Below are 72,089 nucleotides of genomic sequence, written 5' to 3'. Positions count from 1 at the left end.
GAAGAAAGCTGTGTTGTATCATGTTTACCATGTACACAAGGACTCCTATCACAGGGCTATTACAGAGGGCAGAGCCACCGTGTGAAAGACTAGTCTCCCAAAAGGCAAGTGAGAGCTTCCCTGAGGAGGCATTCCGGTGGTGCAGGGACAACAGTGGCAAAAGCACAGCAGGGATCAGCCAGCACTCCAGGATAGAAGAAGGCCATAGCTAGGCTGAAGGATGCCCCTTCTTGGGCAGGCAACACACTCTGTTACAGCAGTCTGGCTGGATCCTGACCCAAGCAAGGGGCATTTCTGAAATGCCTCATGCTTAAGATGCTGTAATTTGTCCCATTAGCATACCAGAAAAAGTGTTAACTCCAAAAAATGCAAACAAGATGGTCCTGCATCCAAAACACTTAGGTACTCAGAACGGTGTCAGACTTAAGACAACAGGAATTTGGATACACCAGATATTTGGTTCTGCACATGACTACTTTTCACTACTTTTTACAACCTCACAAGCAGAAAAAGGGCCTGAGAAAACACAGATCTTTTGTAGATACCTTGCGTTGGCAGCAGAGGCGTTGTTTCTTTTCCTGGCCTGACCGGAGAAATAAAATGAGTATTGTGTCTGTACCAAAACCTCTCTTGGGCTGGTCTAGATCTAGCTAATGCTTCCCTCTTCACTTCTAAGGAAAAGACCCTGTTGCCACCTCTACCTGCCAAGAAAAGGTGAAGAGGATGCTACTGCTTCAGACAGGGAACATGGTTTCCTGGGAGATGCTGGAGCACAAATACCTTCAGCACTCTCTTCTCACCTGAGCCACCTTCTGGGTCAGGGGTCACCTTCTGGGTTTCTATCTCAAATGCTCCCAGGCTTAACAGCATCTTGCAGTTTTGCTGGATAAGGCTCTGATGCTCAGCCCTTTGCAGGATCAAATCCATTACTTAAAAACTGAATCAGGGTTACCAAGAACTAAATGGAAATAGTGTTGTTTCCCAGGACACAGCAGATCTTTCACAATGTACTGGGGTGCATGTTTTTCGTCTCCACTCAGCTATGAACAATAGAAAACTCTCTGCTTTTATTAAAAACTTTGAGGGATTATTATTTTAGTTAAGCCTTTAAGAATTCATACCTATCTGGAAAGGGCAGATTGTGTAATGTGCTTCCTGTTTTTATCATAGCTGGATACTGCTTTTTGCTGTTGCCTGTTATTACCCAGTTAATATGAACTGCTAGAAGTTTATTTTTAGCTCACTTGAGCCTATTGTAAGGTCTGTTCAAGAACTTCCAACCAGAAAATGTAGCTCCTGTATCTAATGCTGAGTTTAGGGAATATATTCTTAAATCCTTTTAAACAGCCAAGACATAAAGTGAAAATAGATAATGAATAGTTGTTGAATATTAGCAATCTGTTCAACTCAAAGATTACATTTTATTTTCAAATTATACCCTTAATTTCTAAAGTAAGTATTTATTTGATAAAGAAGTCATGCTCCATTCATTTAATTGCCAATTAAAACAGGGGAGATGAATAAATATTTGCCAAAATGAGCAGAGGATTATTTTTATTTGAGGAAAAAATATGTAATTATCTACATGTCTTGAGATTACAGAATTAAAAGCTCTGAAGTCTTCTGTGTCAGACACCATTTGTTTCATCTATATCAAATCACATTCAGCACAAATGAAAAGTACTTAAGAGTACTTTTGAAATGAGACTGAATATAAACTCTGGAAAGGACATTCTTTTACAACAGTCTTTCAACTTCTCACAAAAAATAATTTTAAAATATAATCATCATCATCATCAAAAATATGTTAAGTAGGAAGAGAGCAATCAGGATCATCAAGTCCAAGCCCTGGCCCTGCACAGGACACCCCAAGAGTCACACCACGTGCCCAAGAGCACTGTCCAAACACTTCTTGAACCCTGTCAGGCTGGTGCTGTGACCATTCCCTGGGGAGCCTGTTCCAGTGCCCAAACACCCTCTGGGTGAAGAACCTTTTCCTGATATGCAACCTAAACCTCCCCTGACACAACTTCAGGCCATTTTATTGGATCCTGTCAATGGTCATCGCAGAGAAGAGATCAGCACCTGCCCCTCCTCTTCCCCTCATGAGGAAGCCGTACACTGCACTGAGGTCTCTCCTCAGTCTCCTCTTCTCCTGAAGACCAGGCTGAACAGCCCTGACATCACCTGAAGTGACCTCAGGCACTCCTCATATGGCTTCTCCTCAAGGCCCTTCACCATCTTCATTGCCCTCCTTTGGATGCTCTCTAATAGTTTAATATTTTGTATTGTGGCACCCAAAAACTGCCCCCAGCACTCGAGCTGAGGCTGCTCCAGTGCAGAGCAGAGCAGGACAATCCCCTTCCTTGCCTGGCTGGTGATGCTGTGCCTGATGCACCCCAGGGCAGGCTTGGCCCTCCTGGCTGCCAGGGCACTGCTCAGATTCAACTTGCCATCAAGCCAGGACCCCCGGGTCCCTTTCCCCAGTGCTGCTTTCCAGCATCTCATTCCTGAATTTGTATATCCAGGTGCAGAATCTGGCACTTTCCCTTGCTGAACTTCATACAGTTGGTGATTGTCCAGCTCCCTAATTTGTCAAAGTCTCTCCTCCAATAATATTATCATCACATAGAATCACAGGGTAATTCAAGTCAGAGGAGATCTCAAGTCCAATATATTGCTTAAAGCAGGACAAGCCTCATGGGTCCATTCCATCTGACTTCAAGATCCTCAAGAACAGGGAGTAGAAAATGTCCTCTGGAAAACATGTTCCAGTATCTTGAGTTCCTTTGATGTGAAAATGTTTTCTCCTCAGCCATATTGTGAACCTCTCTTGTTTCAACTTCTGCTTGTTGACTGTCACTCCCCCACACTGTGCCACTCAGATGCGCCAGGCTCTGTCTTTATGACCTTGTCCAGGTAGGGGGATGCTGCTATTAGGGACCCCCAACACATTCCCCCCCTTCTTAGGCTAAACAAACCCTACACTTACAGACTCTCTCCCCTGGGCAAGTGCTCCAGCCCCTGATTGTGGTCCTCCACTAAACCCCACACCAGTTTACCACTGTCCTTCTTGTTTGCAAGGGCCCCAAACTGAACACAAGATCCAAATGTGGTCTAACAAGTGCTGAGCACATGGAAATAATCACTTCCCTCCAGCTCCTCACTGCACTCCTATTGCTATAGCCCAGGATGCTGTTGGCCTCCCTGCTGCCAGGACACATTGCTGGATCCTGCTCAACCTGATGTCCATGAGCCTTCTAGGTGCCTTCCACAGACCTGCTCACTCTCTCACCAGCTTGTGGTCCTCATGGCAAACCCTGGCACAGGGTTTGGCATTTGTCCTTGATTAATTTCTATTAACTTCATTATGACAGATAATTCCATGAATGATTCTTAAACAGAAGCTCAACATTTTCCTCCATTCTGTTTTACTGTACTACTGCAGACTCATTTTACCACAATTTAGCTGAAAGAGAAGGATCACATAAGTCAGGATAAATGTAAAATCTGTTCAAAAAGGGAGATAAAGAAGTCTGTCCTGTTTTTCATGTAGAATACTTTACATTTGTTGTTGTAGCTACTTTGGCTTTGACAGACCCAGAAGAATGATTACAGAAGCATTATACTAAAAAAAGCCTCAATTTTTTGTTTCTTGAGCTAGTCTGATAAGCCACGAGTCACAGTACTTTCTATGTGAATACACTTTCAACAATTTCAATATTAAACCTTAGCTATGATAATCATTATGTTATTTACTTTAAGCAAATTTTATATTAATAGTAGTAAGTATTCTGCAGGAAAAGTGAACATTAGTTGCAACAGATACTTTGAAAAGGATGTATAGGTGAAGGATGCAAGTTTGACAAGTTAATTAACAGTAGTTTCTTTAAGTTTCAGTTAATTGCATGTATCAGTGACACTAAAGGATTTTTTTGTTTTTGTTTGTAAAAATAATTTATTTCTGGCCATCTGCTGCCCGTGAAGTTTCACAAAGAATAGTGCACTTAAAAAAAAAAAAAGCTATAAATTACAAAACTGAATACAGGGTATAAGCCCTATAAGGATGCTTTTTCTCCATCCTTTCAAGAAGACTATCAAGTGGCCATATCAATACTAAGTTTAAACTTTTTTAAAAGAAATGCAAAATCTTCAGGGCTGAATTATCAAAGCTAGCTATTACAGACTGTTGAACACAGGGACACATTTTCATTTTTTAAACTTTGGGAGTTTGGTTGGGGTTTTTTGCTACATATCACTAGCATTGTTGATTTCCTTTTCTTTTTTTTTTTTTTTTTTTTACTATTTATTGCCTTTTATTTAAGAAAATTCACCCTGGAGATAAAAATAAAATCAAGAAACATTGTCATTACAAATCTTACAAGAAAATTAAGACAATTTTCAGTGAAAGCTACCTGTGTTCATTTTGCTCTTTGAGTATCTATTCAATATTAGGTCTGCTTCCCTGTTCACCTTTTCTTTACATCTCCCTCGAAAATAATTAAACATCAAAGACTTCATCATTAGGAATTATACAGCAAGTATTTAGTTTTATTAGAATATTCACAGTCCTCACATATATGAAAAACACATTTATGCTGGGCTGAACTTGCTCTGCTGCCAGATGCCCACCCAGCAGCTCTTTTACTCCCCTTCCTCAGCAGGACAGGGGAAGAAAATTAGAAAGGAAAAAGACAAAGAGGTCAGTCATCAATTAGTGCCACGGAAAAACAGGCTGGAATAAGATGTCAAGAAACAAAGACTAAAGTAAAACCATCTACTCCTCACTTCTACCTTCTTCCCAGGCTTACTTTTACCCCTGACTCCTTTACCCTTGACTCTTTTACTCTCTCCTCACCAAGCAGTGTAAGGGATGGGGAATGGGGTCTGTGGTCAGTCTCCTCTCTGCTGCTCCCTTCCTCCTCATGCTGTCTTCTCCTCCAGCCTAGGTCCTCTTCATGGCCTGCAGATCTTCATGGACTGTTCTAGATTGGGCCCTTCACCTGTGCTGCAGTTCCTTCAGGATAAGACTGCTGCAGCATGGAGTCCTCCATGAGCTGCAGTGAAGATTTCTGCTCCCCCGTGGGCTGCAGGGGGTCAAGCTCCATCACCATGGTTTTCTCTAAGAACTGAAGGGGAGTCTCTGCTGGGACAACTGGAGCACCTCCTCCCCTCCTGCTGCTCTTGCCTCAGGGCTCTCAGGGCTGTTTCTCTCATATTTTTCCTCATCCCTCACTGCCAGGCATCATTTTGCCCTTTCTTACACACATTATTTCTGCAGCACCACCACCTTGGCTGCCAAGGGCTCAGCCAAGGGCTGTGGTGGGGCCATTGGATTCGTCTGGAATGAGCTGTGGCCAGCAAAGGGCAGCCTTGGCTGCTTGTCACAGAGATCTCTGCAGCATCCCTTGCCAGCACCTGGGCACCCACACCTGGCACAGCAAGGCCCAGACAGAACCAAAACTCTTTGGTCACCCTCTGGTGTCCTGTGGTGCATAGGGTGGCTGATTCATCCTGGTCAATTCACAGGGGTCTCCTTTTCCATCTTTCCAGTGTAGCCCACCTCTAGGCGGAAATCTAGAACCATATAGACATTACCAGTTTTGACATATCTGTCCTCACGTGTCAGAGCCAGAAACATTCAACACCCTGTTCTTCCACTGTCTCAAGTTCAAACATTGATTCCCTCACTCCAGCAGATTGTGGGAACACACTTGCTCACCTGCAGAAGCTGTCTCCTGGATTATTTTCCTCTACAGACAAGTTAGGCACATGGAAATTATATGGTTGAAGGCAGAATTTGTCTGTCATGCTGCTGGTAGCAAGCCTTCTTCACAGAAGTATACCTAAGGATAAGAGTTTTGTACAGGAACCATAACACTGATTTAATGTCCTTGAAGAACAACAAACTGCAGGTCCATTTACTTATCACATAAAACATTTTTTTAATCTTACTGGGAAACACTTACAAGAAACACTTTAACTACAAGCAATTAACATAGGAAAAGGTGAATTTTGAATTGTCAGAACTCTGTCTATTTTAATTAATGAAATTAAAATGAGAAGTAAGGAAATATTTTAACCTTCTAAAGCTGTCTAACCCAGTGAGATCATTTAGGGCAGAGGCTAACCTGCCATGAGAGGTCATATCACTGAAGCACTGTATTTGCAAGATGAGGAGACCAACAATTAAGGAAAACAGTGTGGTAGCCCAGGCAAGTTCTCTTCCAGCAGTGCAGAGGGAATCCCGGGTCATTAAAAGATAATTTTCTTTGATATTCTGATGTGTAATCTGTTATGCCCAAATATAACACCATGTTTCATTAGCCACAGAAAATACATCCCACACTGGAATCAAATGCGATAATGGAACAGCTTTAGATGCTCAGTAAATTGACAACTGTGCACCACAATTCTGGTACGTCAAAACCCAAACTACATAAAACTGCAATATTTATCCCCAAAACCATAACTGTCTAAACATTTACATCAAGTTTCTTCCATAAAACACACATTGAAAGTTTAGAAATGTTGACTGAATCATTTCCTGTGACTCAGTGATTTGCTATTGCATCTGTGCAGAACGCCAGGAGAGCTGGTTTTAGCTTGACAATTTTACAATTCAGTGGAATGTTAATGGCGTCTTAAATTTCATATGAAACAAATACTTATCATGTCCTTAATGTCTTATCAGATATTATCTAGAGTAAAAAAAACTCAAGGTAGATTATAACCATGGAGAGAAGAAGCAAGAAAGTTCTCCCCATGCAACCAAACTCAGATTAAAGATTAGCAAAACTGTGTGCCAGCTATTTCCTGTGATTGATTGGATATCTAGAGAACCCTTACACTGTTCCTCTGTCATATATTACCCAGCATACAGGACAAGAAGGAGGAGGATGCTGCTGCAGCTAAAAGTTGTAAACTTGCTCCTAGTAGCAGCCAAAAGTAGTTTACCATGCCCTGGGGTCACCCTTAGAGCAGTCCATAGACATACAGTCTGTGGCAACCAACTCTGCAAAACAATTATACCACAGTGAAATCTAACCAATCTAAAGGTGGTTTGAAACAGGGCAAAATCCTACATCTGTCCTTAAATTTCCTGGGATATTTTCTGTGGCTTTGTAGTATAGAACCTCTACTTTTTTTTTTTAACAGGTTTCACATCCCCCACATTCCATAACCATAGAAATTAAAAACTCAGTGCATTTCTGTATAAAACTCTTACGAAAGGAGTGAAACTGAATACCCACACTGTGCTGGCACAAAGACAGAGTAAACAAACTGGAAAGAGAGAAGAGAAGAGAAGAGAAGAGAAGAGAAGAGAAGAGAAGAGAAGAGAAGAGAAGAGAAAAGGAAAAGGAAAAGGAAAAGGAAAAGGAAAAGGAAAAGGAAAAGGAAAAGGAAAAGGAAAAAGGAAAAGGAAAAGGAAAAGGAAAAGGAAAAGGAAAAGGAAAAGGAAAAGGAAAAGGAAAAGGAAAAAGGAAAAGGAAAAGAAAAGGAAAAAGAAAGGAAAAGGAAAACGGAAAAGGAAAAGGAAAAGGAAAAAGGAAAAGGAAAAGGAAAAGAGGAAAAGGAAAAAGGGAAAAGGAAAGAAAAGGAAAAGGAAAAGGAAAAGGAAAAGGAAAAGGAAAAGGAAAAGGAAAGGAAAAGGAAAAGGAAAAAGGAAAAGGAAAAGGAAAAGGAAGAAAGAAAGGAAAAGGAAAAGGAAAAGGAAAAGAAAAGAAAGAAAGAAAGAAGAAAAGAAAAGAAAAGAAAAGAAAAAGAAAAGAAAAGAAAAGAAAAGAAAAAGAAAAGAAAAGAAAAGAAAAGAAAAGAAGAAAGAAAAGAAAAGAAAAGAAAAGAAAAAGAAAAGAAAAGAAAAGAAAAAGAAAAGAAAAGAAAAGAAAAGAAAAGAAAAGAAAAGAAAAGAAAAAGAAAAGAAAAGAAAGAAGAAAAGAAAAAGAAAGAAGAAAAGAAAGAAAGAAAAGAAGAAAGAAAGAAAGAAAGAAAGAAAGAAAGAAAGAAAGAAAGAAAGAAAGAAAGAAAGAAAAGAAAGAAAGAAAGAAAGAAAGAAAGAAAGAAAGAAAGAAAGAAAGAAAGAAAGAAAGAAAGAAAGAAAGAAAGAAAGAAAGAAAAGAAAGAAAGAAAGAAAGAAAGAAAGAAAGAAAGAAAGAAAGAAAGAAAGAAAGAAAGAAAGAGAAAATGAAAGAAATCCTTTCCTGCCCCTCACTCCTTTCCAACCCTTCTACTTACACCAAGTTTAAGCTTAAAGTAAGCTTTAAAAGTAGGTTAAAAAATATTGTCAGCTTGATTTCTTCTCATTTACACTTCTCCATCAACACCTTTTCAAAGATACTCAGGTTTCAGAATGCACTGTTTGTTTGTATTAGGAGAAGCTCTTGCTGCAGATTGCTTAAAGCAGATAGGATGGAGCAAACTGCGTGGCTTTTGTTGAGCCTGACTTTTAGAGCAAGTATCTTTGAGGCACAGCCTACTGAGAAGAACAGCTTTTCAGATGAAACAGAAGAAACTACTGTGTGCTCGTGATAAATGGGATTTTCCCCAGGCAAGACAGATGTAATAAACATCTCAATTCTAAATTAGTAAAGAAAGATGAAAGTTTGTGGGTTGATCTTTGCTTTTACGAAGACAAAGGATAAAACCATCCATGGCAAAGGACCTACAAATTCATCTAGAGCAGATTTCAGATATAAATAAAAAATCTAAATGAATTCTCTGATATATGCCTGCAAACCAGCCAATATGACAAGAATGTGTAAGGAACAGCAGAAATGTGGATCCCATTCATTCTGTCACACCAGACTGACAGACTAAAGCAGCAGAACTGCTGTAACACATCACATTCACATTCCCCCATTTTTCTCATGCTCCTAACTTTCCATGCGCACCTTATACCCACTTTTCCCATTCTTCATCTTCAGTTAGTGTTCTGTGTGACCCCAAGTTTGTTCCCCTGTTCCTGATACGAGGGTCTTTGACTCTGCAGGGCACACATTCACTACCCCCACATCCAAGTGTTCTAGACCCTTCCGTCCAGTGGGGCTGCCTGCTCCTCATCCCTTCTTGCTGACAGCTGCTGCAGTGTCCACTGGTAATTATTAGTAACCATTTAAAGACAAAAACTCCAGAGTCTAGTTCCATCCAAAGAGCAAGCACAGTTTTGAGTTGGCGAGTAGGGGGAAAAGGAACCCTGAAATACCTGCATCAAAGTTGTACATAAAACACTACCTAGGGCCAAGGTGAAGGTGCATGCCCAAAGGTCTGAGCTGGCTGCAAAGATATGTTATTCTGAACACTTTTTTATAAATTTCTCTTTTTTTACTTAATGTCATGATAAACAGAACCACTCCCTGACAGATATTCTAAAGTCTAAATGTAGGATCCTTGAACCACTAATGCATGTACTACTACTGACACTGCCAAAAAAAGGTCTAATTGTTTCTGCTTTTTATCTTTATTCAACTAACACAATTTTTAAAAGAACAAAGTACCTAGTGTAGTCTAATAGTCCCAAATGTAAAATCTAGTTTTTCCCAAGTTTCTCTTACAGAGAGAAAGATCTTCCTTGGTAAAGAAAATTCTGCAGTCATCAGTGAAATGGACAGGTTTGTTCTGGCCAACTGAGTGTTGAAGTTGACAGTCATTCAAGTCAGTTTGTTCACTGAAAATAAGAATTCAGACTTATGAAAATAAATTACTTGACTTTGTTCTTCCTAGTGGGCCTTGAACCACATCAAATTCTCTCCATCCTTAATTATTTTGTCTGAATTTAAGAGAATGATCCTATATTTAGCTGTTAGTGTATAATCCTCAGGAGTTTCAGGCTAAAATTGTTGGTTGATATTTGACCTGTCTTTCCCTATTAGTCCCTATTGCTTCTAAAGACCATTGTATTTATGCTATTTATACCCCATCTCTTCTTGCTCTAATCTGAATGTCCACTGGAACTAAGCACTGGGTAAAGCAATGAAGCTTACTCCAAATTTTAAATCGGAGTTCCAGATGCTTGGCATTCAATATTTTGTTGCTGTTTGACTTCTACTTATCTATTTTACCCCTAGCTGGAGATTTTATTAGATGTTAAGTGATGTGAAAAAAAACCTACAGAAGACAGGGAACATACCTCATGAAACAAGAGAAGACCAACATCTAGGTCATGGAATTCAGCAAGTTCAGAAAAATTCAGGCATGTGAAGAGCTAAAAATGCAGTTTATCTATCAGTTCCTTATGCAAGTGAAAAAAATGGAAAAATGGCATTTACAATTTTTAGTAAGGAAAACTTCAATTTTAATTGGAAAAATTGTTTTAAGTGGCACAAAGCCACAGCATAAGTTCACTGGGTAGATAAAGCCAATAAATATCTCTTTGCAGCTGAAAATATGAAATCTGTCTGCCCATTTCTTCTTTTCCTCCTTCTCTCTTTCTGTGCCCCTCTCTTTCTTGTCCCCTTCTGAAAGCTGAAAGCCACCATAGTCCACTGTCACATTTTACGGCTGAAATTTCAGAAGACTGCCTACAACATAAATGACACAAATGGGTCTTTCATTTCAGTGAATTAAATAAACTCCTGGAGAAATACAAGTGTCAGAGAAAGCACTAAGCATATGATGGAAAAAGAAAGGGAGAGCAGGATAGAGGATCTCATTTTTTTTTGAAGCGGTGAGCTGGTGTGCCTGCTCATTCTGTCTCATCCCCTACACAGACCCTGCTTGAGCAGATGTATCTGGGTCTTTGTCCCACACATTCCACACCTGGTCTAGATCCATAATTTATCTCAGTGGTGCACTAGCTATCCCGGAATTCCATCAAAAGTAGTTTATTTACTCAGGAATCAAACTTCCTCCTATGGCTTCAGAGCACTCCATTTTGCTTTTCTAGGTGTTTTGGCATTTACTCCATAATTCAGTGGATCTGTTTTCAGTAACAAGGACAGAAGGTGTCTAGGGTTCAGGAGCTCTTTTTCTGATTTTAGAGTAACAAGAACCATCTGCACTTAGACAGTCCCAAAATATCACCCTCTAAAGAAGCTTCTGTCCAACATTCATCCTTCATGGCTTCATGGTTGAGCAGATACACAAAATTCTTCAGCTACCTCTCAGCTCAGAAAGGGTTCTACACTCAGCTCCATGTTTGCAAGAGAGATCTGGAAAAAATGTTCTTTGTCTGAAAGTTATTGTTCCTTGGGGGTGGTAGAGCATGCTCCTTCTGCAAGACAGAATAGACTCCAAGGCCCCCCATGGCACACAGCAGCTTCCAGGGAATCTGTGATAGGCCAATACCCCCCATAAGCCTCTAAACCATCCACAATCCCCAACAGCCACCATGTCAAATGACAATAGTGCAGAATCCCCAAAAGAGTTTCAGTCTTCTGACAATGAATTAAGAACTTTATTACAATAAATAGACTAGAATTTCCCTTAAGAAGGCATTCCCAAAGTATGGTGCAGCAGGCCAGGCTAAATAGTCTAAGGCTGGCCAGCAAAAGTCTATGAAAACACTGTTTTCAAGAGTGTCTCTTTTAAAGGTTTGATGAGACAGCCCAGTGGTGGTACCAGAGAAAGAATGAGGCCAACAAGCATCCATCCTTCAGAAACCTTGGCTTCTACCAACCTAAACCACATGTCCCCCCATCCTCCTACTCCTGGCAGTTTTCTCAGACCCCTTCTGCCTGCTACACCTCTACAGATTTAAAGCTCCAGCATGTGCACATCCCTACCAGGATTCCCCTTCACCATCAAGGCTCTGGCTCTTCTGAGGAACAGCAGGTTCCAGAGCCACACCAATGCTCAGCTTGATGACCACCCTGCAGATGTGGGTGTCCCTGTCTAGAGAAAAACTCTGCCTTTTCAGTACTTTGGGTATCAAAAGTCACCAAAGTGGGCTTCCTTCAAGAGACCTTTTGCTACAGCTCCAGCATGAGTAACGTTAGCCTTGGCAGCACACCACAGCTGAGTGAAGTTTACATACTTCAGCTGACGGCAGTCACATACAGGCTGTCTAGAGATACTGATGTAAACAGGTATTGCCCAACATTTTCCCTACTTAGTTTTATTGGCTGATTGCTAGATTGCCTGATTTCATCTTGTGTAAGATTTCTGTGGTTAAGAAAGAGAATGATGGATTTTTGACACCTACAAGTCTCCTGTCGTTTACAAGAGGGCACTTGAAATTAAAGTGGTGGTGTTCCCTGCTGCTGACTATGCAGCATGCTGGACCATGTTACTGTCCTCTAACCAAGAGGAGCTCACATCAAACAATGTTGCTACAGATGTCTGTCCTCCCCTCTCTTACCAGTCTGCTCCCTCATGGAAGGAGTGACCAGGATATTCTGTGCTTGAAACCACACTGTGGTTTCCGCAATGCCTGGATCATTACCTAAGAAACTGCCCTAAATCACAGCTATTCCTCCCAAGTACCAAGAGAAAAGATGCCTTTCCAAGACACATTCATTGTGGTTTTAAGATAGAAGAAGTGTTTCTACAAATTTGAATCAGCCAGTAATTGTGACATAGATAGGTCACACAAATGCAGTATCACTCAGCAGATGGTGCTCAGGCTTGAGGGTACATCTCACAGTTGGTATTATTCTGACCTCTGCTCTCAACCCAGCCTTCACTTATGGACAAGCCCAAAAACTACTCCCAACAAAGGTTCTATTTCTTCCTACCATGTGCTGCTGTATTTTCTGCCCATTTCTGTACTGCAACCAATATGGGGAATCTTTACATAGTTGATTCACTCATCAAAAGGAAAAATGTGATTATGGAATTACAAACACCATGTGAGTTGTTTGACAGGATATACAGAATCTTTGATGATCGTTTTGGGTATTTTTTGAGATGGAGATACCATAGGTTATCTTTTTCATGCAACAGCTACCGTCAAATTTAGATGTAAGCCTGTCTCATGGTTTTACAAATTCCGTACTACATGGCAGTAACATCTCTAAAAGAAGTAACTTTCTAAAACTCCCTCCTGGATGTGCATATGGAGAACATACCACCTTCCAATATCTTCTTGGTCAATACTTGAATCTGACCTTGACCATATCTCCAAGTATATGCTGTTTAGAAGCAGAACAAAGCGAATTTGCTCCTCAAGTTAGTATTAGAATTTGTTCTGCTACTTCGCTAAGAATTACCATCATACCCAAGATTAGACTTGCTGTCTACTACACTTCCTCACTTACTAGAAATTTTGCCCTGGTACTCTTAAAATATGATCAATGACATGTTAGAAACTTAACAAACTAGGAAAACTAGGGACAGATCATGCATTGAGAAGATAAATCATTGAATGGGGTTTGAAACATCAAAAGGTTTTCGCTTTTCTTAACAGTTAGAGTCTTCTATCCTTTTCCTGTGCTTGGCACTACTATATTCACCTTTCTGCCTCTTCCTGTACTCGCCAGGATATTTCTTTGCAGACACAGGCAGGAAAACTGTTATCAAGAAGCAAGAACAATGTGAAGTACTTGCCCTGTATTCTGTGAATTGTCAATAATTTCAAAGAATGTCACTGTTGAAAACTACTCCATTGGAGGTCCTGAACACCCTTTGAAACAGCCGCTTTCCCTAGCACAGCACAGGGAATCCTGTCACTACTGTTTTGGAGATATTAGTCACATTAGAAGTGTTCATCAGTGTAGAAAACAGTAGAGAGCAGAGAAGTAGAAGCAGTTGCATCTGTGATAAAACTGGGGAGAAATGTATACATAATTTTTTTTTATCTGGATGATATGATAGCTGTAACCAAAAGTGCAGGACAATTTCTAGCTTCAAGCAAGCAGAGCATGGTCAATATCATCAATATATGCCATATGTGTATTTTTCTTCACTTAACCAGACCCATCATCACAAATCAAAACTACACCTGCTGGTAGCTTCTCATTGCTTCAAAATCCCCTTCAACTTGCACAGCGCATGATACTATAAACCCTATCCACTGATCTCCTCATCGGAGTACTTGTCCTTTTTCCTTACCTGATAAATATTAAAATACAGTTTCTTCTTTGTTTTGTTGTTTGCTACCTTAATAGCCTTTCACTTATGGCTGCAGAGATAATTTAAATATGTGACACAAAGATAGATATTGACGGTTTTTATTGTACTAATACATTTGTCTTTGAAGCAAGATGTTGTGATTCAAAATAGTCTCTTTATATTAAAATTATTCTGAAATCCCCTTCTATCCCCAATGAGGTATAATCTTTTCAGTATGTGTTATGCAATATATACATTTATGTATATCTCATGATGGTTTTGCAATGTATTTTGAAAAGAAAAATATATAAATGTTACTGAATCCAACAGTATGCAGAAGTAAGATAAATAGTCTGTAAACTACATTCATTCTGAAGTACACCATTTTCCTAGTCAAGAGCCTTGAAGTGCCAGGGCCACTCTATTTGCTGACGCTAAACAAGCAAATAAACAATTGTCTTTAAGTAGGTATAAAGCTTTCCTTTTCAGAATATTCATGTTCCCCATAGGCTCCTGCCACAGATGTTGCAACAAGTCTGTTGGAGGTTACAATTAATTCAAGTTGTAAAATACTTCTCACTTCCTTCTCTGAGTCTTTACAAACAGCAAAACAAAACCAATATACAGTCAACCAAGGATTAAGACACCTTTTGAATATTTGTACTCATCAAGTAAAAACAAATACCTGTTTATTCTAATACATTTATTATGAGCAGTCCACACTATTAAAAATCCCTTTAACTTAACATTTTAAATTATTTACCTATCCAGAACAACATTACTGAGAAACCACAAAAATACTCAACTATATAACGTTTTTTGTTGTTTTTGTATACACCTGAAGATTTCAGTAAAGGGTGTGATGTCTTAAGCAAAACTGCTAGGAGGAACAGAGATACCAATCTGGCATTACACTGGCACAGCTTATAGCTAAAACACAACATTGTACTAGTAATAACTGCATTTGGAGAAAGGGAATTCTCCCTTCTTGGAGAAGTATTCATTCTCCTATATCAACATGAATTGAAGCTGTAGCACTCTGAGTAAGAACAAGCTCTTCTGCATGCATACATCCTCTTTCAGATCTAGTTGTGTGGTAGGAAATTGCCACCCCTCCTGGCTGCTCCTCATAGCCCATCAGCTGCAGGTTACCATTTGCAAAGCCTCACTATCAAAAGAGCCCTACCTCACTCACATCAGTCCAGTCTGCAGGTTATGAGCTGTTCTAATCAAACCTTCTAGATAGGCCTGTAGTGGATAACATAAGCATGCTTATTTCCATTACAGGATTTACCAGGGTGATACTCTTCAGCAGCAAGATGGGTATTGAATAAAGAGATGGTATTTTAACATCTCTTGCAAGTCCAGCTATTTGTAAAGTCAGCAGCTGCCAACACGTTGAGAAGTGACTGTGACTCAGAAGAAAACAATGCCTGGCAGAATCCTGCATTTAGCCCTGTACAGCTTTCAAGGCTTCCCCCTAGGGTGAACCTTTAAGGTCTGAAGATAGTGACTGATAACCTCATACCTACATACTTTCTCAAGGACAGGTAATATCCCCTGCCATAAATATATATTTTTTATTTATTTATTTATTTATTTATATATATATATATATATAACTCCAACAGTGGTTCCATCTTAGAAGGACTGAAACACACCTTCATGTCCTCAGGTAATGGTCTGAAATATAAGAGGGTGCCAGTGAAAGCTTGACTATTCCATTAGTGTGCAATTTGATTATGGCAACCCAGGAGGCAAGTGACGTCATTATGCCAACAGGTAAGAAATCATTCACAGTGATGTCTTTACCTAAAGGCAAAACTTCCATCATCTTCAGTTTTCAAGGTTTCCAAAAAATATAGTCAAACTTCTTCTCCAGTCCAATGTACAGCCCTGTTGTTTGGTTTGAAATGTTAGCAGCTTATGTCATGTCATTTAAATTCTCTGCTGTGTGTCTAGAGAAATAGAAAATCACTAACACTGAAGTGTCAGCTCCAGAAGTGGAGAAGTTCATTAAGTGAAACTTTTTTTTATAAGTTGTTCTGATACACTGATTTAACATCTTTGCCATTGTGTTTTAAAACTAATAACTCTCCCCCTAGGCACGTAATATCATGGCACTCATTACTATTGACAGCCAATCTTACTGAGAGCTTTTGAGAGTGTTTCAGAGTATAGTGAAACACTACACCGCAAGGCCTCATACTTTGAGTTAAAAAGAAATACTTTTTACCAAGTCCTGTAGTAACAAAGCAAGTGATTGAAACAAGGTAAATTTCGACAGGAAGTAAGGAAGAAATATTTTCATGATGAGGGTAGTGAGGCACTGGGACAAGTTGCCCAGAGAAGCTGTGAATGCCACATCCCTGGTAGTGTTCATAGTCAGGTGGGAGACGCCTTAAAGCAACCTGATCTAGTGAAGGATATACTGCCCATGGGAGAGACAGTTGGACTAGATGGTCTTTTAAAGTCCTTTCCAACTCATATTATTCTATAGTTCTGTAATTCCATGAGAAGTAGAACACTTGCACTGACATATTCTAGTGACTTTGCCCAGAGCATGAAATCTTTTTCCACAGCTCTGCTTAAGAAGTCAAATATTTTTTTTATTTTAAGTAATAATCCTGATATTGAATGAACTGCTCTAACCAAAACTTATGGTACTTACATAAATCCTTAGTTACTGATGCAAGTAATCTTTGAATGTTTGCCTTGAACCAACAGTCAATGAACATCAGGTCACTCCTTAGCTCAAAATCATCAGATGAAAGACTGCACTTAGGTTGCAGCAAAGATTGAATCTGTTCCTCGAAACCAAGGCCCCACACCCTCATCTTCCTCCAAAATTTAAATGTGCTCATAGCCACAAGACAAAGTCATCATTGCACAGCTTAGGTCTACACTGTGATGAAAAGGCACATAATGCACAGAATACATTACATCATTCTACACACTATGTTAAAAAGTCTTCAGTTAAAAAGTAATTGGAATTGCAATTGTAAATAAATCCACATGCTGCTAAGTTTCAACAACTGCATATGCTTTAGGGTCAACAGTTTTTCCAATGTTATGGAATGACAAATATGTAAAAATAGATTTTGGTTTCATAATAATTCTGTATTTATAAAATTAAATTAGCATTGCATTTAAATATCCTTCTTTCCACAACTTCATAAATGTAGTTACCATTCCAAATCAGGCATGTGAAAATGACTTGCTTAAATTTTCTTCAAATTCCTGCCTTCTCCTTCTGGTGTTTTGTCTTCCATGTTATACCTAAAATGTGTTAATGTGCCACCATTACCGATTAAAACACAAGACATTAACTAATAGAAGGTTGCTACTCCCCAGAGCATTGTTTTTCAGAAATGAGTCAGCAGACATGTCAGAGACTACCTTCTGAACTAAAGGCATTCTTCAAACTCTTTAAACTTTTCCTACACAATGCGGGTGGAATTAAAGTAGTTTCAGCATTACACTAATGCATGCATATCCTCAGGAAAAAGACAAAAGGACTTGCCATTTTTAATGCTACATGATACTGTTCTTCTCCTTTTAATTGGTTATTTGGTGAATTGAAACAATGACTGCAAGTGGTTCAATATATTTCATACATATCAAACACAAGGCTACAGTCTACTGTCATATTACAGTAGAAACATATATACACCAATTTCTGTTGGAGAAATTTGGTTTCAAACAAATGTCTTTGATTATTGGCACAGAGAGTTATTTGTTCATTATTTCATCTTTTCCCCAAAAAGCTTTATTTAATTATACTTCAACATGGTCCTTAAAACTTCAAACGTACTATGAAAAGTAGCTCTGTGGAAAAAGAAATTAGCTTCTTACCAGCTCTATTTTATTACATTTCAAATTCAGAACCATAACTTTTTACTCCACCATATGGTTATCACAGCAAACAACAAACATATTACTGGAATATAACAATTACTGCTTCACAGTTGAGCAGCAGTAACTGACCCCACACATGCTTTTAACAAAACCAGAGCCATTATTTTGAACACTGGTAAGGATATACACTATGGTCTTCTCACATCCTCAACAATACAATTATCTTTTTCCAAAATAAAAATTTACTCTAAGACAGCAGTCCAGATTTTATGCATTTCTTCCTGAACTATCAGCAAAACCATGTACTGAGCTTCACTTCATTTATTTACTGAAAATTACTGAAGACTAAGTGTCTTCAGCACCACTAAAGGCCAATAGAAAAATTATGTGGTTCAATGTAGATCAATGCCTAAAATGTGCTGCAATTTTTTTTACTGTGGAGACAGAATAAAAACATGTGGTGAATTTCATCTGATCCTCAGATCTCAGGCTGAAGTAGGAAGTCTCATCCTTGTCACACATAGACAGAGATCCCTTGATTTGGTGCTCTCTAGAGACCTAGCAAGTATGGAAACAAAAGATGCCTAGCTTACAGAATCCCTTTTTGATTGCAGGGGGAAGAATAAGTTTTGCTATGAGCAGGTGTTTGGTACAGCTAAGTGTTAAGTTTATCTTACAGCAAACTACAGACTATGTTTTAGTAATTGAAAAGTATTTTAAAAATTCTGTTACCCACAAAGAAAAGTGTCATCAGCACTTCCAGGACTGCACTGAATGAAAACACCACTGAGAGATAGAGGCCCAATAACAATGCAGATCCATACATCCCTGGATTACTATGTGCTCACCTCCACCTGCAGCAAAGAGAGAGCTTATCTCACATTTTGATTTTAGTCTGTGTAAACTGGCCATCTTTTAAATGAACTCTCAGATTCAGCAATAGTGATTAAGGTTGTACAAACCAAGACAGGAAGAAACTTAGTGGGGGAGCTCCACCTAGCTGGCAAAATTTCTCAATTTGGCCCAGTTTAGTTTCACACATGGTGAATCTACTTCACCGAGCAAGCTGTTACCACACAAAAGCTCCCTGCAGAAACCAGAAAGCCAGACGGGTACTCTCTAAATGCAGAGTCAGAGCATCACACTAATAATGCATGGAAGTCCTGAAGCAGAAGGCCTCTTTTCCAGAGATCCTGTTTAGGAGAGTATCAGGGGAAAACAATTCTGCTGAACACACTCCTCCTCCACTTCCTGTTGTCTTGGCTCCCACTGAGACTGGAGGGAAAAAGCAATGGAACAAGCAGACCAAAGAGAGAGAAGGTGTTAAGAGACATGGATGCTAAGTGCCTACATCCAAGTGCACATCACAGCTTTGATCCTCTGCCCCTGTAGAAAGGACACAGAAACTTCATCGTCCCTTGTGATTCAGATTAAAAAAAAAAAAAAAAAAAAAAAAAACCAAAAAAAAAAAAAAAAAAAACAGTGGAAGAATTGCATAAAATGGATGACCAAAAACAACTTTTACTACAAAAAACATTTTACAGAGAAGTTCAAAATTCTGTGAGGTTAATAAGCATTCTCCTTCTTCAACAGGCTGACTACCAGAATGAACTCTGGGAAAAGGAGTCTGGGTCTTTTCTCATGACCTCCCTACCTTTTGGATTTATTGGTTGGTTTAAGCTGTGGGGGTTTTACACTATTTTAATTACAATTTAATGCAGTTACATTGTCAGAAGTCACTGCTATCAGGGATGAATGAGGTTCTCTATAAGGCCAGTGGAGTTTGAACACTAGGCCAAAAGACAGGTTAGGACAAAACCAAAAACGTAAAGGTACTTTTCCCCAAATCATAAACTATTATGTCTATCATACAACTTCAGTCTGTTTCAGCCTCAAAATGACAGATACTGAACATGAAAGATTTTTAATGACTTGAAGAAGGATCCAAGAAACCAAAGACCAGTATGTCTGATCTACTGACCAAACCAGTAAAGGCATCTAATAACTGACTAAATTCTGAAAAAGGGAAGGGGAAAGGAACATACAGGAATAGGTAATTTGTTTTAACAATAAAGAATTAATGGAGTAATATTTGAACAGAACAGCAGATTTCTAACCAGCTCATAACTTCCTTAGTATTGCAGAAAGGAAAACTTAAACAGATTCTATTGGTCCAGAATAATTAAATTTGATTTAATATATTGTAACAGAGTAGTAGAAGAGAACTAAGTCAGTCAGGCACCAGAATTGCATAAATGATTGTGATTAGATTTATTGCTAAAACAATATCTAAACACTGACAATGAAATATAAAATATAATAAGCAGGTCTAGAAAGTTACAATATAAGCAGGCTGAGCTAAAAATTTACAGGTTTGCAGTCTTTGGTTCTGCAGGACACACAATCACAAAGCACCTATAGAGCTACTTTATGATTTTATCTACACATGTGACCACATCTTAGCAGTTTTACTCACTTGTCTAAAAGTGAATATATTCCTCATGAGAGCATCCAGAGAGTTCCTCCTGGTATCTTGTCTTAGGACAAAACATATTGCCCATCAGAGACAATCACACAAGAGAAGAGGTATGTCTGTGGGGTGAAGACCCACACATGGCCAGACCATCTTTCATCACCAGTCACATATATGCCAGCAAGTTACTTGAAAGGAAAGCTTTAGTTAATACATAAATAAATGTGCCAAGCACACTACTGGCAAAGTCAGCAATGTACCTGGGATAAATTGTTAGTATCCGTGCACAGAAGGGGTTTGGAAGTTTCATTTATTTATCTTATAAGCATTAAGAATCTAAGTAAGTTGTTTCAAATTTCAGAGACCCTCAAAGCATTGGTGGATTCAAGTACCACAAAATCACCAAGAGAACGCTCACAGGTTTAAATTTGCTCTTCCTTCTACCACTGCACATTTTTCTGAGTCTTCCAACTGAAAAATCAAAAGTCAGTTGTCTGACAAAAATGGACATGTAAAGGCCTCAGCAAAGACCCACCTACAGGAGGTAAGTGTGACATTATGTTTAAAGAAAAAATAAATTCAGTCCAGTAACTCGAAGAAAGAAATTACTCAAACCAGTACACATATACCAGATATTTTTTATTATTATTTTAAGAGTTAAAAACCACTTAGCATTGTCTATTAACTGTGAAAAGTACTTGCATGGAGCATCTTTGTTGCTTGTATATGGACTAATTTCCTTGTTATCTAATTATTGTGCTTTTTTTGAAGATGGGAGTCACGACACCAATTCTCAGAACTTGGTTGTAGGCAGAAGTTTTAACTCCAGACTCTCTCTTATTGCCTTCGTTCTGATTCAGGAGACACTTTCCATGGGGCCAGCTTCTTGGTATTTTCTAAGAGGTGCTGAGCAGGTAGGCACTAGAAAACACATATTTCAGCATTATCTCACTTGCTTCATAACAGTGTTCTTAAAAAAAAAGAAGAAAAAGAAGACATTGGTAAGAGTAAAGTTACTTCCAGTGTGAGTGATTAAATCCTGCAGTAAATAAACAGTAACTTTATAAGTTTCATTTTCTCTTTTTATTATTAGCCTGGTGGTCCAGCAAATGCATCTGACAAACTATACAGACATGTATCCACAAGACTGTCTTTGTTGCTAGGTCCCTCCTGAGTCCATGAAGTTAACATACCCAGAAGATCAGCAAAAAAACCTTTTTCATTCCTGTCTTGCATTTTAAAGGCTTAGGGATGAAAATGGGTACACTGACAATAAGATGCACCTGAGAGTAATGCGGCTTTGGACCATCCCACTGATCATCTTCCACAGATGACAGAAAGCTTATAAACATTTTGATATAATCACCCATCAAACCAAGATGTGGCAGGTAACAAACCAGGCCATGGTCTTCTGTATGATTTTACATTGAATTTGATTCATTTTCATTTCCTTATATTCAGAAACAAAGCATTCCTTTTCTCAACTGTTGCAGGCACACACCACATCCTGTGCACAAGATGCTTCCTCCACTACAGGTCACACTGGGGAGCATCACAGCACCTTCTCCTGATGTCAGGGCTGAGTTCCCCACAACAGGCTGCAATTTCACCAACTCTGCCACCCCTGACAGTGGCCAACACTGGCTACTTTGAGGAAAGCACAGTACCATTCCTGGCCAGAGCCAGTTCAAGGTCTTTCTGAACCAGAAGTGACAACACCACATTTGTTTGTGTTTTTGTTTTTTTTTTTTTTCCTTTAGAAGTACCTCCTCTTACTCATTTTAAGCTTTCATCCTGAAGACTTAAATTTAATTTGTGGTTTATTAGAGAGAAAGAAATTATTTTATATATGTCCTCTGTCCACTATTTATCTCTCTGTAAAGAGCCATCAACTCCTCTCCCCTGAAATCTATTATTTAAGGGGAAAAATGTCTCTGTCCTTATATGAAAACTATTCCAATGATTCTTGTTTCTTTGCTGAGGTTGGATTTTTTTTTAAATTCTATTCTACCTCCCTTTTGATAAGGTGGCTGAAAATGCATGCAGTGTTGAAGATCTCCACTGATTCATATACCAATTTGATGGAATTTTCTCTTTTTTTCTACTTTTTTTTTTAATTTTGCTTTTTCTACCTTTTCCTAAAATGGTTCTGCTTGCCTTTTTGACCCCTATTGAGTATCGAGCTAACATTTTCACATAACTATTCACAGTGAGTCCAGGATAATTCCTGAGTGTTAACAGACAAAATAGAGCACATCACTGAGTACATATCATTAGTGCACATGCACTATTTTAAATGTATCTGTTCTGATTTTCCTCTGCCATTCTCTCACTCAGCTGTACAAGAACTGCAAGATTTTCTGCACTAAAGCTGCTTAACAGCCAGCTTTAGGTTTGATGTCTCTGTAAGCTTCGTCATTCCCCTCGGCCTCCTCTTAAAAGAAGTTGAAAAGACTTCTTTTAAACATAAAAATACAGACGATTGCATTGTGCCAGGTCAGTGATCCCCTAAGCATTCTGTGCAATACTGGCTACAACCAAAGATGCTTAGGCAATAGCATCAGAACACAACCCTGGAACACCTACCACTCCTGACTTTTTATGCTGTGTTTATAGTTCTGGCTTGGTTTTCTGCACTGCTGTCTCCCTGGACCCAGAGAAACTTGTAGTGTTTGTCATGTCATCGGGTGTAGAATGTCAGAGCTTAGCCACACACTGTGCAAAGAACCACCTCCTCTTGTTCTGAATGTGACACCCACCAGCTTCCTTTGGCAACGCAGACACTTGAGCTCTAGTCACCCTCTAATGACACCCATTATCTGGTGGACTTCTGTTTTTGAAGAGTAAGCCATTTTTTAGCTATTTCTGAACTGATTCAGAGTTCCTTTAGGCTCAGGCTCAAAACTGAGCTTTCGAGCAAAAGGAGAACAACAGTCAAATGGGCTATCAACATTGTCCAATGCTTTTATGGAATAAATTGTAGCAAGTATTTTCTTGTTGATATTTGATCTACAATTTAAATGCAAGCTGCAACAGATCAGTGAGGTTTTTGTCCCAAGAGCAGCTGCAACACTCCTGCAAACAGTTAATAAATTAGACTCTTGTGTTTCAACAATATAACATATCTGTAAATTTTAAGTGTATTAAGAATAGATGTGCAGAGGAAAGAGGGAAGCAGAAAAAAAAAAGCCAAAATTTTTAGAAACATTCTTCTGAGTTGTCTTTCTGCTTGACTTTCTATTGTCTCCTCTTTGATTGGGATTTTTCCTCACCCAAAAAAACCAAGCCTAAGTAACACTTTTACTGCTGGCCAGCTAAGTGAAAGTTGTGAGGGCAGGAGTTATGAGGCAGACTAACAAAACTGCACAGGAGAGCAGACAAAATTTACCCTATTCTTACCCTATACTTTCATATACATTGTTATTTGGGCTTTTAAAAAAGAAACAGAAATCATCCTTGTCTATGCCCTAGGGATTTTTTTTCCCCTGGTCATTGTGGAAAGTCGAGGTTGAAGCAAGTGAATTTTCGCTTAATTCCGAGGACAGGGAGGTTTATAGTTGCTCTGATGTGTTCCAGGAATCAATCCCTCAGTTGTGGGCTAGCTGCAGAAGCAATTTGTCTCTCCCATTCATTCCCCATTTCACCAACAATGCCATTGTTCCAGAGGAATGCAGCTGTCATAAGCGGCCGTGACTGCAGAAGGTGCTCCCTCGGGCAGCCTGGGCTGCTGCCACCAAGCATTGTAAAGTGTAATACCAAAACTAAAACCTTGAACTTGTCTTGGTGCTCAGCGGGGTTGCAGTGCAATGAGCAGAACTTCAGGGCAATATGCTTTCAGCAGCCTGTAATAGGGAGGAGATGAACGGCTCCATTTTGCGTCAGCTTTGCAAATCTATACCATATGACTGGCTACTAAAAGTCGGTGGCCAACCCGAGCACAAGGATTTGTAGCTTCTAAAGTAATAGTGAAATTATGGGGGGAGGGAGTGGTTCAGTACTTATACAAGCGAGAGGCACAATCTGAATGCAGGAAACTGCTTAAATATAAATAATCCATACTGTGTGGAAAATCACGCTGCCAAAGGCCTGTGTCCACAAAGGAGACAGAGAAGCCCTGCAGAAACCAACTTTATTCAAATAATGGGCAAGTCCACTAGGCCATACCCCTGTGGGGTCTCTTGAGTTGTTGGAGGACACAGCCTCCTTTTATCTTAAACTCCTGTTGCCTGTTGCCCTCCTCCTCTCCCCATTGGCTGAGGTACTGGGAAGGTACAGCCTTCCCAATCCTATTACTACAAACCCCCCCAACCCTATTACTACATATCTCCCCTACAACATCTAGCCCCACACCCATTCTTTCAGTCCTTGTTCCCAAGTCATTTGTAAAGACATACACACCCATTCCTCCTATGAGTACAATTATGCATCCATTAATCTACTGAATCCCACACGCTGTTCAGCCAAGAACTTACTTTAGCTTAGCATTTAACTCCTTTCTTCAGTTTTAAAAAACAAATAGGAGAGTTTTCAAAAAGAAAACATTTTCTGTTCACGTGACAGTGTATGTCGAAGCTCAAATCTTGTCACCTATACAATTATTATACCAGGATGCACAAACTGATTTTACGAGGGCAATTCAGGCATCATTCCGAAGTAGTGGTTAACTATCAGGTTTTGTCTACATTATAAAATTTTGCAAAAAACAAGCTCTAAATCAACCAAAATCTTTATTGGAGTTGCAGAACTTCAGTGCGACATTTCCCATATTTTTCTTTAGGGTCTCCCAATGCACTTATTCCAATCCTTACAACCTTTATAAGATCTTGCCCAGTATTACCAAGACTTATTTCCTTCTATTATTCCTGTTTGATCACTCCTACCAAGTTCTATCAATGATTTCCAAACAATTTCTCTTGTACATCCACCCTTCCCCTACCCAACCATGTCCACCAATAATCAGCCCAATGTCCAAATGATCACAGCCAAGACCAATCACTTATATCCTCAATCACCCATTTTCTAGCTTTTCCCTCACCATTGACTGAGGTAATTCAAATGAAATTAGAACAACCTGCAGATGACTGCACTGGTTACCTTCCATTATTTTTGTAGAACTCCTTCCACAGCTAAGTGGAAGCAGTTAATTAAGAGCATCATGCACTTTTTAAGCATCAAATTGATTCCAAGCAAGCAATAAACCAACCCAAGCATATTTCTGTAAATAAATTACTTAGAATACATACTATATCAAATCACTTTGACACACAGATTTAAAAGGGCCAGCATGATAGTAACCAATGCCCTTCACACAAAGAAAGACCACACTGCCTCTCCTCACATAGAGGGGATTAGTCCTTCTCTAAATCATCTTGGAGGAATGGGAGATGGAAAGCAGTCACCAGTCTTCTGTGACTACTTGCTGCTCTTTGGCTCTAAAAGCCTTAAGAATATCACATCTCAGGCTTGAGTCTTCCTCCCAGCACAAAAGTCTTGGCTTTGCCATGGAAGAGTAAGCTAGATGCAGACCAAATAAGTGGGGAAGAGCTACTCCCTCATAGAAAAGGCCATGTGCAGATCCCATCATACATAAGTATGTATGATGTCTCCCCCACATGCCAGATCCCAGAGCAGAACTCCTTACTAGTTTCGATTCATGACTGAAGTCAGTTCTGAACAACAAAGTCAGTAGAAGAGTGCATAATGAAAGACAAATGTCAAAAAATGTTTAGGAAAATGTTGAATGTAGAAAAGAAAAAGCCACACATGCTTTAGACATTAGCAGGTTTCATTAGCACTTCTCCCACAAGGAGACCAGCTTGGGGAAAAAAAAGGTAAATAAGAGTTATTAAAACCCTAGAAAGTTAACATGAAATCACTTCTTAATTTTACTACATAAATGAAAAAAATCAGTCAATTAGGGATATGTGCAGCAGGAAAGTCCAGAACTGGCCTACTGTGGAAGCAAGGAGACCCAAAACAGAGACTGGAAACTTTAGAGGTACAAGGCAGAAGACAGATTAGAGTGAAAAGAAGAACAGAAAGCATAGAAACCGAGAAGGGCATTTTAACGTGTGACCACAGACATAAGCTGAAAGCTGACATTAACAAACCACATTATCTTGTGCTTCTCTGCTTATGACTTCCCACTCTATCCCATTTTTGCTTCTCATTAAATGCAAAACAAGGGAAGAAAGAAAACAATGCCACTTAAATCTTTTTTAGAACATGGAACCCTTGCATACAGTATTGTTACAATCATATTCAAGAAACATACCAAGCCACAGTTGCTTGTAATTCAGATAACAAACTGGATTTTAATACAATCATGCATGCTGTTATATTCCATCCAAACATGTTCTTCTAAATTAATTTTCTTCACTTCAACAAATGAAACATTTCTGGAAAAAAATCAACAGGAATTTGCTCAAAATAAAACTTTGCAAATCTGCTCCTAGACATACATCACAGAAGGAATAGAATTTCTTTTTTGTATTTAGAAAATGTATCTGACACATTGAATTCTGTAAAACAGACTGGAGTGACTTCACTGACAAGTATTGCAGTCTACCTGAAGTTAGAGATCAAACCTTTAGAAAGAATAGATATTAAAAAAAAAAAAAAAAAAAAACAAAAAAAAAAAAAACCAAAAACAAAAAAAAAAAAAAAAAACCAAATACCAAAAAGACCAAACCAAACTAGAACAAAAAACCCAACCAATAATTTCATTTGAAGTACTCAAAGAATGTACAATATTGTAACATTAATATCTGATTTTCTTATTTTAATATCTGACCAGTTGTTGCAAATATATTTTTACTGTTTACCATTTGCAATGACAGAAACACTTCTCATTAGCCCGATCACAGACAGCATCACCGTAGGGGATTGTTTACTCTCAACACTGAGCATTAAGAAGCATCCCAGCCAGAGGAGATAGCTATAAAGGAGACGAGCTTTTTGCTTTATTACCCTACAGAGTATGACTTTGTGTCAAACTCATCTTTCTTTGCTTTTCCCTAAGCTCTATCTTTGTCCTGGTTAAATTTCTATTCAAATGAGTCACTACACTGGTAGAATTCTTGTCCGTGCACATGAACTGAGAGAGTTGTTGGTTTTTTTTGTTTTGGGCTGAGCCCCACCAAGATCACCTCTGACTTCCCACTTTTTTCTTTCTCCTTAATTCAAGGCCTTGGGTACCACCATCAAGAAGTGACATGATGTTAAAGCTAGCTTTTCTTGACCCACTCTCAACTGTCTCAACTCTAGACTTTCCTCAGGAAGTGAGTTTACTGCACACCTAAGTGCTTTTGCTATCAAAACCCCTTACATCACCCATCAGTAAAACACTTGAACCTCAAACAAAAAGATCAAGTTGAGTTTAATGGAAGAGTGTTTTTAGTCAAATACATCTAAAGATCATATTTCTCCCACCAGTGGTACATTGTACGACAGCTCTCAGCAAAGTTCTCTTTGAAATTTTACAGTAAATAGACCCTAAACCAACATTTCCTGCAAAGACAGTGCTGTGACTCGACTCCACCATGTTCAGAAAGGTTGGCTGAGAGCTTGTTCATAAGTAGATCATTTCATCTTTTTCCCTTGCCTCTAAACAGCTGTCAGTGGCTTGGAATTCATAACTTGAGGATGACTAGGTAATGGCAATGACACCATCTATTCCACTGATGATGTCACAGGTAATCTCTCCTGTTGCAATGCTGGAATATGCCAAAAGAAATCTGCCACAGATAACTGAGCTGTTCCTAGTTTCAGCTCACCTGTGCAGCCATCTCAGTGTAGGAAAATTCTCCTCCTTACAGAGAAAGTAACTGCAGAACCACTGAGTTTCTCTCCATGAATGCAATTACTGAAGTAAACCATTTGCTTGAGAACTGAAGCTGGTATTAGCATCAAAGATGATGGTAGAAGGCTGACGTAGTCTCTGCATAATGTTCCAACAGACCAGGTACCTCAGAGAAGGACATACATCCAAAACACTGCGAGATTTAAAAATGTTCACACTTGTCCAAGAAATTACTGTCAAATATGCCCTAGAAAGCTGACTAGCAATTAGAAATTACAAGTATCACTATTCAACACACTACTAGTTGTAAAATTTTTACTTTATCTGCAGACAGAAATGAATTTGTCTACTCTACCAGGGCCAGAAAACACATACAAAACTCCCCAAATGCACAAAACTTGGTGGAAGCCCTAAATCACCAAAGTGGCTAATTCTGCAAGTGAGAGAAGTTGTTTGCTGAACTCCACTGATATAAAAGCACAAGACAAGAAAAATGTAGCATCAAGTACTTTTAATTAAAGCAAACCAATCAAGTTTTAGATGTTAACCTACAAAATGAAGCACAAAGAAGGCCAACAAACCACACACTAGAAAGCCATTAAAATGGTTGGATTTCCTGAAACCCCAAGCACTAGAAGAGTTCTTTTAAGTAAATCTGCTATTTAAATTTTGTTACTGCTTTGCAATGTCACTCTGGAAGAAACGCACACCTTGGTGCTAACAGTAAGGGGTATGAGAGACAACTGTGATGTTCCTATACTCAGAAACCTTACAATCAAAACCATGTAATGATTTATTTTAACACCATTTAGCAATAATCTAAGCATAGAATTGAATTTCTTTTTACAGAACTGTTTTCCATTAGATTCTTCAGACAGGCCTATCTTTGAACCTAACCCTATACACTTAGGATGCAAGTGAGACGGCCAGACAGGAAAGCCAAACACGCTGTCCATGCCTACACTCTCACCCAAAGAGGTTACCTGGCGTAAAGCCCTGCTGTGAACAGACCCGGAGGTGTTACCAACCAGGCTGACCTGAGGATTTGTGTACCCACTCTGAACCCCAGGTACCCCATGTACTCACGGGAAAGCTGTCCCATGCCTAAAGTGACAGGCAGGCATCTCCTTTTGAGTATCACTGCAATAGGTGTTATTGCCATGCAGCGCTGCCATCACAGACAGCCACAGACAGCCAAGTCCAAACCTCTGTCAGCAAGAGGGATTGCAGGAATCCTCCTTAGGGCGCCTCAGGCAGTATTAGTACAGTTCATCCAGCTGCTTACTTATCCAACATCAACTCAAGAGCTGTGGGGGCGGTAACTCTGGCAGAGGAACGGCAGCAAATCGCTGGGGGAGAGTTGCATCTTCAGCCAGCACAGCTGCTTGCAAAATGAGTTATCTTGCTACATACACTCCTAGCCCCAGGGGGCCCAGTGCCTGCTGACACAAAAAGACCAGCCATCACAGCCACTTCTACACAGCAGACCACCAGCTAAAGAACTTGCCTAGGCTATAAGAACATTCACTTCTCTCCGGGACCTAAAGGGATCCAAAAAATAGAATATTTCTATTTTCTTGGAAGATGGCTGCAGCTAAGTCTATTGAGGAGACACCCACTGTATAGCTGGGAATACATTGCCTATGTTTGTAATAACCAGCCGAAATACACACAGATTACTGTAACCCTGCCTGGGGTCTCAGACTAGAGAGAGAACAGCAGCACTGAAGTTAGAGCTTCTGCTATGTACTCCCATCTCGGCTGCACATGGACTCAGGCCGCCTGCAGAGTGACTCCTGAATTACTAACTGACATCCAACACTTGGGCACATAATGATTTGTATGTCTGCAAAGACATGCTAAGAATATTGAGGCTGTTCAGCCTGGAGGTGAGAAGAACATTGCGTGGAGATCTCATTGCAACTTTCCAGTAAGTGTAGTGGGCCTACATGGAAACCAGAGGAATTTTTATCAGGAGCTGTAGTGATAGGACAAGGAGTAATGGGTTCAAACTGAAAAAAGGGGAACTATGAGTTAAACATATGAAACAAATTCTTTACTGCGAGGTTGTGAGAAACTGAAACACGCTGCCCAGGGCAGACATGGATGCCGCAGGCCAGGCTGGATGTGGCATTGAGTGGCCCGGTCTGGTGGGAGATGCGCCTGCCCATGGCAGGGGGGGTTGGAGCTGGTTGACCTTTAAGGTCCTCTCCAAGCCCTTTAACATTTCATGATGCAGAACTCCGAACAGGCTGAGAACTGCCACCGCTCAGGGCCCGTCACGCCGCCGGCGGAAAGGCGGAGGCAGAGACAGACAGTACCTGCTGCCCGAGCGCAGTACGGCCCTCACAGAGGAGCGAGCTGCCTGCCCGGGCTGGGCCTGCCCGCACGCAGCCCACAGCCCCTCAGGGGAGCTGGGCCGCCGGGGCCGCTGGCTCCCGCGGGAAGCGGCACCGGGAGCAGCAGCGGCAGCGCCCGCCCGCCCGCCACTGGCACCGGCCGCCGGAAGGTTATTTATAGCTTGGCCCGGATACGCGCTGGCGTCACGGAGCGCACCGCCCCCGTGCGTCAGCGTAAGGCGCACGCAATGGGAACGTGACACACGCACGGCGCGCAGGAGCTATTTATAGTCGGGAGAAGGCGGAGAGGGGAAAGGGGAAAAAAATTAAAAAAAATAAATAAAAAAAGGAAAGAAAGGAAAGGGCCGTTTGTTCGCCGTCCGCACGCGCTGGTGGGGGGAGGGCGGGCGTGGGCGCCGTCAGGTGACAGGGCTAGGAGCGGGGGGAACCGCGCGTGGCGGGGGCGGGGAGGCGGCGGTCGCGAGCTGGCGGGGGGATTCCCCCTCCTCGCTCTCCCCCCCACCCATGGGGAAACCCCCCCCCCCCCCCCCCATGGAAAATAAAAAAGTGTAAAAGTGGCGGTGCTCGGGTTTCCGGGAAGCGGAGCTGCGCCCGCCCGGATCTGGCGGTGCCGCTCCGGAGCCGCCGCTACTCCCGCCGCCTGCGTGGGACGAGCAGCCCCACGGCAGCTTCCAAACGCCTTCCTCCCACCGCCGTGTCCCGGCGTGGCGGGAGCGGGGCTCCCCCGCGGGGTCAGCGAGCCCCCCGTGGGAAGGGACCCGAGCAGATCCCGTGCTGGGGACGCGCCGTTCCCCGGAGCCGGAGCTGCTCTCGGTGACAGTCCCGTCCCCTTCCCAGCTCCCGAAAGTTGCAAAGAGGCTTTTCGGAGTTTTTCCCCGCGCCAAGAACAGGCCCGAGAGGGATCTGGCGTTTCTCTTACGAGGAGGGCCTGCGGGAGCTGGAGCTGTTTAGTCTGGAGAAGACTGAAGAGGGGCTCTCGTTAATGCACGTAAATATCTCCAGGGCGGGTGACACGAGCGTGGGGCCAGACTTTTTTTCAGCGGTGCCCATCAGCAGGACAAGAAGCAGTGGCCACAAACTAAATCACAGGGAGTTTCACATCAACGTGAGGAACAACTTCTTTGCGCTGGGGGTGGCAGAGCACTGAGCAGGCTGTCCGGGGAGGTCGTGGAGTCTCCTTCTCTGGAGACATTCCAAACCCACCTGGACGCGTTCCCGTGTAACCTCCTCTAGGTGACCCTGCCCTGGCGGGGCCTTTGGACTAGATGATCTCCAGCGGTCCCTTCCAGCGCGGGGGCGCCCCGGCTGTCCCGGGAAGCGGCGCGGGGACACCTGCTGGCGCCGCCGCCGCCGTCACGCGGCGCTCAGCCGGGCGCGCGCGTCACGGGACCGGGCGCGCGTGCCACCGCTGTCACCTGCCCGCGCGCCGCGGGGGGACAGGGCGGGCGAGAGGGAGAGCCCCGAGGAAACGGGGAAATGGAAGGTCCCCCCACCCCCGCGTCCGAGGCGGCCCCCGGCGAACGGTGGGGAAAGGAGGTTAAAGCAAATAGTCCCAGCTGGCGTCCTGCGGCTGCTTTGCCCGGGAACAACCGCTTAGCGTAATCCTGGCTGGGTTCCACCCCACGGCACGGCAAATGGCAGCAAACTCTTCGGGGAGGTGGGGAAGGGGCAGCGGCTCCGCCGGTGAAGGTTTAAAAACAAACCCGAAAGCAGCGCGTGAGCAGAAATGGGGGATTAAGGGAGTTTAGTGGAGTGTGCCGGTGTGACACAAATCCTGCAGGTAACGTGGAGCCCACCAGAAATGTTTGTAATACAGCAAAGCGACCAAAGAGCCAACTGGACAGCTAGAAAGAAAGGAATCGTGAAATGGTACCATTTTAAATAAAAGCCTGTTTATGAACGGCAGAGTAATCAGGGTTGGAAACGACCTCCGGGATCATCCAGTCCAACCTTCGACCAAGAAGGACTTTCTCGGGCATCAAGAGATCCAGACAGAAGAAGATCCATTAATGCCTAGGTGGAAAAGTAGTAAATAGCCAAGGAGTTTGTTGGTGAGGCAATCTGGTTACTAGGTTGATGATGCTATAGGAGATGGAAAAAAGGAAATCCAAAGGCCTCCAGTGTTAGAAAGGGGGTTTCATGTTCTTGTCATTATTTAAATACCATGCTAGGAAAAAGTATAATGAATGATAAAATTGTAAAGCTTAGTGATGTTACCTCTCTGTTGAAAGCATGATACTATGGCTTAATATAAGAGCAGCACCATAGAAAATAAAGGGAATTGCCTAAACTCTGAAGGGTAGAAATACTGAAAATTTAACTTACTACTTCATCAGCAACAAAAACAATAAAACAGGGAAATATAATAGGAAAAGATATCTAATTTAGAACAGATGGCAGGAAGCTTTTTTTCCCCTTGCATGGAACCACAACTGCGCAGAATGATCAGTGGGGAATTTTGGTAGGGTGAAAACACCACAGTTATTCTTGCACTCAGCACATGAAAGCTTTGGTGAAGGGAAGAGAAAATGGGAATGAAATTTGCTTTTTAAATTGCCCAGAACTTCTAATTAGTTTCTATTGCCAATTTTTACTGCAACATGACAAAGCTTTTGCCTCATCATCCACAATATAAAAATACAAAACATATCCTAGTACAGAATAGGAGAATAATCATCTTCATTAATTCTCTTGCTGTGCAACATTCTGCTCTCTTCGTGTAAGGCAGAGTATTGAGATTGGCCCAAACTATGCCGGACAAGTCTTTGCAAAGACATTTGCTGGTCTTCTTGCTTTGGAAAATGCACAGGACCTTTTACTAGAGAAACACATAGAATCATAGAATGGTTTGGGTTGGAAGGACCTTAAAGATTATCTAGTTTCAAGCCCCTGCCATGATCAGGGACACCTTCTAGTAGACCAGGTTGATCAGGGCCCCATCCAACCCAGCTTTGAACACTGCTCAGGGATGGCACATCTGTGCTGAGTGAGCACCTACACTGATTTTTCAGTTCCACTTGCTGTTTCCCATTTGCCTTTGTGAAGCTCAAACACTCAGAGGATTTCTTAAGCAAGCAGAAGACAAGGTATGGAATCTCTTCGCTGCCATTCTCCCCCTCATCTCTGTCATTGAGACACATAGGCTTTCTGTAACTGGATCTCTGCTCTAAGTGTCCCAGAAGTAGTGATGATTGTTCTCTAAAACTATATTACATGTGTTTGACTTTCACTTCTTGTTACGATATTTCAAATTTTTTGCTATTTGAACCACACCATCATCTCATACAGCACTCCGCCTGTAAGTTTTCCATAGTTTTTGGTAACACACACTGATGTTTTGCTTGTTGCTGAGCAGAGCTTACACTAAGTTAAGGACTTTTCAGTTTCTCACATCAACCCACCAGTGAGTGGACTGGGCATGCAGAAGTTTTGAGGGGACACAGCCAGGACAGCTGATCCCAACTGACCCAAGGGACGTTCCTTACCATATGGCATCATGCTGAGCACGTAAAGCTGCAGGAAAGCTTGGGAACAGGCTGGGCATTGGTCAGCAGGTGCTGAGCAGTTGCACTGTGCACTGCTTATTTTGTATATTCTAACTAGTGGTGGCAGTAGTAGTAGGAATAAGACTTTCCATTTCTGTTGTATGAAACTGTCTTTATGCCAATCCATTAATTTTAGGGTTTTTTTTTTCCTAATTCTCTCCTCCATCCTGCTGTGGGGGGCTTGTAAAGCGACTGGCTGTGTGGTGCTTAGCTACCCGCCAGGTTAAACCACAACATCTACACAGCACACCTGCACTCAGTGCACTTTGCTCCTTTTGTTCCTAAGTTTGTTTTGGCACTCCTCATTCCCACTGTCTCCAGAGGGCTGCACAGAGAGGCACGCGTAACACAGCTCCAGGCATGGCATTGCCAGCCCACTCTGAGCTGCAGCAGCCCCAACTTGCCAGTTTCATTCAAGTTTGGATTTCATGATTTTCACAACCCCAAAGACTGGACTCTGAGCTCATCACCCTCCTTCTGGAGGTTGAGCTGTAAGTTTGGGTGCATACACCATGATTTGGTCTTTCGTATATAGTGCAGGGGGGTGGAAATGGAACTGATTTCATCAGCTCATTCTAGCAGCGTATTTCAGCTGATTCAGAGATGCCAGAAGGTTTAGACATGATTGAAGAAAGCTGATGCTTAAACTCTCTTAACCTGTGACGTGATACTAGTGCCCACTTCTGATCTTTAAGATATGATAAGCTTGAAAGAAATAGTCCAGTTTCTCTCAGGTAAATTATTCATTTCTTTATATAAGAGGAAAAAAAAAAAAAAAAGAAGGAATTACTGCCATTGAGGTGTTTGAGGCCTTGTGCATTAGTAAGAAATAAACAATAATAGTAATTAGTTCTCATTTCTGTGCCTTTATTTCCTAAACACTCTGTTGTAATTTAACAGATGGGGAAACAGGAGCAGGTAAAGGTAAGTGAAATTGTGCAAATGCACAAGCCAGGATAGAGATGAAGCAAAAAGCAAACTTGGACAGGCAGTTGCCCTGGCAGCTGTGGTCTCTCACTTCTCTCCTCAAACCCCTCATCTTACTACAGCTGAAGAAATGCTACCCCTTGGGTCTTGGGAATGGGCAGTTCAGACAGCACAGTAGTGAGAAGACAAAGAAACAGATAGGGAAATAGTAGAAAACAGAGAAAATGTGGTCCAAGAAGAAGAGAGTAAATGAAATGCAATGCTCAATAACATAGGAAGATCCATTGGTTTGGAAATCATTAGGAGCAAAACAAAGAGGGTAACCAGAAAGTTAGTGCAGTAGAAAGCAGATGAAATTTAAAAGATCTTAGAAAAAGTAAGTAAGTTACAAGTTGTTCCTTTTGAGGAGCTATCCTTTATCAACACAAGTAGAAAGTCTGCCAAAAAGGCAGTGCCTGCTGAACAAGCCTAAATGATTATCTGGTATAAACTATTTTTTTTACAACAATACAGTTGATTTGTTTAGTACTTCATGTGGTAAGTAAATAGACTCCTTCTTAGGAATAAAGATTGACAATCCAGTCAAGAATTAAATGTAGAAATGAGCCGCCCAAAAGGAACCCAGAAAAATAACTTAAAAAATAATAATTATAATTGCTATAATTTTATTAATTATGAGATAGAGGGGAAAATATTACATTTGGGGGGTTTTAAACCATTCCCATGGCCTTGATCTTTTATTAAAATCCATCTCTTTGTAATAAACATTACAATCTGTGAGATCTTTGCCTAGGATAAGATGAGCTTGAGCCTTTTTCTTTTCTTCCCCACTCTCATTTTTCTTCAAGTGAGCACAATCAAGTAAGATTGTCCTTTTGAAAGTATCAAGGCCAATGCAAAATGTAGTTCTTTTGTATCCATTATAAGTCCAGCTTAAAGCTGCTTCATTATTACATAATTAATGCACTTAATTTACGATCCCTTTGAATGCTCCTTCATCTCCTTATTTAATAATCTGCTGTGCTTGCATGTCTGAACCTTGTCTGGTCCTGGCTTCTCCCATTCCTAATCAGCTCTTACGTTGGCAGTAGGAGTTATACTCTCAACAGCCCCTCTGCTTAATATGATCACAGTTCAGTCTGTGGGCTTGTCTAAAAGGCAGTCGTTCCATTTGTTAGTATGTGACCTCCTTTTCTTTTAATTTTGGATCTCCACAACCAAGGAAGAATCGTCTATTGTCTTACAAGCCAGGCAAAGTGAACAGGCTGAGTCAGTCCAGGAATATTCAAGCCTCCCCATCTGTGGTATTGCAGAATTCCAGGGCAATTCCACCAGTTGGTGGAGCTTCTGTCTGGGAAAACAGAGCTATTGTGAACAAAGCATACTGTGCATATTTCTAACATTCATAAAAGACTGGGTTTGAATCATTTGAATCTTTCTCAAAATTTCTTCCTTTGGGGCAAAAATTTCCAATGCATGGCCATGATCCAATTATAGTCATTTGGAAAATCTGAGCATAAACCATGCAACCATGTCTTTAACTAGTTGTGAAAAGAAAAGATAAATGTTTGACTGTAAAAGTATGACAGCAGGCTGGATTATATTGGGACTTCATTTACTGAAGACTAGGACTCGGTTTTAGCAGGGCACAGCCTGCCAAATACACCACCAAAGACTAAGATAAGCCTTCCCCTCTTCCTCATCATGACCTCTCTATGACAAAGGCTTCTTTCAAGCAAAAGAGGCAGAATGAGTTCCTTTTTCAGTTTGGAAACACAGCAGTGATAAAATGGGTGTCCAGATAACCTTTTGTAGCATGCTACCTCTCATCTAGAAATATGCTGGCCTAATGTTATAAGGCAGCTGAGGCAGAGCTGCTGTTCTAGGCTATCAAACTCTGCTAAGTGTCATTTTAACCAGGGTCACACCCTGTTTTCAAGACTTTAGTCACCTTGATCAGCACCAGAAGGGGTTATATTTATTTTCTGAATGACAGAATACCTCTGAAGGGCAGGATTCTGACTCAGACCTAAACCCAACGTTTTAGATGACGAGATTAAAAACTGCAGTGTTTTTTCTAGTACCCCATGCCCACAAATTCAGAAATCCAAATTAATCATTTAACCCTTCACATGATTGCAGGGTGAGGAAAGGGTACAAAACAAGACCAAGTTCAATACAATGATAAGGGCCGTATCCCAAATCCCACCCCTCCGGAGCAAGGAGATGTAGCTTAGGACAGCAGGAAGTTTTAGGCTAGTAGAACCCTATGTCATCTATGAGATTTTTCAAAGACACAGCTGGAAGGATATAGGTACAACTTCTGTAGCTCTGACAATTACAGCACTCCCTAGAAACAGAAGATCTGTGATTCAGCTCTTAAGAAGACTCAAATCCACACTGACCTTTATCTGAAAGAATGGCATCACCAGGTTATTGGTTGTCTACGAAGATACGGAGGGGATAAAGGAACTTTAACATAGAAATCATGCTCAATCAGGTAAGAAAGTTCTCTTAAGGCCATGGCAGTATTTTTATACTATAGGTGTGTAATGTAAAATAACACAAGCCATCCTTGGAGCAGGAATGGATAGGATAGGCAGATCTCCTCCATCCTAGCAGACAGCCTGAAGCACTAGACTACAGTGCTTGTACACAAACCTGAAAGTGGTTTCACCACTTCAAACAAGTGGTTGAGATACCACCCAGAATGATGCAGAGATTACAGCAATCTCCTGGGAGGTGGGGAATGTAGGTTAAGTTTCCCCATTCCCACCCTTGCCTCCTTGCCCCAGACAAACTCAGTGAATCTGAATGTCCTGTTTTCTGTGCAAGTGCTGGAACTACTGAACTGTTGTGTAATTTAGGTGCATTAACCAACTCCTCTTTGGGGTTTCCCTAGAATGGCATTTAGGCAGATGAACAGTTGTTGTCTACATCCTGGAGGAAGACAGGAAATTTTATTGAAAAAAATGCCAGGGGATACTCTCTGCATAGGAGGTTAGACTAGATGCCATTTCTATGGCACTACCATCTATCATAGAATGCCCTGGGTTGGAATGGATCCTAAAGATCATCTAGTTCCAACCCCCCTGTCATAGGCAGGGAACCTTCCATTAGACCATGTTGCTCAAAGCCCCATCCAGCCTAGTCTTAAACACCTCCAGGGATGTGGAATTCATAACACCTCTGGGCAACCTATTCCAGTGCCTCAGCATCCTCGCAGTAAAGAATGTTCCTAATATCTATCTGAACCTGCCCTCCTTCAGTTTAAGGCCATTCTCCCTTGTCTCATCATTGTCCGATTTAGGTGCCTCTGGATAGATGGCAGCCAGTTAGGATTTCAGAAGTTCGACTTGGGTATCCTAACCCTAAAAACAGTGACATTTCATTGCCTTGGCCCCAGAAATCTGCAGCCTAAAGACTGGCTCTGGTCTTGGGGAAGCCAAGCAAAGTCTGATAACAAGTTGTCATCAAATTATTTGGCCATAAATGCAAACATGCGTGGGTACTGGAAGTGAACCCCTCAGCCTCTCCACACTGTCTGCTCTCAGTGTAACCTTCAGTCTCCCCATTTCTGGCAGCACCCAGCAAACGCCCCTCAACAACCTTCCCCATTTCCTTGAACTTTATTTCACCCAAGGTCTCCTTCATACTGCTGCAGGTTTCCTCCCGTTGTTGCAGTGCCTGGTTTTATTATTCCGAGTTATCCAATAAGCCCTGGGAATGACATCCTTCTGGCCCTCTCTCCTGCACGGCCGCCTCCAGCAAATCAAGCTGTGTACACACCAGTTAGACAATTTGCCTACTGTTGTTCCTGTCCCCTTATCTCTCCCCCCACCCCCACCTCGGTGTTTATGCTTAATGGATTGGGAGTTCCTTGCATAAGAACTTCCTTTTCGCCTCACGGGAAGCACACAGAGTAATGTGAGTGACCTCTCATGTCATAAATAACTGCAGGACAGCAGACCGTGCTCTCCCTAAAGGGAACCACTGCCTTGGGTCGGTCGGTGAGCAAGTGCCCGGCTCCCTGTACAACACCCGCATCTGCCCGAAGTACATAGAGCACTCAATGCCACTTTCTAATCGTTTTCTCCAAACATCCCATTTCCTGTTCTTTAAATAGCACCTCAAAGATTATTTTAAAGGCTTTCAAAACACTCTTGCCGCCGGTTTTGGGTTTGGAGTGGGTTTTGTTGGTTGGGGTTTTTTTTTAGCCTTCTTGCATGACGATATTTTCACGTCGTGGGAGACAGGAACAGCTCGAGGAAGCTGCGAAGTTGCACGGAGTACCCGGGGGAGGAAAGGCGGGGGGAGCAATACGGTTTCTAGGACAGTCCACCTGGCACCGACGTTTTGTTCTTGCACACACTTTCAGTGCGGAGCTGCAAGTTTCGGCATGACTCTAGAACTTTATACCCCTCTCGGGGGTAGCCCGCCCGGAGCGGGGCGAGGGGCCCGGAGGAGGGCGGCGTCGCTCCCCAGAGTCCCTTTCCCAGCAGAGAGGCCGAGATGCAAAGGAGAAATGACAGCATGGAAAACTGAGTATTTTTATCGGGCCCAGTGCCCGGGGTGAGGGGTGGGCGGAAAGTGCCACCCTCTCTCTGTCTCTCCTCCCTTGCCCTCAGCCGCCCACGCCGGCAGCGGCATCAAAGGGAATCTCCCTTGTCGCGCCGTGTCAGCACCGGGGATGAGCGCACCGGCCCGTCATGGCATTTTCGCTTCTCCCGGCGCTTACTCAACAGGCGGGAGGGGAGGGAGGGCTGGTTTGGAGGGGGGGGGGGGGCGGGGGGAGGACTCCCAACCAGCGCCGCTTCTGCCATGAGGTCACCGCGGCGCTATGCGCCGTGCCCGCCGCCGCCCCTGCTCCGCTCCGTTGCGTCAGGCAGGGGGTATCCCCGCCGCGGCCGACCGAGCGGGGCATCCCCGCCGCGGAAACACCCCGCGCTGCTACGCGTGTCCCTCGCCGGCGGGGCGGGGGGGTGATCCTGCCTACATCCCCTCCGCCGCCTCCGCACCACCACCCCCCCGCGCCGCGGGCGCTCGGCCGTCGCTCGGGAATGTCAGCAGTGGTTCGCCGGGGGACCGTGCAGGGATGGCACGCGATGCGATAGGGAGGGAAGGCAGCGCCCTGCACCGAGGGAATCGCACCGAGCCGGCCACGCGGAGGGGAACTCCAGCCACAGCCACCAAGAGACTTTTTTTTTTACGAGGAAGCAGGGTCTGGCACCCCCCGCCAGCGTGCGGCTGCGGCTTCCCCCCCCCGCGCCACCGTGGGGGCTACCGGGAGGATGGGTGTGCGCGCCGGGGTCCCCGTGCGCTGCCCCGCACTCCACCCCCTGCGCAGAGGAAGCCGGGCGGGGGCGTGGCCCCACGACAATGGGACTCGCCGGCGCTATAAATACCCGCCCGCATCTATATTTGGTTTGGCCGGATCACAACCGGGGGGGCCGGGAGGGGGGGTGTCCCAAAAATAGCCCCGCGCTCCCGCCCGCCGCCGCCGCCGCTGCTCAATGGGCTCCGGCCCCGGCCCCGCCCCCTCCCTCGCGCGCGATCCCGAGCGCCTCGCGCGGGGCCCGGCGGGGCTAAATTTAGCAACGCCGCTTGCGTCAATGACGCGGCCGCCGTGCGTCAGCCCCGCCGCGCCCCGCCCCTCCGAACGGGGCCCGCCGCGTCCTGTGCGTGGATTGGCCGCGGCGGCGGCACGAGGGCGGTGACGTGGGGGCGCGGGCTGGCCCCCGCCGGGGGCCGGCGGCGTCCGGAGGGGAAGCGCGGCCGCGCGGGGAGCCCGGCGGGTTCCCCCGGGGGGGGGAGCGGGGTCTGGCAGCGCCGCGGCCCCGGAGGGAGGGAGGGAACGAGGGAGGGAGGGAGCGAGGGACGCCCCGGCGCCCGGGGGGAAAACGGCGCGCACCGCCTCGGGATGGGGATCCCGGGTTCGGACGTGGCCGTCGCGCCGCCGGTCCGCGGCTTCCGCCGAGCCCTGCGCCAGCCCCGGCTTTGTCTCCCCGGGAGTGAGCACGCTCCGCGGCGGTGCCGGCAGCTGATGGTGAAGCGAGAGGCAAAGCGAAAGTGCCGCCGCTGCCGCCGGTCCCTCCTCCTCGGGGCGGCAGGCGCCTCGTCCGCTCCGGCTCCCGTCCGTCGGGAGAACTCGCTTGGCGGAGCGCTTCTGTGCGAAGCACAAGCGCAGCACCGGCCGTCACGGCTGCGGTGACAGTCGCGAAGATCCCGGCCGCCGGCGGTGGATGTAAACACGGCACCGGGCACGGCGGCGGGCGGCTGCTGCCAGCGGAGACAGCGGGGGAGCCGTCCGCCGGCAGCCCGGTGTCCCAGGCAGACACACGGACACCGAAAGACACACGGACACAGTCACAAGCAGGCGACAGCGCGGACGCTTCTCAGGGCCGCTCGCACTTGTGCCCGTTCTGTGAGCGGCACCTCCCGCAACCTGCTCCTTGCTCCTGCGCACTGGAAAGTTTCGAAAGAAAAGAAAAAGAGAGTGAAAAAAAGGAAAAAAAAAGTTGGAGAAGAGAAAATAATTCGGAAAAAAATAAAAGGCAAAAAGAAAAAACATTTTAAAAAATGAAAAAAGTGAAAGAAACCTTTATTAATTAATCCTAAAAGTTCCACTAAGTAACTAAGCAAAACTCTTTTCATTTGAGCCACTCCAGTAAAGATATAATAATTTTGTTATTATCACTATCTTAATAATTATTATTATTATTATTAATATTATTATTATTATCAGATTTGGGAACGACTCGCCAGGTCGTGGCGGGCAGGAGGCCCGAGGCGGCCGGCCGGCCGTGCCGTCCCGCTGCCGGCGGCTCAGCACGGCTCTGCCGGAGCTCCGCACCGCTCCGCACCTCTCGGCTGTGTACGGCTGTGCACAGCTCGGCGCGGCGCGGTGCGGCGGGAGCGCGGCGCACACACTGGGGCGGGGGGGGGGGGGGGGTCAGTAGCGTCAGGCTCCCATGGCGTCACTATTGACGTTTCGCATTCCAGCCGCTCTATGGAGAGGCCGCTAGGGCTCCTCTCACATAAATGACGTTCAGAGAGAGGGAGCGGGAGAGCAGCGCAGAGAGGCGCCTCCGTCCCCTCTCTCCGGCGCAGGCACACGCGCACCCCGGGGCACTCGCACCGGGACGCGGGCACAGGTCCCGGCCCGGCTCCCGCCGCACACACACAAAGGCACATCGCGGCGGCGGCCGCCGCTCGGCATCCCTCGCCCGCCCGCCTGCTCACTCCCTCCCTTCGCCCGGGGACGGGCTCCTGGCTCCTCAAGCTTTTTCAATCCTTTTCCATGCCTCGGGATAACTCACCCTCTGGACCTGCCGCTACCCGGAGTCTGAGGGATTTTGTGTCTCGGGTCCTGCCGCTGGACAGCGCCTACACACGCCTTTAAGGAAGCGGGCACCTACAAACTAGATGTAAAGACGGAACCTCCACAGCAACCGAGTACGTATGCGAGTGAACGGGAGCGGCTGAGGGAGAGGGACAGCGCGGCATCCCCACTCCGTGAAAGTTACGCCGCCGGGGTAGAGATGCTGGGGAGATGCCGGCGGCGAGCGATGCGGCTCAGCCGACGCGCTGCCGTGCCGGGCTCTCGCTGAAACTTTTCCCTCACCTTCCCCCCCTCCTCCCCCATCCTCCCCGTGGATGTTCCATTGCCGCTCGTCTTCCGAGCGTCCCTGCCGTCTCGGCAACTCCTGCCGTGCGCGGGGCACTGCTGCTCCTCGCAAATTGGGAGGGCTGTGGTTGAGCGGAGCGGGAGCCGGAGCCGGTGGTACTAAGGTATTTCTGCTAGTTGTTGTCATGGAAATGATGCTGCCGGCGGCGGCGGGGAGTTTACAGCGCCGGTGATGAATGGCAGCGATTTGTCTCCCTCCTTTAGCCGCGCTTGGGAAATAGGTGGCTCTGTTTGCACAAGTTCAGCTGTCTAATAGGGACGGCGAGGCAGGTTGAGCTCATCTCACTTTGGGAGAGAGCAGCCCCCCTCGGCAGCCCAAAGAGCTCGCCCAAGAGGTAATTGCTGGAATGTGACATATTGTATTGAAATGAGACGGGATGTTTGCACGGCACGTCTGCCCGGCATCTGCTCCTCGGAAATGTGCACTTTTCCCTTCGGAGGTCAGAAGTGGTAACGAGGGGCCGCGGTGCCCCGGCACGGGCGGTACCGTGCGGGGAGGCTGGGCTGCGCCGCCGCTGCCCCGCTCCCTTCCCCCGCGGCGCCTCTCGCCTTTGCCTTCTCGCCTTAATAGCTGCGAAAGAAGTTTCAGTCTTGGAAAGAGGCGAGAAAGCGCGGGCGTTGGGTTGTGATATTATGTAGAGGGACAGTTGTCGGGGCAGCATTATCGCGATAGCCTGTCCCGGGCGGAGATGCCGCTCACCTTAGAGCGGCTAGTTAAGAACGCTGTTACTTAACTTGCAATTTTTGGATACGATGGAATCCATGCGAGGATATTTCCCAGGGAAAGGGCGTAAAACACTGTTTTATGTAGGGGGATTGGTGTGTTGGGATAGGATTTTTTTTCTCCAGGAAAAAAAAAAAGTTTTTGGGAATGAATCGCTAACTTTTATCCAAGCCGCTTCACTCGATTACATTCTTCGCCCTATTTTTCTCTCCTCCGTGGAGACCGTTCTATGCTGGAGTCAAGCCCCGGTAAAAAACAATGGACTAAACCAGACCAGACGGTTTCTTCAGAGGTGAATCTCACGCGATCTTGTGGATATTTGCTAGAGTGACCGTGCGGCTCGGGGCGATCCCTCCCACCCCCCCGCAAAAAAAAATCGCCAGCTAACCGGCGGTGGAAATCCAGCACGAAACTTTTTAATTGAATGGAGCTTCCCCCTCCGCAGTCCCTCCCGGGTAAATGAAGGTTTCGAAACTCGCCTGAAGAAGTCACAATCACAATGGAGTGTTTCACGGTTTCCTCCTCGTATTACAGGGTGGGGAGGGGTGTCACTCGGGGCTGAATGTAAAGTGCACGGAGGAAGAAAAGAGCTTTGACAAGGGTAGTTATTTCCTCCTAATTTACAGCCCTTACGGCCCTGCGCTCCTGGCTCGGGCGGCGGCAGCCCGGAGGGGTGCTGCGTGGTTAAAAGCGCAGCGAGTGTCTCTAGGTAACCGGCGGCTCGAGGGGGGGGCAGAGAGGAGCCCTAGGGCGCTCCGCGCCGAGCGGGAAACCGCCTCCTAAGAGCTCGTAAGGGAACAAAACCCTCGGGAGAGAAAGGGATGAGCTGACAGGCACTTAACACCCCAGGAGCTGGCGGGGGTTCAAAGGCGAGGGGCGCGGGGAAGGCAAAAGAAAGACGAGGAGCGGGAGAAAGAGTCGCCGGGGACCGGCTTCCGTGGTCAGGGGCCGGCGCGGCCGAGCATCCCCCGCGCTGCCGCGGAGCGCGGCTGGCAGCGCCCAGAGGGTCGGGGGGAGGCGGCTGGGCTGCGCTCCCTCCTCCACACCGGCGATGATGGGCCCGGAGACACCGCACAGGGTTAGCCGGGTCGGCAGGACACCCCTCCAGTCTGGCCGGTGCCTTGCATAAACACTCCCAGCCTGCTTTTCCCCGGTCTCTGCATCCCAAAAAAAGAAAGTTCTCACGGGGAAGTGGACGCTCGGGGATGCTGTCCCGCTTGTTGTAGTCACCCCGCCCGGAGTTATCCTCTGGCCTTTCCCAGACTCCTCTCCCGGAGAACAAACCGGCGGCTCCGTTGTCCCAGCCCGGTGCTCTCTTGCCTTTTGTGTGATGAGGGAGCGGGAGCCGGCAGGAATGCGCTCCCCGGCCGGCTCCCGCTTCCCACCCGCGGGGCGAGGCGGGGGATTGGCGTGCGAGTGCGGGGGACGGTGCCCCCACGTCCCCCTGAGGCGCCGCGCCGGGGGGAGGCGGGGGGCTCCCCTCTGCTCCGCCGGGCACCGCCGCCCCTGACTGTGCCTTGTCTCCCGCTGCCGGCGGACAGAGCCCGGGTCGGAAGAGCGCCCCCCGCCCAGGCCAGGCCCCGGGCCCGCCTCCGCAGAGAGGTCCCAGCCGGCACCCACCCCGCCGCCGCCGCCGCCGCCCGCCGCCGCCTCCGTCCGCACCTCCAGCCCCACCATTCAGCGCGCAAGATACCCACCAGGTAAGCTGCCGCTCCGGGAGAAGGGCAGGAGGAGGAGGAAAGGGGTGCGGGAGCTCCTGTCGCGGCCCCTACCCTTCCCAAATCCCTTTGGCATCATCGGCCCCCGACGTCCCGGGGAGTTTAAATCCCAAAAGGATCAGAGCAGCGCGTGCCTTTCGCAGCGCTTCTGGAGATGCCGTGCCTGGGCACACGGGGTTGCGAGCCCCTCGCCAAAGACATGCCAGACTTAAGGGGAAGCTGGTTGGGGGTGCTAGTGTCCCTGTGAGGAGCCCAGCTTGCCTGGCGTTAAACTGGGCGTCCTTTACCTCACGTTCTCGCAAAGAAAGCAGAACACCATGGTAATAGCTCCTAATGTCCCTGCCCTGATGCTTTTACCCATTCATTTGGGTTTTGATGGCAGGTTGCTCTTCAATGCATATCCTGTGGGGCCTTTTCTTTTCTTGTTTTAATATTGTTGGATAAAGAAAAAGTCCCAGGTTATTTACTTCGCAGGGGAATTAATACTGGTGCCCTAAGTGGAAAAGTAGAGGTTAGACTTAGACAAGTGCGCTGGCAAAAGGCGAGGTAGGAGGAGTCCCACAGAGCCAGGAGAGACCAGACCTTTAGGTTAGGGATATTTTTTCAGTCCTCCAGTCAGAGTTATTTTAGACTTCTGTTTTTCTGCTCCACTTTGCACAGAATTCAGTGGCATAACTCTGTTATGCTCAGAAAAATGCAGAAAAAAAAAAAAGGGCATAATAATCTGTTCCCTTGAACTCCTGCTTATTTTCTGAGCTAGCAAAAAAGCATTTTTCCTTCATAGAGCTGTGTATCAACACGTCCAGTTGTGACATTAGCTGTGAACTCACTCTGTTGTATTCCTCCGTCAGTTCTCAGTGGAGGTGTGTGGAAAGAATTTCTTTCCCTTTTTATCTGATTAAGCACTGATCACTATGTTTTAACAGCCAGTCCTTAAACTAACAAATGATAATGATACGACTTGCCAGGAAATGTGTGTGTGTGGAATGGCATGGACAGAAATTGACAGGAAAAAAAAAAAAGAGAACAGTAGGATAATACATAAATAACATTAGGAGGCAAGGCTTAGAGGGGAGGGTTGTCCTGCTTCCTTCTTCAAGCTGTTGGATTTAAAGCAAAAAAGGTCTTAATTTCAGGAAACAGCACTAATTTTTTTTCCCTCAGATTTTAGTGTTTTCTCGAGATGAAGAAAGATGTGAATGGTTTGTGACAGCGTGATAATTCAAATTTGGTGCTTAGTTTAAATATATTTATCTGCAAAGCGGGCAGGAAAGAATTAAAAGTTGATTTAACACAAATTATTTGGATTCCTGCATGCCAGGAGTGAATATTTTAAAATTGTAAGTGAAAAGAATTCTTAAAATAATGAGGAAAACCTCATTATTTCCAAGGCATGTTTTTTTTTTTTTTTTTAACATGAATTATTTCTCAAGTGCTTCTGGAATATAAATTACCATGATTAAGAAGAGATGAACTGCACTTAATTTTGATATACATTTTATCCATATTTACTTTTCTCTTTATGAGAAAATTTATACTAATTGATGCATTTTATTCCTCTGCTGTGGAACCAAAATATACCACACACTTTTAGTTCAAGTTGCAAATATTGGTCTAGAATCTCACAGTGTTTAGTCAGGCAAACCTCAGTTTGCCTGCAAACCAATTGCAGAATTGGGTCTATTACTTCCTGTGACCAGCAAATTACATGACAGACTAGTGGGAAATGTAAAAGAAAATAACAGTCAGATCTTTTTAGCCAGGCACTGTGTCGCTTTGACCATCCCAGCTATCAGTGAACCGCATTAAGTTTCATGACTAATGAATAAAACCAACTGTATTACTGGCCTCAAACTTGCTTTCCCATGAAAAAGGAATACCACATACCTTTTATCCAACATTTTTGCAAATTGAAGGGGATGTTGTACCCTCCACTTTTAAAAGGAGAGCATTCTACCAAAGATAAGCCGTAAAATTAATAATGAGACAGCAACCTTAAATTATTAGCTGACCAGAAATATTCTTCAAAGGTCCAGAGCTGAGTAAGCAAAATTTATGTTTGCAAGTCCTGAGTAGCAAACCTTGTGATTTGAGCAATTCCTCTGGCATGCGCTGCAGATGCCGCTTTTTAAAAAATAAATATAATGTTTAATATTATGCATTTGATAATCTCATTTACCCTTCATGAAAGTTTTACGACATGATTGCATGCATACGGGGTAGATTCAGAGTCATAAACGGTTCTCATTGTGCTTATCTAATTCTCATTGACACCTATGTATATTAAACAGCAGATGTAGGGCAGCTTGAGATGGATTCTTCTCTCACTGACACTGGTATAAATGTGAGTTTCTCCCTTGACTAGATGAGAGCAGACTCCTAGTACTGAATGCTTAGTTGGTCCCTGGTGCATATTTCTTGTTGAAAGGAAAAGGCTTGAGGCTAATTTAAATGTCCGAATGGGAGCTGGGTGCCTATCTGAGCTCTGGGAAAGCTTCTAGGAAAGAAGTTAGTGAGGGCCTGGGCCGCAGCCGGGTGCACTGGGCTTGTTTGTTAACGTGCCCCTTTGCCCTTGCAGATATGCCCTGTGTGCAAGCGCAGTATAGTCCTTCACCGCCCGGTTCGAATTATGCATCCCAGACCTACGCGTATGGCTCGGAGTACAGCTCAGACATCATGAACCCTGACTATGCCAAGCTGACCATGGACCTGAGCAGCACCGAAATCACTGCCACTGCCACCACCTCCCTTCCCAGCTTCAGCACCTTTATGGAGGGTTACTCTGGCAGCTATGAGCTCAAGCCTTCCTGCCTCTACCAAATGCAAACTGCCTCCTCTGGCCAGAGGCCCCTCATAAAGATGGAAGACACCCGGCTGTCCCCATACCAGCCCTCACTGCCCCCATCTACAGATGAGGGGATGCCCAGCACTTCCATGTACTTCAAGCAATCCCCACCCTCCACGCCCACCACGCCTGGCTTCCCTGCTCACCAGGGCCTGTGGGACGAGCCCCCGCTGCAGCCCACGCAGACCTGCCTGCCCCCCGGCCACCTGATGGACGCCGCCCCCATGAAGACCGTGCCTCCGCGCTTCCCTCTCTTCCACTTCAAGCACTCGCCTCCGCACACGCCGTCCGCGGCCGCCCACATGTGCTACGACCCTGCCTCGCTGAGCCTGCCCCTGGGCTCCGACAGGCCGGCCGCCAGCCAGGCTCCCATGGAGGGCCATTCCTACGGGCTCCACCTGGCCAAACGACCAGCCACCTTAGCCTTCTCACCGCTCGGCCTCAACGCAGCCACCTCCAGCCTGATGGGGGAGAGCAGCGGGAGCGGCAGCAGTGGCCTCCCGTCTCCTCCCAGCAGGAGCTCTTCGTCCGGGGAAGGCACCTGCGCTGTCTGTGGAGATAATGCCGCCTGCCAGCACTACGGGGTGCGGACATGTGAGGGCTGCAAGGGCTTTTTCAAGGTGAGAGATCCGCGCTTTGCTCCCCTCCCTGCTTGCTCCCACCTCACTTCCCACCCCCTCTGTCCCCACGTGCTCCTGGCCCTGACCTGGGGCTCCAGGGACATCGTGTGTTAAAACTCAGCCCCCCAGCAGGGTGGGAGGGATGCCCAAAGTTTTTGGAGGTCAAGGAAAACCCTCTGCGGGATCAAAGGCTCAGCCATTCTCTGCTGAGAAGAGGCCATGGCAGTGGTCTGGGGGAACCACATGTCTGGTCTGCCAGCATTCCTGAATGAAATACATGTCACCCCAGTTTAATCTATAAACTACATTTATTCTGTAGTGAAACTCATCTGGAGTACATTCAACTTGGGTTTTACTCAGTCACCAATTCCAATTATACTTTTTTTTTTAGATGAGAAAAGAAACCCTGAAATCATGAAGTCCACTTAATATTTTAGGTGGTGGCAGCGGTGCCATTTGTTGTCCAGGGAAAGTTGGTGTGAGGAAGAATGCAGGGTGGTCAGCATTAGATGAGAAAAGAAACCCTGAAATCATGAAGTCCACTTAATATTTTAGGTGGTGGCAGCGGTGCCATTTGTTGTCCAGGGAAAGTTGGCGTGAGGAAGAATGCAGGGTGGTCAGCACCAGGAAGAAACTGGTTTCACTCATGGGACAAACCCAAGTACTTCTAGTTGCTTTTGATTGCTGCCTTGTCATTACCCTTCAGCTCAGGAGCCCGGGGAGTCCTTACCAGGGGAAAGCTGCCTGCAGAGCAGTGACTAAGCACTGCACAGGGTCCCCGTGCCTGCTCTGCAGTGAAGGCAGCTTTGCAGCTGAGTAGCAACACAAATAACTTAGACACAGCAGTTCCTCAGTGGGAACTTTGCACTTACATTTTCAGGAGTTGAATATACTCTTTAGATCTTAGGTTTGGGTGCTTTGTAATTTCCTTTCAGCAGAGTCTGAAGGTCCAGATTGCAGTATTAATTTCAGAAATAGCCTGTTTAAGAGAAGAGCTTGTGATTGGCTTTTGGTCGGTTGGTTCTGCACAGCAAGTTTAAGATTTGAAATATTTGGGGTTGATTTTGTATATTTCTTCTTGCTAAGAAAGCAGTTATGCCCCTATTCTGGTAAAAGATACAATGGGAACAAAAACAGTCCCCAAATATTTGGGGGGAGGTCTTACAACATTTTTTTATTGTAGGTGGAGTTTTCAGTGTTACTTAATAATCTTTTGACCACGTGGTAACACACACGTCTCCTATAAAACTAATTTGTTATTTAAATATAACTAGAAAAGGGACCACAAATAACATGGAAATAGCAGCTCTTTTTATCCCAAACTTGCCTCTGTGGAAATCAATAGCATACCCTTGAGTTGCAACAGTACCTTATTCTGCAAAAATAAACTGTTTTCAGCTCCAAATCACAATGAACAATATTTGCTGTATCTCTTATATTTAGTACATCGAAGCTGTTATTTGATAACAAACACAAATTATGGAATAAAATTTATCCATTAATTTAATTGCAGTTAAAGATTTAATATTGAATGTTGAGTTGATAAATTTGTTCCTGGTGTCTTTTCTGGTAATACCTTTTGGAATGTTATTTATTGATGTAACTTTGATTTTAAGTATGGCAGCATGATATGTTTTTGCATTGATATTTGTTACATTCTTGCAAAGCTTACCAGGTTTCTACACATTTTAATTTTGTTTTAGTTTTTTTCAACATGACTTTAGAGTTAATTAAATTTATGTAACTATGTCATCATTCTGTCCTTTTTCCTCAGGTCAGGTTAACTTTCCCAGAGTATTTAGCCAAACATATTTTGTAGGGGTTACTGGTATTTTTATTTTTCTCCCTGATGATTTTAATGGCTAACCAAACCAGTTATTGTGGTATTTGACAAACAATAGTGATAGCAAGAGAAGTACATTGCAGATCATTTTGATTTTGTTTTAATAAGGTCAGCAATAATCAAGGGAATGAACCAAGTAGAAAATTGTTCCCAAAGGGATATTAAAAGCGGAGATAATCTAATCCCCAAAGGTAGATGTGATGACCTGGTAATTTCAGATATGATTTTATCATTCAAAGTTGCCTGTCTCCAGAGACTTGCTTCAGAAAAATCCTAGATGATTTTCATTGTCAGCAGCTAGCACTAATAAAATTGTTTTTCCTGCAGGCTAGTGTGTTAGGAAATTAATTTTATCTAATTATATGAATTGCACTGTCACTTTTCATGTTGTAATTAAAACACATTTTGTCAGGTTCTAAGCTGCTCAAGAAACAATCGGTTTACTATTTTTACTGTGTTGCATTTTTGCAGAGAACAGTTCAGAAAAATGCAAAATATGTTTGTCTGGCAAATAAAAACTGCCCAGTGGACAAGAGACGTCGTAACAGATGCCAATACTGCCGGTTCCAGAAGTGTCTCAGTGTTGGCATGGTTAAAGAAGGTAAAGACTCTGGCTATTTATGATCCCAGAAAACTAAAAGATTATGTTTTATGAATCTCTTTTATGTTTTATGAATCTGTGTGTGTGTGTATGTCAGTATGGATGTCTCTACAATAAATTTGACAGTGATGAGATTCATAACTTACCCCAAAATATGTGCATTTATGTAGTAATGTATTGATTTTGTGCTTTTCACCCCTATTATCATATTTAGACCATAGACCCCAGAGTTCAAGAACAGCAAGGTCACAAGAGGATAATTTGACAGTGGCCAAAATGTCTCCTTTATTAACTTTGAACATTGCTCGATAATGCTGTTGGCTTCCCCTTGTTATCTCACTGAGGGGCTGCACTGGGTTGTGCGCATTTTGACATAGGATCTTGTTTCATTCCCATAAGCTGATTGTAAATTTGCAATTAATTTAAATGGAAACAGGATCACTCATTAGTCCCAATTCTGCAAATATTTAAGCATGTGAGTAATATTGTGTGAGCAGTCCCATTGCAAATACTGACATGGAAAATATAACCTATATAGTTGTGGCCGTATTTTTTCAAATGCTTCAAGAAAGCTAAAATTACTTTGATTAATGCCTCTGCCATTCAGAAGGGACACTGCTAGTAGAAACACTAAAATCTGTGTTTCACATTCCGCTTGTTTTCAACAGTGGGGTGTCATGGGCACACTGACACGCTGCAAACAAAGCGTGGACACAAGGAACACAGCTGGGCTCTCACTAAGCAGCTACATTGCTGCTTACAATCCGAAGTCTGACACAGTTCTGGTGCCATTTGTGTTCCTTTGCAATCAAAGGCATCAAGAGCACGTGCTGAAACTAGAGAACGCTCTTATTTTTGCTGGTCTGGCCACCGTAAGGAAAGCAGGGTGTTCATTCTGATCCATCATTTGCTGGTACCTTCACAACTGATTCCCTTGGGATTTTTTTTTCACCTAGTTGTCCGTACCGACAGCTTGAAAGGGAGAAGAGGTCGACTGCCTTCCAAACCAAAGAGCCCCTTACAGCAAGAACCCTCTCAGCCCTCCCCACCCTCTCCTCCCATCAGCATGATGAATGCCCTCGTTCGAGCTTTAACCGACTCCACGCCCAGGGAGCTGGACTATTCAAGAGTATGTCTCACTTTTCTTTCCCTGTTTGCTTTCCGCACAGAAATGATTTGCGAGCTGCATTTCTCCTTACCAGCTGGTTTGACGAAATGAAATTAAGTGTGAAATTTGGATGAGGGTAGAAATCAGTCCAGCCAGCCGTTGTCTTTTTGTGATAGGTGGACAATGAGAGGAAAGGAAGTGCAGTAGATATTAATATTAGTAACTATTCATTGTGAGGATCTCAATCACAAAATAATTTAATAATCTGCAGTATATTCAGTGGCTGAGTTAAAGCAAAAATGCATGGATAAATAGAGCATTCTTCTTGCAAACAGGCTGTGCTGAAACATGATCAATTATGATGTCATTGATTAACCAGGAGCAGTACTTGTATGTCCAATATCTTAACTTCCATTTTCCGAAGGCTAAAATTTAATAGCACTTCCCTAATATTCAGATAGAAGGGTTGCAGAGCGTGACACTGAATGGAAAGGACCATTCCTGTTGAAATCAATAGGAATTTTGACATTATTTAAATGGGAACAGGGTATGCTTTGGATACCCCAGCATAAATATTCCTTCAGTAAAATTCACATTTTTAAAACAAGCCTTTTAAAATTAAAATTCTGAAAAATCAGCAAAGCTTTACCAAAGGTTATATATTTTTGTAACCTTGTTCTTTAATGTAGTACAGTAACAATTTAAATATTCATGGAATATTCTGAAAGCTGAAAAAATGTCCTGTAGTTATTAAAATACAGCATTGAAATGGCTTGTTAAATACAATTTTTAGGCAGGTTGATATAGGATAAGAAAAAAACTACAGCTATGGAAAAACAAGATCAAATTCTTCCTCCTTAAAGAAATATGACTATATTTGAGACTGTTAAAAATAGCAGCTGTACTCAGACAATAACTCCATTGGCCATTTATCACTTGTTGCTAAGTAATATTTAATCCTAAAGCATATTTACTGCAATTATATAAAAATTACATTATGCTATTTTAGACTATACTTATATATATATTTTAGCAATTTAAAGCATGCTGTAATGTATTTTCTTCAAACTAATCTGGAAGTATTAAATCATATTATTTTTCAAGTCATTATCAAGAATCTAGCTGTTCAGTGTCTGACAACCTACTATGGGGAGAATGCATTAGCCATATCTACACGTACCTTAACTTACCCAGAATGTCTCAGGGATCATTCTGCAAATACCAAGGTGTGTGACGAGCTGTGCTCTTTGATAGAAATCTTCTGGGTTCCACAGAATTACAGGAGTCCAGAGGCCGTAGTTTGTTCTTTATTGATATAAAGTTCTTTTTCATTTACAGAAACCTGAACAAAAATTAGGTACTTTTATGTGACTTCTTTATTTGTCCTACAGTAATTATTTCTCTTTTAATGAAAACAACCCACAGATTTAATTGTTGAACAATTCTATTGGACGTTACAGGGAGCATATGATTGACAGTAAATTAATTTAGTCTTGGTAGCTAAAAGATTAAGTATGATTATCTGTTAGAACATATTAATATCTAAGTTTTTCTTTACAATAAAATATATTATAGTCTGTTATGCCCAGTGGTATTGAAATAACAAAAATATTCTACAAGAAATTAGTAGATTCTTATGTTTTTCATAGACCCTTATACTTATTTTGAGAAGTTATAGGAGGTCAAAAAACAAATGCTGTGTAAAGAGCAAGATTAACTGAATTTAATGAATTTAATGAAACATGCCATAAACACACTGCAATGCTAAAATATTCCTATGAAGAATAATCCTGTGCCTGTAAAGACTAACTTATGGCACATTGAGCTAGGCTGTGACCCTGCTGAGCACCACAAATGGGCAGATCTGGAAACCTGGCTTTGGAGTCAGCCCTGACACTTCTGCAGATACGACCTTAATGTTTAGCATGGTCTTTGTGTTTACAAGCTGTAATACCTTGACCGTCTTAAAACTACTGATAAAAGTTTTGGAGAAAAATGTGTATCCCTTCCCTCCAGAAAACCCTGTAGACACACACACACACACACAGAGCAACCCAGGAAAAAACAAAACCAAAAATAAATTACATAAGCTGCAAACTTTACACCAAAACATTGGAAACAGTTCTGTTCAGAACATGGCTGCTTTTCATCTAGCACTGGTTTTAACTTACCAGTCCACAGCAGTGGTATATTTAGGTACTTGGTTTCAAAAGGCAATTGCCAAGGGCCGTAGTCTGGTCTCACACCTGTTTACTGGTACAATTCCCTGAGTTTACGCTTTTAAGGAAGTGAGATGAGAAACAGAACCTTGCCATTCTTATTCATGCAGAGTAGGCACCAATGTAAATAGAAATGTTGCCTTTTCAGAGGGGGAGTGCAGCATTTAGGCAATAATCCCCCCCTTCCTGGGCCACAAAATGAAGCACATATCGTGGCTTTTGGAAAAATGAGTGTAGGCTTTCGTCTGTGCAGAGAAGTAATTGTTAGGCTTTTGCAGCTGTAGCCGTCGATGAAGGACTGATGAAAGCAGGCAAAGGGCAGAGCTAAGTTGTGCTATCGGGCTTCCCAACCTCAGGCTTTCCAAATCTCTTCAGATATAACATACAAGTTAATGTTGCTCGCTACACATGCAACCCCCTCCTTTAGTAACAGTCATATTTCATTTAATTCCCAAAGGCGCTCCAAGGAATGGAGGGGGCAGAGCTTTGTCTTTTGTCTTTCTCCTGATTTGCCTCCGGTTTGCATAGGGCAGGTTTAGAAATGCAGATCGGCCACCGTCCTGTGGCCTCCTGACCAAGGGCAGGATTGCCAGCTGTCTTGGTCACAAGTTAGGTCAAATATCACTTCTTCTCCATGAAATGAACATGGTAAAACCCCACAACTGCACTGCATGAAACAGAAACATACATATTGTTTATGGTTACTTGTATGCTCCTAAGTCTGTTACAAGTAAATAATATTTTATTTTAACAACTCTTTGTAAGTGCTAGTACTTTATAGTGAGCAGTGATGATGTATTACAGCAGCTGAAAGTTATACAATTCCATGTAATCTTTTACCTTTCTTCTAAAATTGCTCTTGTGGGAAAGACTATGCTAAAAAATACAGGTTATAATTTTTTTTAGATGCATTTAATTTGATTCAGTGCCGAGCGTGGGGTATACCACACTGTAGCATTCACAGTTACACGACATAATGCAGCATTCAGCTTCATTAGAAAATGTGAAAACTTTGCCTTACTTTTGCCAAAGGAATGTTTTATAAATATTGGGAACAAATTAACACCTGGCATAATTACTGAGTTGTGATGAGTTGTATTTAGAATTAACCCATTCAGAATGGGTAGTACCTTTTTTTCTTTTCCTTTTGTTTTCCTTCTTCTTTACTGCTCAAAGGATCAAGAATATATCTTGGCTTAGCAGTACCTGTTGTGAGGCAGGAGTTTCCATCAGCCTGTTTAGTTTCCCTGTGTAGTAAGGAGCATAGGTCAGCCCCTGTGTGCAGCAAAGCACATCTCCCAGAGCCAAAATGCACACTTGTTGTGGCTTGCTCTGCATGGTCACTTCTAGAGGGTCCAGAACATGCTTGGTCTCTGAAAAAGTAAATTGTCTTTTTCTATCCATTAATTACCTGTGTGCATCTTGCTGCAGTCCAGTGCCAGGGGTAGTTGATTCTTGCTGCTTGAGTATCCTCAACTGCTCCATTCAAGTGCGGGTCTGAACACATAAATATGATACAGCAAAGAGATTTTTCTACTGCTGCTCCCTATCTTCTCTGTATTGTGGCCTCCACTTGTCTCAATGTCACAGGATTGTCTGGAGCAGCTGAGGCAAAATTTATCTCTGTATGAACTTTATAAGAAGATTGCACCTGTTTCACTAGCTGATTAGGGATGTGAGCTGGAACTTACCGTGAGAAACTCACATTGGGTAAGCAGAACAGAGTCACTAAGGGCTAGCACCAGGACCCAGACACAGACAGAGGTCTCTAGGATTGCTGTAGTTCTCCCACCAGTCAGCAACTCTGGCATTGTGTACTTCATCCCTTACCTGCCAATAGCAACCAGCTCCAGCCAGGAGAGGCAGAATACAGGACAGCTACCTGAGAAGTTCTGCTTACTGCCCCATCTCTCTGTGCTGTACAGAGGTAACTTTTGGGTTGTAGTTTGCAGCTTGGGTGATATCTGCAGCCCATGGTTGTAATATGGTCCTCCCAGGCTGCCAGACCACTATTACTGATGGGAAAAGAGTTTTTTCCTGCTTCCACTCTGGCTTGGAAGGTTGTTAGAGTGGCCTTTGGGCTGATGGACTCAAGCCTAAGTGCATGTGGGAAGTTGTTTCCAAAGGGTATGCAGGCTTCTTTTAGCTGTGGAGACTACCTCAGCCTTTCTTTGGCTGAACACATAAGAGAGAGTGGATATGAAGCCTCTCCCAGAAATAACCCAGCAGGTGTCTGATGATGAGGATGTTACTACAATAAATGCCACATTATTCAGTACCTGCTCAAAAAAACAGCAGCACTTTCCAAGCACAGAATTGGACTAAGCCACAAAAGCTCCTGTTTTATATTCTGCCAAGAGACAGAGAGCAGTGTCAAAGGAGTGACAGGGATCCACTGGTGATGAAGTAGGAGATAGTGGGGAGGGAGCTGTCAGAGGGTCACAGCAAAGCTGAGCAAGCTGAGACTGTCAAATGTTTGCCTGGAAGAGTTATGGCCACATAAGCAGGATAATAGGTTCTGCTGAACCTCAAATGCTTCAATTTGAAGGATAAGAGGTGATATGGGGCAGCTGGTTTACTTTGAACCAATTCTGTATTCAAATGAAGCAATGCTGCATGTGTCAGATAAAATGTGATTTATCTTATGTGTCTCTATCACTGTCAGATAAAATGCACTTTGTGAGGTTTTGGAAGAAATCTGCATTTCCGACATACTGAGACAAATTCATCAGTGGGAAAAGAGTTTCATTGTAGTAAGCCAAATAATGTTCCTCTTCTAGTGTGATGCAAATTATCCTACCCACCAGCTTTCTATTTCTGTTTACTAATAGCATATAGGTACTTGTAAAATGTGATATTATATTTTAGTTATAAATTTGAAATTACTTCTACACATATGGAAATATTTTTGTAATATCTATCTGAATAGCTAAATGCCTGTAGGTAACCAAATAAGTAGGTAGATGTAGAACTGTTTTTTATGTCTTTGTAAATAATACCAGCTTTGCCACAGAAGGAAATGTTGTCGGGCAAATAATGCTGTATGTTTCACAGAATGCCCTTAAATGCATATAACCTTGCTTTCTGTGGCTTTCATTTTAGTACTGTTCCACTGATCAGGCTGCTGCAGGCACAGATGCAGAACATGTACAACAGTTCTATAATCTTCTGACTGCCTCAATTGACATAACTAGAGGCTGGGCAGAAAAAATCCCAGGATTTACTGACCTCCCAAAAGAAGATCAGACATTACTCATAGAATCAGCTTTTTTGGAGCTGTTTGTACTAAGACTCTCCATCAGGTAACTATTTATTTAATTTCCTCTTAAGATGATGTGAAAAATCATCCATCTGAATATTTTTAAGGAATAAATATGGTGCTGTCTTTGTCATTTGTACCAAGAAAAAAGCAGAAAAAAGCCAGCAATGTTTGCATACAAAGGATATGGTGTTTAATTTGTTTTACACTGCAAGAAAAATCAAGAAGGTGATTTAAAAAGAGATCATAGGTGTCACTAATGTGCTTCTTTTATTTGATCTGTCCCATTTTCTTCCTACATAGTAATCAAAATTGATCCTCAGGTACTATTTGAGCAAGTCTGCTTCGTACTCATAAGTATGAAATATAGAAATGCACTCCAAATATGAAAGTTTTTTCTTTTCCCTTTGTCATCTGTTTTTGAAAGGCATGAACAAGATTTAAAATCTTGTTCAGATTGGTTTTCTTCTTAATACCGAGTCACTTAATAGAGTGAGATGCTTTGTCAGTCTAGCACTAGCTGAGACACTACCAAATACACTTTCAGGAACTGGCAAAATTGCAGACTGGTGATTTCAGTTATGCCATGTTTATTTAAGTTGAAAATGACCTTTTCCTGTGGTTTTTAAACAAAAATATTAGTAATGGAGAGGGAAGAAGAGGAGAGCTTTGCTGTAATTTCTCTCTTGCACACAGGTTTTCATATAAAAGAGTTTATGCAGTTATGCATATTGTCCTGCATTACTGTGTGTGTTCTCCATTATTTTCTCCCTGCCAATTTTTACAATCTGAAAAATGCAGATGATACTAAGTAAATGCTGAGAGTTGCAGAACCTATCTTTTTATTAGTTCTGTATGACAAAATACACTCACTTAGTATTCCTTTGGTTCAAACATACAGTATTTAATGCAAAATGTCTTCTCTGTTTATGCCTTTGGGCAGGACCAAAATCTTAACTAATTAGACAGTCTACACCACATGCTGCAGCTAACCTCAGGCTTATAACTCTACCAAGTAAGCAATCACAGAAGCTTGTTTGTTGTACTTTGGCCCCAAGGGAGAGACATATTGTCAAACGTGAATGCCCACATATGTCTCAGGATAATATGCCTTGGATTTTAAATGACAGACGCTTCAATACTGGTTATGCATTTTTCTGTAACGTAGAAGATGCATTTATAATTTTTTCAATTGTTTTTATTTGAGGTCTGATACTGCTGAGGATAAGTTTGTATTCTGCAATGGACTCGTGCTTCATAGACTTCAGTGCCTTCGTGGATTTGGGGAGTGGCTCGACTCTATTAAAGACTTTTCCTTAAACTTAAAGAGCCTTAACCTTGATATCCCAGCCTTAGCAAGTCTATCAGCTCTAACTATGATTACAGGTAAGTGCTTCTTTGTTAACAGAAAGCTTCAGACTCTAGTGCTTTGCTTTATTGTAGATTCAAGCAATTTCAGTTAATTTAGCTATATTCAGGGTGAAGTAATTATGAGTTTTAAGCACTAGCATGACCATATTGAAATTGTGGATTTAACATTAGGCTGTCAGACACCCCTCTTAAAATGTAATCTAACTATTTCTTTGCAGTTTCATTGTTTTCTTGGAGTAGTCTCTAAAAAGCAAACTGCTTCCAAGCAAATTGTGTAGCTCCTACAAAAATATTCAAGATACTTGCTGAAATCCTAGAAAAAAATCTTAATGAAATTACTAGAGCTAGGTCTTCAGTGTAGGAATAGTAATATCAAGGCAGCTTGAGACCCAGAAGCTGTACAGCTAGCATAACTCATCTCTCAGCAAGATAGCTAGACCAGAAAGAATGCTCCATGAGGGCAGGCAGGCTGCATTTGGTAGCCAAGCTAACCTAGGTATTCCATGTACTGCTTTTCTGAGAGAGAAAAATCAGAGAATTATGAGGAAAAAGTCACATTCTGCAGTTGTACAAAAGCTTTTGGGTGTGCATATGACTGTATGACCCTTTCTGCCTGCTGGGGTGAACAGCAGGAAACTAATGTCAGAATCAGCCAAATCTGTCTAGTAAGTACAAAATAGGGGAAGATAACCTTTTAAGGTGTAATTTTTGCATTCCTGAAACAATAAAGCCCAGCATACCTTGGGCATCTTGCAATAGAAGAGTCACGGCTGATGCAGCAGAAGGAGTTGGGAGAAAGTGTGTCTGACAACCACACAGCAGAATTTGGAGCAGGAGTCATCTCCTCAAAGAGCCTCACACTCATATCAGAAAAAGTGGTAGTTTAACAGTGCAACTGTGTCATCAGTGTGAGACAGGGCATCAGTGTGTCCTGAGCTGGATCTTCCCAGGGATGCTTATAAGCTCCACTGGGATAGAGATTGATTTCCTTCTGCGTTTCAGGCACGCACTACATTGCAGGCAGTGGCCCCAACAGTACCAGCTGTAGTCTTCATTTTACCTGGGATAAGAATGATGTCAGGGCAACCCTGAGATAAAACACTCAATGACAGATATAAAAAAAATAAAATTGGCCAATTCCTGCTAACATTTGTGGGTCCAAGATTTTGGGTTCAGAGTTTGCACAGTACACTGCCTTCCTGCATTTTGGTGAAGGGTTATTGTATGTATGTATATAGCTCTTTGTTTCTTAAGTATTTTCAGGTTTTTATTAATTTCTGTTAATTTCTTGTGCAGTTGGAAAGGGTACTTTAAGATCCAGGTTCTGGTTTCTTTGATAAAACATTTAAGACCAGAATAACTCATTGGAGCTGCTTTACTCTGTAAAAAAATTTATTGAAATGAGTGGTATGTTAAAATCAGAAAGAACATTCCCAATTCATTTTTTTTCTCCTGCATATATACATTCACTGGCGTGTGTTCACACCTACTTACATATATGTACTATAAACACCTACATATATGTGTACGTGTGTGCATACTTATATACATACATAATGTATTTATGTATGTATATGCATTTAGATAACTAAATCAAGGACAGGTGCTGTCCCTCTCTATATATATTTACATACAGGCATATATGCTCATATATATCTATACCACATATGAGTGATTTAGATTATTTACTATGTATGAGATATGTCTTTTTTAGGTAGCCATAGGTAGTATGTTCTTGATTATCCTCCTGGAGACCGAGAGTCTGCAGGTTGATGAACAGGATTCCCAGCAAGCTACGTGGATGTAGCAAAAGCAAATGTATAGGAGGAAACCTTACTGCCCTTACAAACCCATTTTCTGTTTTAACACGGTAATTTGTTCAGTTAAGCACTGCTTGCTTGCCCTTACATAAGGAGACAGTGTCGTCCAGTGGCTGGCTCAGTTCACCCTAGGATAATTAGAAATAGGTTTTAATTGGATACATCCCACATTTCTTCCTTTCCTTGATCACAACACTTCCAGGAGTTCGCTATATTGTGCTGGTCTTCTCAAAGTTTCTAAACAAATGGAAGCAATTGTTGCCTTTAAAAGGAGACAATTTCTGTTCATAGAAGCTTTAAGATTTTCTCTGTTTGTCAAGCTTCTCTTGATTTTTTTTTCTCCTGTGTGAGATGGTGTTTGAAATTAATGTTGTTTTCTGCTTATTCTTTTATTTCGTGAGGCTGGTATTTCTCTGCTGATTTGGTCTAAGGACAGCATGTATTTTCATGTGATCTAAATTAGACCAAAGCTCTAGTGACTTATATTCACAGGTTTCAGATATCCAAGGGCAGTTAGCTAACTCAGGGACTCAGCCAGAAATTTGGTCACCTGAAAATGGATAGCATTGTATAATGATGAACAATATTAAAAATAAAACATGTAAGAGGAAATCAGGTGATTCTAGCTAGTGTATTGAAATTTTTTTATTCAGGAAAACCTTGAGATTTAACTCTGATGTGACATCCCACAAGAAATGGCTTCTTGTCTCCTCCCTGCAGTTTGAGTATGACAAGCCATGTGATGGTTTTCAGCTAGTCACACCAAAAGAGAAAAAATAGCAAAGAGAAAATTTGCAAAGATGAAACCTGAAGAAGTCTGAAACGTTGAACATTTTTAAACATTGTTTTGAGGCTTGGCTTAGATTTAGATGGGTGGTTTAGGTGCCCTTCTTTATCTCTGGGGAAGGCACCCTTTTCTCCTGTAATGGACTGTTGGAAGCAATGGGTAGTTGGCAAACTCTGCTTCAAGTCCTTTCTGTGAGTCAGACCAAGGAAGAGCAACCTTTCTGAGGAGCATAGGATATCAAACTATTGAGTACCACTTAAGACAACTTGATATATTCTACAGGCCAAAGAATGGCTGTTGTTTCTGATGATCTGTGGACAAGCTGGTGGTCAGAGGGACACCCAAGTCACTATCTCTGGTCTGATTCCAACAGGAAGGGAATCTGACCATGGTTCTCCCTTGTTCCAGGTGGATATCTGTTTCATTAGGCTTCAAAATAAGGAGTGAGAAAGCTTTCTTTTGTGAATCTAGTTGTTTGCCTTTAGAAAAAACACTGCAAAACCAGAATTTTCTTGATTATCACATAAAATGCTTATGACTTGATGGCTTAACAGAAAAAAAAAAAGGAAAAAAAAAAGTCAAGACAACAGCCCTGTGATCTGTAGTAGTGTAGTCATAGCCTGTTTTAATACTGTACAGCAACTTAGGTAGCATTAAATTCAAGAATTGTCTTTCCAGATAAAGAAAAATTTCTTCTGAGAATAATGACCTGTTAATTCTTCTTGATTTCACGAGCGCTGTCCTTAGCCCAAACAAAGACGTGCTCTTAGAAAGCAAACCTTAAATACTACCAATCTTTGGCAGTTTTGCTGAGGGAGAAGAGTAAGAGGAGTCACTTCTCTTTTACATATTCTGAATGTGTTCTTAAAGAGTGATAGGGAGAACTAATGTCTGTCTCCCAGTGAAGGAAGAGGGAATAAGTGTAAAATTCAGCGTTGGAGACTAAAAGACTTTCCACTGGTCCCAGTATCCTAAGATATACTGAAGGCTGTTCCTTCATTTTGGGATGTCACATAGTCTCCCCAGTAACAGCTCCAGTAGTTCCAGTGACCTTCAGTTAACCCTGCTGACTTGTTTGGAGCCACAAAGCTCCATGTTCTTTCCCAACCACAGCTGCAGATGATAGCACAGGATGCATGGTTATAGGCATGTAGGGTCATTCTTTGCTTTTCAGAGTAGTTCCCTACATTGCTTGCTTTGGATAAAACTAGTTTTTGTACAATATTTTCCATTATATATTCCATTAGAAAGTCCATATATTTTTGCTTTTTCCATCTCTTTTATGTGTCCTGGAAATCTGTGGTATGTTGCCTAGAAGGAAAAGCATTATGTCAGATTGCTGATGAATTTTCAGGTCCTCTCAGATAAGACATCAGCTTAAAAGAGCACCCGGAATGAAGGAAGTTGCATCTTTACTGTGGAGGCTTGCAAACAGTTAACTTAGAACTCTGTCATGCCAAAACACATCTTTTTACTGTAAGGTGCTCCTTTAGGATCTTCCTCTCTCTGTCTCTCTTCTCTTTTTTTACTTCCTTTAGTTGGTTTAGAAAGGCTGGACACAACTTCCTCCACAGCACATGAGTGTTGCTCTAAGCATCACCCAGAAGAAAGTAGGTGGGAAACAACACATGACACTCACCTCACATGCCTGTGAAAGTAAAAAAATTAGGTCTGTCATGTTCTTCTTCTCCTTTGGATCACTTATTCTGTTGATATGTAGCATCTAATGAGCTAAAGAGCGCCAACATGGAAAGGAAATGCTGGTCATCTTGGGCCAAGTTCTGTTGTTAATTCCACACAGAGGATTTCTATGAGTTTAGTGTGTTCATGGATCATAAGTGTTCCTGCACAGTCACTCTGTGATGGACTGGGCAGTGTTGAGGATGCCGCTTTGCAGAGTAGACTAGATACTAACTCAGCCTATGCTTGAAAATGCTTCCTAAACTTCCCAAATGACCATTTATTAGTTTTTTTTTTCAATCAGTGTGAAAATAGAAAGACTGAGAATCCAGTACAGATCATCTGAAGAGCACATTCTAATTCAGCCTCAAATTTTTGCCTGCTCTAGAACTGCTAGTGTTTCTCTCTCTCATTCTCCTTGTTGATTATGTTTTCCTCTCTGCCCCTTCCTTTCTCTATCCACATCAAACCATTATTATTTTGCCCACTTGACACTCTCAGTGGGATGCTGCTGGGTACAGAATATGCTAGCCCTCATTCAGCCAAGCTCTTTCACCATATGTTTTATTTTAAGTGTGTTACAGACCAGCTCAGACCACTGTATATATTTGGCTTATTCACACTCCTAATTCTTTGTTAGACTGGCACCAGACCACTGAAGAATACTGTGAGGTTTCAGTTAATTAGGAGTTTGTGTTTGTCTTCCTGCTGTTGGGCTTTCTGTTCCAGTTTACAAACACAATTTTTAGCACCATCAGTCATACCAAGAAACAGTGATGAGACCAGTGTGGCTAAAACGAGCATGAGTATGCTGCAGTTCCTTCTGGACCTGACTTTGTCCAACCTCCCAATGGAATCGAGACTTACCTACTCTTCAGCAGCAGATATCCTTCAGTCCTCTTGCCAGGATATCCTCTGGAGTGGGTGCTTCATGTGCTGGGTCTACATACAAGCAGGTGGCAGACTGGAGGAGTGTAGGAGAGCTAGTTATAAAAAAAAAACCCTCCAGATTGCATTGTCTGCCTTCCCCCTGCCACTTAGCTGAGGGGAAATACTGTCAGCGTCAAAGTAAAGTACTCACTCCTCCTTTTTCACTCCCACCTCTTTGTTGAGGCAAGAACTCTTTGCTTCTACAGCAACCAGCAGTCTCTGTGTTATATTGTGGTTTTCTTAAAAGAGGGAGCAAACTATGGTGTTCTGTGTGGCCACCCATCTCACCTGACTTCAGGTACCCTGCACACCTGATGGAGAATACAGGGCACCTCCAGAAGATGATTCATGCACCTAAAATTGTAATAATCTTCTAAAAATGCCACTGATGTTAGGAGGAGTTTGGGAGGTCTGTGCACCAATGTTGGGGACCCTTATGAAGTATCTGAGAGCTAGGCAGGATAAATATGGGCCAGACTGCTACAGGAAAGAAGACTTTTGGATCTGACCAGTTGCAATATTCCTGTGTAACAGTGTGTGCACAAGAAAGCTGTAGGCAACTGAGCCTTGTGCTTATTTGAGTTATAGAAGGGGAAGAGAAATGTGAAGGGGGAAGAGAAAATCACATAACTACATTGAAACCAAGAAAATCAAGAGGCCTATTTTAAGTCTGCAGTGTTCATCCGTTGCATTTCTGGACACCTCAGAATTAATTGAGACTAAAAGTGATACCCTGTGACACAGAGTGCAGAGCCCAAGGTCTTTGAGGTACTCACACTCTCTGAGAGGCATTTTCTGTGAAGATAATGCTCAGTCTGCCTGACCTTGGCATGATCTACCTCAGGTCAGAGGTTAGGGTCTTTGCTTTCTTCCTGTTGAGTTTTTGCCGATCAGTGTAATGATAGCACAAAACCACATTCAGCTTCCCGGGAAAAGGCAAAAGGTATAAAATACTTGCTGTGTTCTGTTTCCCAGGATAAGCTAAGTTTGCAGAGCTCTAGAGGTAAGACTTTTGATGACTCATTTTGACAGCATTTTTGCCATAAATCACCATTCTTTTCTTGCAAAAATCAATGATATCCTAAGACACAATCTTGGGTCGTTACAAGCTGAGAAATCCTGTATTCACTTTACACGTGCCTTTGTCATTATAAGAAAGTCTGACTACCATAATATTTACACATCTCCTCAATCAGTTAAAGAAAACCTATCTATTTTGACCAGCTGTACTTCTTGGGAAAAATCTTGGCCTTATCATTCCCATGTGGATAAGACCATCCTGTGGAAGACAGAGAATGATTAGAGGCCGTTGGCTTCAGTGCCACTGTACACCCTTAGTACAGGGGCCTCGTGCTGCTCCCTTTAGGTTGTATGAGAAAGACTGTGCACTTTCTTTGTGCAAACAGAACGGGGCGTGTGAAAAAGGCAAGAAAATGTGTTTCCTGTTATTTGAACCCTGTTCAATCTAAATCTTTGAGTTAATTAGGCCCTAGATGCCTCAGGTCTACCAAGGAGAGGAGCCTATTCTTAGATGAGTGTGTTCTTCAGAAAGTAGTTGTGTTCTACCACCAGAGACTGCAGTGGCAGTGCCGGTGCAAGCGCTCTCCTTCCCTCGCAGAAGGGCTTCCACATAGATGGCTTTGTCTTTCTGGCTTTTGACTTTATGGATGCCTTAGAAGTTTAAGACTAAAACCCCTAGAGGCAGTTCCGGGCATGAGGAATTAACCCTTTTGGAGATGTACATGTAGAGAAGGCCATTGTATGGCAATTCACTCAGGGGAGGACAATATGGTTTATCAGGGACTGTTTTAATATTGTAGCCCCACACTTTAAGGACAGAGTATCTCTTAATTCTGAATTTCCATGATTTTGTTATGTAAAGTAAGGCTATTAATATGATAATCTTTGCACACATAGTGTTTTGCCATGTACATTTAATGGCTATTCACGAAAGACATGATTTTTTCATGAAACCTTCTGAACTTGTCAGTGAGAGGCAAGCTGTTTAGTTCTAACTGGAAATGCTAACAAAGTTGCTGCGTGCTCCAGAGACAGAGATATTTTTCCATACTCTGCAGCAAAGTATACACCTACTGAGGCAGTGGTTTGAAAATGTGCTCTGCATTTGTAGTCAGGTTTTGGATCCATTCTAGTATTCCAGCTCCCTACATCTATAAAAATATCTTCTCTGACACAGCTAGGAAACAAAACAGATTAAAAGATGGGCACTCTTCAAAGATTGCAAGATTAATTTAATGTCCTGCAGATTCTCTCAGTAGGCTAGTGGTAAAAAAAAAAAAAAAAAAAAAAGCCCTACAGCTTTTCCAACCTGTATAAAATATTTATCTGCCAAGATTTTTAATGGCAGAATCTGCCTAAGTATTTACTCTCAGTGACCTGTATAGTTAAGGCTTACATAATTACACTATACACCATTTACTGGAAAGGCTTTAAATATTCATTGACTTCTCATGTTTTAATGTAAACAAGGCACTTAGAATACCTAGAGTTTTTAATTCCTGCAAGGTGGAAACGATGTCTGAAGCAGATGTCACTGGCTGGATAAGTGTTGCTTTGAAACAAGAGGGCAAATTGATGGTACTTAAGTGAGTGAGCATGGTAGCTTCTGGACAGAGATGTCCATGTCTGCACATCTCTGATTCTGATCCCAAACCAGTATATTCAGGAGCTAACTCTGCTTAAGTAAATACAGTTGGAAAAAAAAGTGTAAAATGGGTGAATATCAGTGGAAAACCAGACCTTTGCATTTTCTGACTGCCCTCATTGAATCCTGCCTGTTTTATTGGTTTTTAAAGAGTATCTAAGCCAAAACAGGTGGTGAGCAAGGAGTTTATATACACAGGACTGGGCAGGGCACCACTGTGCCTGGTGCAGGCATTACTCCTGCTTCTGGAAGTCAAGAGAACTGTACTCTTTTCACTGTTCATTAGGGGACAAACAGGGGACATGTCTATTGCTTGCTCCTCCTGGCATGGAGGAACAAGACCTGGGGACAATGGGCACAGTGTGGCTGCTGGCTGCCTGGGATGGGAGAGAGGCCCAGGGAAGGAGATGACTTCAAAAGCATCAAACACAAGAACTGCCACATTTCTCCTTATCCACTGCTGTCATTGTTTTATATATCTAATTGACTTCATATAATCTGCATTTTCTTTGATTGCCATATCTGGCACAATTCTATTTCATGTGTAAATTATTATGACTTTTCTATGAAGTCATTTCTTACTTACCTGTGTATTTCAGTCAGAGGTAAATGAATACACCACAAATTTGAGATTTTTTTTTTTTCTGATTTTTTTTTTGTTCTGTTACTATAGTTCATCCACTAAGCAAACAACATAGAATTCTTTCCCCTGTAAAAAGTCTGCTTTTAACAAACCACAAATCTGATTAATTCTAATTATGCTTAAAGAACTGTGAATGCATTTAACATCATTATAGTATTTTAAAAAGATATTTGAAGGGGAATAAACCCCAGCTCTCCTTCCTTTTAGAAGTGCTAAGGTTTTTGTGATGGATAACATAGCAGCTGCTCAGGCATTGCTCACTCAAAGCAAAATAGTTAACTTCCAGGCATCTTTTATCTTAGAGCTTTTAAAGATGAATAAACTAAAAAGCAGCAGCTGATCAAAATAACAAAGGGTAGTAAGGTGCCTTTAGTTTCTTATAAGAGAGTCTGCAAATTCCTGGTGGAATTCTAGGCCGGGCGCTGATGGAGCTAGCTAAGGATATTGATCGCCACTTGAATTCACTGAATAAATAATGGTTGCCATAGTTATTGAGCATTCACAACTGGTGGGGAAGCACGGAAATCTCCAAAACACCTCCTGTGATGGTTTTGCTGCAAAATCACCCAATTAATTCTGCCTCATATCATGAAAATTATATCAGATACGAAGGATGCTTGGATTCCTTGTACCAGAATTTCAATCATAACTGAGCATCTCTATTGCCTGTTTTAGTAGATAAAGAAAAAGGGGCACTTGCCCTCTCTTATTTTGTGTGGCAAAAAGGTTAACTAACTCCATGTAAACCCAGCTGTTCTGAGAAATCTACACTCTCAGAGCACTTTTTGCTGTGAGTTCCAGAGTATGCACCTGGGTTACTCCCAAGAAAATGCATTCTCTCCATTTGTGATAGGGATGCTGATGTGTTTTTTTCCTCTGGCTTTGCAGAACGACATGGATTAAAAGAACCAAAGAAAGTGGAAGAGCTATGCAACAAGATCACAAGCAGTTTGAAAGATCACTTAACTTTCAGTTGCCAAAACAAAGGACAGCCACTCGAGTCTGCGGAGCCGAAGGTACTGGGTGTTCTGGCTGACTTGCGTTCTCTCTGCACACTGGGACTGCAGCGCATCTTTTACCTGAAACTGGAAGATTTGGTGCCAGCCCCTTCCATCATCGACAGGCTGTTTCTGGACACCTTACCCTTCTGAGTCAAACCACCCTCCTGAGAGGCAAACGCCCGCCAGAGCAGGCAAATGGATCGTGACTTACAGCTAACATTTCTGCCCTCACTTAACAGAAAAGCCGCTCCGAGTTTAACATGAGGTCTTTTCTGGCGCTTTGTCCTTACAACCTGAGGCCTGAAACTTACTGGCTTACTGGTTTGGGGTTGTGTTCTTTGTTTTCTTTCGTGTGAGTTGGGTTTTTTAAATGGCTAATATGGCACTTTTGGACAATGCTATCCCAGCAGCAGTAAAAGGTTAATATGACTGTTTTAAATCTGTTGTTTAACACCTCATGGTCTATGAGGAGTAAAATTGTAGAAGCTGTGTTTGAAAGAACAGCAAATTGTTGTTTGCCAGGGTAGTATGTGTTTTGTGAGGATACCTTTAGCATACTTCCTGCATCAAGGGCACATACATCAGCACAATCTAAACAAAAATTCACTTTTTTAGCAAAGTACATTCAATTAAACATTTCATACGAATCAAATATAGCAAAATGACAATGGCTGTTAGCTCCCATGTTCAAGTGCAATTTTTTAAAGTGCTGTCTTACTAAGTCTCGTTTATTAACTAATTTATTTTATTAGGAAAACAAACAGACGAAATCAAGGGAGAAAATTACATGCACTAACTTACCTGACAGAGTTTTCCAAACTTGATTCCATGTAGCGTGACTTATTGACAAATGTATGTGGAAGACACGGGAGCAATTGTGGCTCAGTTGTTCCTTAGCTAAGGAAACCCGAGTAAGTAGTGATTGGAGCATACAGGGTCAGTATCAGGGATAGTTCAGTTCTAGACTTCTAACACAAGCGACTTGTTAGTAAACAGACAGAGGATGGTTTTCAAGAACAAGCAAGTCTTGTAAAATAGTATGAATGTAAGTGCTAGGAAGGATATAGTGGGCTGCGTTTAAACATTCCGTGTTCGTACTCCTTTTTGTATGTTTATACTGTTGATGCCATATTAATATGAGATAATTTGTTGCATAGTGTCTTTATTTGTATAAATGTTTGTATGCATGGTATATTGTAATGGCTTTGCCTGTATTTATTGCAATGACTGCCAGCTCATGGGAACCCTGTTACACATGATAACTAAATGGGGTGTTCACACTGACTCAGATACACCAGTTGGAAAACTATATACATATATATAATGTGTATGTATATATATGTATATACCTATATTTGTGTGCGTGTGTGTGTGCGCGTGTCTTTTTATTAACCATTTGTATATAAAATATCTGTCAAATCACAAGCAGAGTTATTTTACAGTTTATTTGCAGTGACTTCTAAGGCAGTACTGTTTAGCACTTTGATATTAAAATCTTGCTCATGTTTTGGTAAATTCAAATAATATTTAAAAAATTCAGTTCTGAAAAACTTTATATGCACTGTATTAAGTCAAAATTTTGTTGGTCATTTTGCTAAAGAAATTTTTGAATGTCAACCTGATGTCACTGTATCTTTTGTTAGCTTTAAACATTCTAGCTTTTGTCTTTTTTTAAACTATGCTGTTTATATGGAAATTAAATTATACAATCAAACAGATGCCAAATGAATTGCCTAATTGCTGCAAAGGATAACCCAGATATCGAGTCACTGTATGGTTTTCAAAAAGTAATCTGGTATTTTATCACTTACTATGTTTGGATGTGCTTTTATGAAAAAATTATTCTTATATCAAGATTTATAGTAGTGTCAATAGGGAAACAGACTTCTAATCACTATAGTTAATATTTCTGGTTTACCTGCAGATAATATTTGGAGAAGTATTGCTTTTTGTATTGACTTTTAAGCTTATGTGCAAACATAATAGCATAATTAAATATCAGAGAAGCTAATGTTTCTTGTAGGTTGCTGTAACAAGCCTGACCAGCAAGACAAATATATTTTGACTGAATTTGCTTTTGTATATACTAAATATATATATATACATATATATATATATATACACTCACACACATGTGCGCATACAAAAACATACAGACATAAAATCCAAAAAAAAAGAATGTTTGCTTTCGTCTCCTTGTGTAAGACACAAGGTCCCTTGAGAAATTACTTTTATCTAAGGACAAATCCTGCCAGGTGCTGAGCACCAGCCAGACAAGGGCTTGCAGGAGCTTTTTTGCGAGCGTGCCCGTATCAAGGATTTTGAAGCAAATCAGCATAGTACAGTAAAATTGCTTTTTTGTTGAGCAAGGTTTATTTATTAAGTGGAATGTGAGTGGGAGGAAGCAGGTTGAGAGCCCCGTGTGAGATTTCACGTAGTCTGTGTCCTCCAGTCTTCCATAGATAGTCTTAGCTGTGATACTCTCCCAAATCCCATCATCTGTGGAATTGTCCTTCATGTCAACTTCAATACACTGATTCATCCTAGAGTACAACCGGTGACCTGTCACAGTGGTAAAAGAAAGAGTTAATGCAGAATAAATCTACTACTATTCTTAGAGCTCTCTCAGTGTGAACATGCCTTTGTCTAGGCAGAATTCAGGAATATATCAGGTGTTAAGGGAGAGTGCCTTGCTTTTATTTCAGACAACAGTGTCTCAAGAGTTTCTTCACTCAGCTAACCACAGTACTTTCTTTCTTTTTTATTTCTTTTTTTTTTTTTTTTTGTGGTGTTAACCTGTGGGTTGAAAGAAATGCTCATGTACATATACAATGTAAATTAAAATTATTAAATTGAATAACATTTTTTTCAGAGGCCCCATGTGTTTTGAATAAGTATGCTTAATTCTGTTAAAATCTGATGTGAATTTTTTATCATTTATAAAACATTAAAAAAAATGTCTACTTGAGTCTTAAAAGTGGAAAAATTGGTGAAGCATGCTTAAGAACACTGGCAATTTAATGGCTAGTCTTTTGATTAAAATAGCTTTTATATAAATACATGCCTGCAGTATCTGGTTATGCAATCTCAATTAGGTATTGAGAGCTGGACCATGGTTTTCCCAGAGGTTGAACCACATATAGACCAGAGCAGAGAGACTATTCACCCCTCACTGTATTTCTCCTCCACGACAAAAAGGGACTATAGCTGTTAATCCAGAGCTGATGAGGCTGCAGACACAGGAGTGGATGGCTACAGGGCTCATAGCACCTATGTCTGGCCAGAAAGAGGACAGAGCTCCCATCCCATATTCAGCCCCTTTGCATCAGTAAACCCTGCTAAGGCATCGCTCCAGCAGGCACCTGCATAATTTTCTTCAAATGTGCATCCATCTCCTTTCCTTACTGTGCCATTGCTTTGCAGGAGGGATCGCTTATCCCCTGCCAGGCAAAACTGTTTGGCTACAAATGCATTTCCAACAAATGCAGTTTCTAGAGGCATCTGCCACTATTCTGGGCATTGCCGTGAGTACTGATGGCTCCAGCACACCTCCGCGAGGGCTGTTCTGCAGGAGTTGCTCGGCTGGAGGTTACATCAAATGATGTGCTGTGCTGGGCT

At 42.6% G+C, this 72,089-nt stretch overlaps 1 protein-coding gene and 1 long non-coding RNA gene across 3 annotated transcripts; one reads left to right on the top strand and one right to left on the bottom strand.

Moving 5' to 3' along the window:
* Window positions 1-20,941: 20,941 nt before the first annotated feature.
* On the bottom strand, window positions 20,942-30,745 carry LOC128818977 (uncharacterized). 2 transcript variants are annotated; one of them, XR_008440612.1, is made up of 4 exons: window positions 30,440-30,745; window positions 28,093-29,560; window positions 26,592-26,715; window positions 20,942-21,238 (listed from the first exon to the last, which is right to left on the bottom strand). It is a non-coding gene; the product is annotated as an uncharacterized LOC128818977 (long non-coding RNA). The 2 variants fall into 2 exon arrangements; XR_008440611.1 differs by having other exon boundaries at window positions 28,093-30,745.
* A 14,207-nt stretch (window positions 30,746-44,952) lies between these two features.
* NR4A3 (nuclear receptor subfamily 4 group A member 3) lies at window positions 44,953-71,345 on the top strand. Its single transcript, XM_053988402.1, has 7 exons — window positions 44,953-45,061; window positions 47,658-48,544; window positions 50,859-50,988; window positions 51,945-52,117; window positions 57,418-57,617; window positions 58,782-58,960; window positions 68,359-71,345. Exons 2-7 carry the CDS (start codon window positions 47,660-47,662, stop codon window positions 68,619-68,621), a joined length of 1,830 nt encoding a protein of 609 aa, XP_053844377.1. The 5' UTR covers window positions 44,953-45,061; window positions 47,658-47,659; the 3' UTR covers window positions 68,622-71,345.
* The last annotated feature ends 744 nt before the right edge of the window (window positions 71,346-72,089 follow it).

The sequence above is a fragment of the Vidua macroura genome, chromosome 1 (genome assembly GCF_024509145.1).
Source record: "Vidua macroura isolate BioBank_ID:100142 chromosome 1, ASM2450914v1, whole genome shotgun sequence".
Taxonomy (NCBI): domain Eukaryota; kingdom Metazoa; phylum Chordata; class Aves; order Passeriformes; family Viduidae; genus Vidua; species Vidua macroura.
This window is presented reverse-complemented; position numbering and strand designations above follow the sequence as displayed.

Bases quoted from the DNA above. Each gene is read 5' to 3' on its own strand.
- NR4A3 (XM_053988402.1), top strand. From the start codon at position 47,660: ATGCCCTGTGTGCAAGCGCAGTATAGTCCTTCACCGCCCGGTTCGAAT. The intron at 52,118-57,417 runs GTATGTCTCACT...CTTTCATTTTAG, and splicing joins GGGAGCTGGACTATTCAAGA to TACTGTTCCACTGATCAGGC. The intron at 58,961-68,358 runs GTAAGTGCTTCT...CTGGCTTTGCAG, and splicing joins AGCTCTAACTATGATTACAG to AACGACATGGATTAAAAGAA.